Source organism: Telopea speciosissima, chromosome 1, assembly GCF_018873765.1.
Source record: "Telopea speciosissima isolate NSW1024214 ecotype Mountain lineage chromosome 1, Tspe_v1, whole genome shotgun sequence".
NCBI lineage: Eukaryota > Viridiplantae > Streptophyta > Magnoliopsida > Proteales > Proteaceae > Telopea > Telopea speciosissima.
In genome coordinates, this window is record NC_057916.1 from 27,404,545 (window position 1) to 27,475,838 (window position 71,294).

A 71,294-nucleotide genomic window follows, 5' to 3' on the forward strand; every position below is an offset into this window, starting at 1 on the left:
GAGACAATATTTGTTAGGGTTTCGCTTCTCGGCGCTGCTAGCATGGGTCGTAGCCAATGGAGTAGGTCACGATCCTCGGATCTCGCATGAGTATCGGGACCTGGTGGTGTTCGAGTGGTGTGAACTCGGGGGTGCTTGCCCTCTCGCTTCTCTCGGGCGCGTCTGTCCTCCTAGATGGGCGGTCGCTCTTCTCTTGTCGGCGCTCTGTCCTCGACCTCTTACCCTCGTTGCGGTCATCAGGTGCTGACCTCTTGTTGTCCTGTGGCTTGGCCTCGATTATTTTTGTTCTAGCTTGTAGTACCTCGGCCATATTTGCAAACTCGCTGCACCGCTCCAGGAGCTCTTTCATAGTCCTGGTCTCATGACGTGCCAAGTCCTTGATCAAGTGCAGTCCCTAATACCTCCTGCTAGGGCTGCATGTCGTGTCCGGTCATCCAAGTCTCGAACCTCCAGGGGACTCCTTGGTGAACCCGGTAACGTATTCCCGAGAGATTCCCAGGGTTACGTACCACGTTTAGTAGATTGACGGTGGTCTTCTTCCGCTTGACGCTGCTTTGGAAACGGGTGACGAATCGTCAGCATAGCTCTGCGAACAGCCTATAGATCTCGGTCGTAGCCTGGAGAACCATGATGTGGCCGCTCCCTTGAGGGACGCAGGGAATGCCCGACAGGATACCACGTCCGACCCCCATACGGCGTCATCATGCCATTAAAGTAGTTGATGTGGTCATTAGGGTCAGTGGTACCACTGTAGAGTTCAAAGGTGGGTAGTCGAAACCTGGAAGGTAGTGTGGCTGACATGATCTCTGCCGAGAAGGGGTGTTGTCCAGGTATGGAATGTGTCTCGCCTTTGGTCTGCTTCTTCAACCCTTCCAGCTTCTCATCCAGGTCGCGGAGTCTTTGATCGAGCTCCTCGTCCCGTGTCTGCCCCCCACGCCTAGCCGGACGTTCGCTGCGACCCCGTTCACGCTCTCTCCTGGATGTCCCCTCCCGCCTTGAGTGTTGGCGGGATGGTGAATGGTCATGCCGTGATGAACCCTGTCGTGAAGGTGAGGGGCTTTCTTCTCTGTAGGTCCGGCTTCGTCGTGGTATGTGACTTTCTTCCAGTCGTCCGTCGAACACGGACCTCCGGACCGATCTCTGCGGGCTAGACACCCTCGCCTTGGGTGTTGGCGTCCTCCCACGTTCTGACCGTGGCGAGAGGTCTCTTGTTCTCCTGGGATGCTGGGAAGGCTCCCCCCGCTGCGGAGTGGGGGTTGCCTGTCGCGCAAGTCTCTCTGATCTCGCGCCCCTGGGAGATGATCTCCTAGGGTTTGGCTCTTGTTGAGGTATGGACTCCACCCTTGCTGCTGGTGAAGTCCTCCGACGGTGAGATGTCGCACGCTGCGTCAGGTATTCTCGAAAGAGTCGTTGTTCATCGAGGATCTGTCGTTGCAGGTCGTTGATCTGACCCACAGTGGCTGGAGCATTGGGGTCAGGTGTCACCTCCACCACCACATCGTTGGCCTCGTCATTGTTGGGCTCGGCGATCACGAACTGGTCATTAAGGGGGATCTCCTCCTCCAGAGGGACATGGTCCTGGTCGTTGGCTCTGCGGCGAGAGCACTCTGGGGGTGGTGATCCATTCCTTGCTCCGTTGTTGGTGGTGGTAGTCTTCCTTCGTGCCATTGAATGAGTATGGAAGCGAGCTAGTAGCTGTAATGGCTAGCGTCGTTCCCACAGACGGCGCCAATCTGCTGCGTCAAGAAATCGTCGAGCGGTCTCGCGAGTGCCGTCACCTCGCAAGTGGACCAAAGGGGTCAACAGAGAGAACCGGTGTGGTCCCGGCCTAGGGCTCTCCGATGCCAAAGTTAGATCTCCTGGCGCAAACAGATGAATAGTGATTATTCAGTATGAGTTTTTATATCCTTTATGGGGTTGTGTACCTTTGTCTTTTATAGTAGCATATGGCGGTGTGGAGAGTCCCCGTTTGATTGACGATTGTGCCGTTGCGTGGATAGAGGCCCCGGGGTAACGAGGCTCTATCCTGATTGGTCATCTCCCCGTGGGAGGGAGTGTCCTGGTGGCATCAGGATCCTTGGTGGATAGATACTTGCGTGTCGTGATAACGTCCTTGGTGCTTGCATCCGTCTGGATGACGTGACCTCTAAGCGGCGGCCTAGAGTCCTGGTAATGACATGAGTCTTAGCGATACGAAGGGTCGTAGATGGGTGGCCCCCACCTCACGTGCCCACGATGCTGTGTCTGGGTGCAGGCCCCGCCTGGGTGAGGCCGCGCCTGGGTGAGGAGGCCGCGCCCTGGTGAGGAGGCCGCGCCTGGGTGAGGAGGCCGCGCCTGGGTGAGGCCGCGCCTAGGTGAGGCCGCGCCTGGGTGAGGAGGCCGCGCCTGGGTGAGGCCGCGCCTGGTGAGGAGGCCGCGCCTGGGTGAGGCCGCGCCTAGGTGAGGCCGCGCCTGGGTGAGGAGGCCGCGCCTGGGTGAGGCCGCGCCCCGGATGTGTGGCCGCGCCCGAGTAGTGGCCGCCCCCGAGTGGGGCTGGGACTCCGGTTCGTTCCCCTTGGCTATGGGGCGGGTCGTCTGTGACACATGGCGATCATTGGTTGGCCCGGTGAATATTGGATGTATCACCCTCTGTATTGGCATCTGAAATCAAACTAGTAAACAAACCCATTTCGATCTGATTAACAAAAACATATAAAAGATAAAGGAGCTTGAGAAAAAGAAAAGAACACCATGATTCAGAGTTTCGCTTTTGGTAGGTCTGTGGTTTTTTTACTTTTCTTCTGATATCGGGAATTTCAGTTAAGACTTAAACCACTTCAACCAGGTGGAGGAGGAGTTTCTCTTTGCGCCATCTATGTCTCTCAGTCTGTCTCTCTCTCTCTCTCTTTTGCTAGTTTGCTTGCTCGAAAATAGTCCAAGACCCTAAATGGATGATAGAGCACAAGTACATTGATGTAAGAGGGTTGAAGCTTCATGTGGCCGAGATAGGAACCGGTTGGGATTCAATGCATTTCATTTCATTTTTCTGGATCCAAATTCCAAATCCTACCCCAATATCCCTCCCAAAAATAAAAGGCACACTTATTTTCGGTTCCCGGAGATCTGGTATTCGTGGCAGCACCAGATGATCGTCGTTATCAACTCCGGATTCAGGACACTAGCACCCGATTTCAGAGGCTACGGCCTCTCCCAGCAGCCCCATGAACCTGAGAAGGCCTCATTCAAAGACCTCATTGAAGATCTCCTTACCATTCTCGACTCCTTCTCCATTCCCAAGGTATCTCATTTCAGTTGTGAAATACAAATTCAATTTCTATTTCTGGTTCTGTCAACGGCAACGAAGGGATTTATACGTTAATTTTAAGCGTATAAAATTAATGGGTTCCCATCAAAAGGTGAGCAGAGATTGAATTATATCCAATGATTCTTCGTGGGTTCTGGGCATCTGAGCTTGAATTTTCTACCTCTATTAAATCGGAGTTTGATAGTTCTTCAAAAAGAGGAGAAGAAACAGTATCTTCTCCAAGTTGTGAATTAGGGTGTTTTTTAAACCCTAAGTGAAACAGTGTCAGTGATGTGTGATCTCAACAAACGCAAGAGTTGTGGCGTACAAGTTCTTTGAATTGCTCGAGTGAGAATGAGTTGAGATTGTGTGGGACAATTTCGATCGCTGTTCAAATTAATCTATTTCTTCCCCTTACATTTTGTACAGTAAATTTTGCATATAACAGGATTGCGATCTATTCCTCCGTTGCGTCATGGCATCACCCCCTAACAAGAGAGAGAGAGAGAGAGAGAGAGAGAGAGGCGATGGTGTAGTGATGAAGACAAGGTACAGATAAAAAAAATGTTTAACACGGACCATTTTTTCCACCCTAGACATCTAAACATCAAATCTCAAAAAATGAGATAACAAAAAGGGGTTTGTAGATCTGCCTAATTATCTAAATTTTGGAGTTCTTAATCAATAATCTCGTAGATCTTACTATAATAGCAAGTTCCTTGAGTTTTCACCTTTTTTTTCTGGTCAAATCAAGGAGACCATGGTTAGAAAAAAATAAATTAGCATGTGTTCTTGGCTGATTCACATTGTGCTGTAAAAAAAGGGCAGAAATCGGGGTAAGCAAGCATCCATCGATTCCAACTCGGATCAGTCGTTCCATTCCGATTTTTAAATCCTTAATATGAACAGCAGAAGAGGTACCGGATTTTTACCAGAGGTACCCTTTCTGGTAAATGTCCGAGAATTTCATAAGTCGTGACTCTAGGTTTTTTTGTGGGTAAAAAGTCGTGACTCTAGGTTACGGCATCTAAATTGTGACATCAGGTCACGGCACTGGCATTAGAGCTAGCAGGTGTACAAGTATGAGCAAATACATGGTAGAGGCTGCCGCCTTATCGGATCGTCTCATCGTCTTGCCATTTCCCGTAATTCTGTGAAATCCCCCACAGATGTTCTCGTCCTTCCGGCTCTGGCAATGGGAAAGTGAGAAGTGAGAGGTAGGAGTGTAGTAATCCTGCGAAACCCCTCAAAGCTAAAGCTCAAATGGCGCTGCTTCAGCACATGTGCTCAACACCCCTGGCACGTGCTGTCCGTTCACGCTCCATCTCCAATATCTCCCTTTCCATTCCATCCTCGCCGACATCCACCGTCTCCATTCCCTCGCCTTCGCTCGCACGAGTCCCTCATGTCGGCTCCCGCGTTCTCCTTGGCATGTCCGAGCAGGAGCTTCAGCAGCTCGCCCTCGACTTCGGTCAGGTTTGATTGTAGAATCGTAATTTTTCTGTTGTATACGAAAGGAAACAAATCAAAGTTTGAAGAACAAGTTATTTAACCTCCTCTTTCAATTGATACATTACTGTTTGTTTTCGTATCAGTATTTCCAATTGTATTAATTCGAACTTCTGCAATGGTTATCAGCAAAGCTATCGAGGAAAACAACTCTATCATCTTCTATATAAGACTAAGGCTAAGGAAATTGAGGATTTCAGTCACCGTAAGTCATTTTCTACTTCCTTGTTCAACATTACAATAACTCTCAAGTCACTTTTGTTATTTACGGGAATTTTTAACTATTGTTGGGTTCGTGGAAAATTCGGTGAGTAGTACCCAAGGCCTTCAGGTATGATCTTAACGAAGCGGGATGGAAAGTCGGCAGGTCTCCCGTTCACCGTGTTGTTACTGCAGCTGATGGCACTATTAAGGTCAGGGCGTTATTCTTTAAAAAAAAAAAAACTCCTTCGGTTCTTAATACTTTTATTGTTCGACTGGCTTAAATTCAATTTGATGCACTGGTGGATATTGTAATTGCTTGAAGCCATGACAATGATTTTTATTATCACTTACCATTTTCGTTCCTGGCTCTGTTGGAACTTGAAGCCTTAAGATTGTAATTAGTTTGGAAACGGATGTGGTAGTTGTCACTTGTCACGTACGTGAACATGAATCAGAATTAGTCTGAAAGGTATCAGTTCATCCTGCCCACAATGGCGGAGGCTGGTTTATACAAACTCAGAAAAGGTGGTACGGATTGAGTCCTTACCTTCAGATCCTCCTCCTAGCAGCCAGCTAACACACTGACTATCTCTCCATATTGTAAGATTTTCAGTATGCATAACTACTGATTTTACTTACAATGATTGATTGTTTTTAACTTTGGCACTGACCAAGGGAAGAAGTCCCGGTGTCCTTATCATTTATGAAGGAAGGGAGATAAAAACTTGGGAGACTACTGCAACATACTTAGCTCTTCTAGATGTTTGTCCTGGCTGTGTGGACACCTCGGGTCCAGGCTAGGTTGCATCCTGGATAGTCTCCCAAGTGCTTGAGCACAGAGAATTGTTGATGTTGGCATGTCTTGTGCAGTTGATGTGACTGGATGTGTTATCGTGGTTATTGTTCCACTGCTGTGACCTATGACTAGGGTAGCAAGGTGCTGCATATGACTGCTCTGTTAAAATGGACATCTATGTTGGAACATTGAGGGGGACATGGGATATTTGGAATGGTTATGGGATAGAATAAAAAGAGCGTCCCAGTTCACGAGGCTCCCGCTAGTGCAGGGTCTGGGAGGGGGAAATGTACGCAGTCTTTCCCCCACTTTGCGGAGAGACTGTTTCCATGTTTTGAACCCCGCAACCTCATGGTTGCAATAGAGCAACTTAACTGTTGCGCCAAGGCTATGGGGTAGAATCACTCTGTTAAAAAAGGCATCTATGTTGGGACATTGAGGGGTATGAGATATTTGGAATGGTTATGGTGTAGAATTCTTTCATTGAGGTTTTGAGTATGTCTTCCAAAGACTCTTGATGTTGTCCTTTACTTACTGTTGCGTTAGAAATCTTGTTGGAGCGAACTCTGCCTGCAAGACAAGAATTAGCAGAGAGGACCGGGCGTTGCCGGTGATCTCACTCCGATGCTTAAGTTAGATCTCTGAGCAGCAGTCAATTCAAAGAGAATTCAGATAGTTTGGATGTGCATTACCTCCCTTACTTAAGGTGGTTGAGAGGTAGAATCGTGCTTGAATAGGTAAGCTAGAATCTCGGAGTGGAGTGAGATCGTTACGGTGTGAATCGTGGGATAATGTTTATCCGTTGCTTCCCACGCACCTGATTAGGCATGACGTGGGCGAGAATCTCGGGCCATGTTGGTCCATGCTAACTTGGTGTTGTTTATGCAAGTTATAGAGGTCGTTCCTCATATGCCTGGCTATGGCCAGACTGTTGTCGTTTACAGGTGAGCGCGTTGCGCCCTAGTGGTACGGGCTGGGGTGCGACCTGGCGCCCAGCTCAATATGTTGTCCATAACTCGGTCCTTTCCACGAACAGGGGGAGCATGCCAGTTCGCGCTTGGCCAGCTGCGCGACTTCGTCCTAGACTTGCGACCTCCCTGGCTCGTTCTCGCTATGCCTGGTCCTTTGTCCCATCACACTTTTACCAAAAAACTAATGGTATTTATTTTGCAAACAATTGAGGCTCTTACGTGTTCCCTCTTTGTTCCTAGCATTCTTGCTTTTCCCATTTTATTCTTTTCAATCCCATGCCTGTGTAAGTTGACTAAATGTAGGATACTGTGAACACTATATTGGTGATAGCAGTACTAAGCATGATTAGGGTCAACCTTTTTTTTTGGGGGGGGTGTTGGATTAGAAATTTCAATGGATAAAGATGGCTGAATGATAGGAATAATAATGCACTGTAATCCTGAACCAGTGAAATGTAGTGGGAGATCAGCTTGCGACAGGACCATAGAGAAAAGGACAAACCAGAATTTAAGAGAAATCAAATAACAAAGATAAGTCTGATCTGGCTATAATTCTGGTCAAAGGTCTGTTTCGGGATGAAGAACAAGCCATCAAAATTAGGAAGCAACCCAACGACTAGATTTAAATATATGGAAGAATCCTTCTTAATATAGGAAACTGGAATTCTGACCAGAATTCTAGATCAAGATTTAGGGAGCTCCAAACAAAATTAGTTAATGGACTGATATGTTGATTAAATGGTAAATGAAATCAAAATCCTTAACTGAAATCAATAATCAGAATTGAAAGGTAGATCCAGAAAATAGGAGATTTTGAAGAAGCAGAAAGGAATCTGGATTTTTTTGGGGGTTTTTGAAATTGCAACTGAAACTAAATAGAATCTAAATATGATCAGGAATCACTACCTGATTTGTAGGGTTGGAATCACCACCAGTACCCCAATGGTGGATTCAATCTAACACTATCATAGAATTCAGAATCCCATCAACAGAATCAGAGAGCTCACTAAACCAGAAGCTTGAACACCAAGATTAGTCCCAAATTACAAGTCTGATCAGCCCTAAACTAACAACAGTAGATGGTCTCCCTAGGGTCTTGAATTTCCCCAAAAATGATCTCAATCCGACGGTGGGAAGGTGAGATATTGTAACTCCACCAAAAATAGCAAGTAGGTTTCAGAATTAGTAATCATGCTATAAATCCAAATCAGCACAGTAACTCCCCATCAAAATAACATGTCATCCAATAAATACTCATTTGATATAACATATATCAGATTCATGGTAATCCAATGGACAGAATCTTCAAATCAGCAGCAGTCCAAAAATTAGAAACTAAAGGTCAAAATTTCAATCAGCAGCATTCATCGATGGAGTCCAAACTGCTGTTGAAGGAAGGGTCTGAAATATCCTTTAACAATTCAAAAGATCAGTATTATTGGATGGCTGGATGTAGAGTAATGGCTCTTGCACAGAATTGGAAACTATGTGAAGAAAATAGAAACTTACAGTCACAGCTCTATTCAACCAAAGAATGGAGCTCAAACCAGCAGCAATTGGAGGGTACAGGAAGGGTAGTAATATCAGAATATGGGCTAAAGTTGATTGCCAAATTAAGATATATTGAGGCCTGAAAATCCCTGCCAAAGAACTCTAAACACAGTGCCGTAGGGTGTATATGGGTCTTCTGCACCAGCTTCTTGGAAGGAATCAATGGAGCAGCTTTGAAGTGTTGTAACAGCAATCAGACAGAGACATAAGGGAGTCTCGGTTCCTCTCTGTTGGTGACTCTTTTGCAGGATTAATAAAATAGAAAATGCATAGAAAAAAGAAGAGAAAAGGGGGAAAGGAGGGGATATGACCTAGACCTCTCACCTATGGCCTTGGTCAGTCTCTCGTCGAACTTGGTTTCTCACCGTAGCTGAATCTCACAGAAAACAAAGCAAAAAGTTTTTTTTTCCCAATACTTCAAATCATGGGATGTTGTGTAGACAGACCCTCTTTTATGGATAAAAAGAAACTAGATCTCTCCTTGCGTGGCAAAAGAGCTGTCCTTACAATATGGCAATCCTCTAATTAGAAACTAAATGCAAAAGAGAATCTAACTTGTAGCTAAATAGCATAATAGAATCTTTGAATTAGTAACTACCACATAAAAGAAATCCATGTTAAAATAGAAATTAAATAAAACTGATAAAATTCTCCCACACATGGACTGTCTAACACAGTAGAGGGCCTCAATCTAGCGCACGAAGTGGACTAACAGCTGGACCAAAGGTCTCGGCTCACTGGTTTGATGGGCCAGGCTCGATGGGCTGGTTGGTGCTGGCTCTCTCTTCTAAATCACTACAGAGCTAAAGGCAAAAGCCAATCTTTCATTACTCAAATTCGTGTACAAAGCATTGCCCTTACATATGCTTAAATAGAATACTCAACATGAATCAAACTAAGCTTGAAACTCCTCCAGACAATAGCTTACCTTGGAGGTAGTCTACTTCTACTAAAACTCATCCTAAATAAAGGAAAAAAATTAAAACAAGGTTGGGCTCATAGAAACCTAATCCAACTCAACTAAGGCACTTTAATAACAACTATTAATAAAGAAATAGGACTCTAACTAAAATAATAAAGCTAATCCTGTATTCCTACCTTCTACTCATATTTTAGGCCCATTAAAGTGGGCCCATTACAATGAAAACCTTTGGACTAAAGGCCCAATACATATATCACCCTACCTAAGACTTTTTTCCACTAAATAAGCCCATTTATGTGATTATCTGCATCAAATGGTATTATTCTATTTATACTTCCTAGTGATTTTATGGGAAGAAAAAAAAGTCTCTAATGTATTTCATCAGATGGAAATCTGATTAGTTGATGTTGTTCTATGTGTGTGAGTAGTTCTACCTTATGTTTATTTTTTGGCCATATTTGATCATTGCAGATATTGATAAAACTTGAAGACAACAGATTAATTGAAACTGTTGGGATACCAGTTGAAGATTTCAACGATAAAGGTTCTCAACGCTTGACTGCATGTGTCTCATCACAGGTAGCAATTTTGAATGGACAACATGATCAATAGAAAATGATTTTCTGGTAAGGTATAGAGATTACAGGTTTTGTGGTATCTTGTTTTCACAACAATTTTATTTTCTGTACTCTATGTAAAATATCCAGGTGGGTTGCCCATTGCGTTGCTCATTTTGTGCTACTGGGAAAGGAGGGTATTCGAGGAACCTTCAGCGTCATGAAATTGTTGAACAGGTCATCTGAAGTTGTATCCTTGTGGGTTTATTTTTGATATCTTATACATCAGCTTCATCATCTTTCATTCTCAGTAACTTCAATATCTACAATTTATTTATGTAGGTCCTGGCTATAGAGGAGCTCTTCAAGCACAGGGTGACAAATGTCGTGTTTATGGGCATGGGCGAGCCAATGTTGAATCTGAAGGCAGTTTTAGAAGCACACCGATGCTTGAATAAGGTCTATCTTTAATTCTTTCATACCCCTATGGTTCTGCCTTAGTTTCTTTCATGAAGCTGGCAAAAGATCAGATGGCATAACGTAGTGATAAAATTCATAGATCTTATGACATGAAGATTTATGTCCCTATAAACAAATTCTACACTTGGTGCATTTGGTAACCTCTTGTGACTAATCAGATGTCAGTTATCGTCGGGCAATTGGGTGCAAAACAAAATTGAAGCAGAAGAGTGTACCCTGTTTCCCAACAGAGAATTGCTATTCGTGGTGCTTTCTCAATCTGTCAATTTGCTTCAGCATCTGTTCTGCATATGAGATATGCTAAAAATCTGTAGTGGGACTGGTCATTCATCATTCTAGGCCATACTGACTTACCAAGTCTTTGTGATGCCTGTAAAAGATTGAACTCCGAAGAGCAGGACCCTAGTTGACATTTTCACTTTTGGGATTCATTAGCATGTATTGGAAGTATTGCTGCTTGAGTATATCTCCAGGCTGACAACCAATTTATTGGACCTATTATTTATCCAATAGGAAGTTAAAGTTCTTGGTTAGTTTTAGGGGTTGGAGGAATGAGAGAGCATATGGTGGGTGAAATTTATATGAAAAACAAATAATCCATCAGTTAGGTAAATAAAAGGAGGGGGGGGGGACAAAGTGCCATTGGCAAAAGAAAATCCTTTATTACCCCACATATATGATGGAATACATAGGACCCTCGATGGTTAATATAATATAATACATTGTTACAATTCCAGTTTTTCATCCTATTCACAAGAAAATGTTGAAATAGTCATTCCTAGATTGCTTAGTGGCAAATGGAAGCATCTCTTTGAAGCCCCATGTGGCCCTTCAGGAACATCAGTTTGATGAGGTGGTAAAAAGCTTTATTTATGTTACAATCAGCAAGGATTGGCATTATGAGTATCAATTAAGGATATCATAGGTTTGAACTCCAATCATCCATCTCTTAGGGTTTTTTTTTTCCATATTTTTTTGAAAGATCAGAAGATTTTAATTTAGATGAATGGGCACAGGGCTCCTGGATGGCAGTCTGGGAAGGAATCCATGGACGGCACCTAGTTCTGCCACATCGCAATTCAGATGAGGCTGAAAAGGTTATCTGCTCACATCAAGTTTCAACCCATATTGAGTTGGCCACATGGCACAACAAAACATTGGACAAATTTTGGACTATCGAGAGGGTGATAGGAACTACCAAGGGAGCATGGACATATATGGGTGGGTATGCCTTCAGATGGGTTGGTATAATTTAATTTGAGTCTGAAATTTGACTCTGGAACAATTCAGTCCATTCCTCAAATATCCAGCAGTAAGAATTGCCACATCATTTTCCTTGTAGAAAATTTAGGGGTGTCTGTCTAGAGAGGTTCTCCACCTCTCCAGACATGCCGATCTAGGAAAAAATTTTCCTAGAAGAGAAGAAAGGTGTTCATTGATCTCTTAGGGGATTTTCCCACTACCTGGGAACGATCAGAACATTGTAATATAGAAGAGAAATATGGAGTTGGAAAAAAGCCTACTCAAGCATTATGATTTATGATGGTGCTATGATCTCCTATCTTCAAAATCTTGATTCTATACTCTTTATCATGTATGTTATTGATTCTATATCTGCATCTGCAGGGCAGATCTTTTAGATTCCAAGTAACTGGTTGAATCTGGGGATTTATATAATTTACGTAAATTTCCTCCTCTGAACTTTGGAAGCCTAGAATCTTACTAGGAAGTGATATAGACAAGACAACTAGGATATATTTTTCTCTTTTAATTTCTGGACAGTGATGTCCAAACCCACTCTTTGTTAAACATAGTTTGCAGTTAAGATTGCTTTGATAAATGCCAGCAATTTTTACTTTGGAGAACAAAACTCATTAAAACTAGGATTTTCATTTTTGTTGGAAGGATGTGCAAATTGGTCAAAGAATGATAACGATTTCTACTGTGGGGGTTCCAAACACAATTAAAAAGTTGGCTTCACACAAACTCCAGTCGACATTGGCCGTTAGGTGCGTTGTTTCATTGGCTAATATTAAACATATAATGCTGTTCATCATTTTCTTGTCTTATTTTTTTCCAAATACAAGTATCAATTGCTAATGGGTCGAATTGATTTTTTCTGAAATAGAGTTAAATTTTTGTTTCATTTGGAGTAGGGGAAAGGCCTTTGGTTTTACTGCTAGAGGTGAATTGTAATTATCGGAAAAGTTTTTCCCTTGGTGAATTAGTTGACAGAGTGTTGATGGGTAGCACATCTAATGGAACCCCGAGTCACAAAACCCTGCTTTTGGGTCACTATGGGCCCACGAAAGTCAAAGAGATTCAAAATAATGTGATCAGTGGCAATTCTGTAATTTCTGATAAAGTCTAGGACCTCTTTAGTGAGAAAACAGAGTGTGGGGACAAAACAGTAAATTAACTTGAGATGGAGGATGTATGTGGAATTTAAAAAAAAAAAGAGAGTAAAACAGTACAAACTTTGCAATTAGGACTTATATGTAGTTATTTACGAGGATTCTGTCTTCACTCGTAATTAAGAAGGTGGTTCTTCCTCACGATGGACAGCCAAGGCGCTAAATCTGAACTGGTTTCAGACGAGGAAACTAAACCAAATAGGCTCGGATTGACTAGAAATTTCGGGGATACATTGTTGTTTCACCGATTTATTAACCCCAACAAACAATGAATGCTTCTGCAGCTTGAAGATCAAAAGGAATTTGCTGAAACAACTCGAACAAGGTCTGAGAGAAAGTTCAAAACCAGACCTGAGTTCTGGTTTCAATCTCATGATAGGGGAGCTGATAGGGGACAAGGACCTGGGATGAGTCACCTTAAGATAGCAATCTAACCCCTGAAATATCTGTCCAAAATTTGAAGGAACCACTGAGTTCTACCACTTCGTTTCTTAACCCACTATACAGCGAACAGCAGAAATAGCGAGCAACAGTAGAAGAGGAGGAATAAGGGAGAGTAAGAATGGAGAGGGAAGGGAAGAGAAAGAAGGAACAATAGGGACTCACCTGAGAGAAGGCGGCCCTGATAAGATTGGGAGAACCACTGAGTTCTACGACTTCGTTTCCCAACCCACTATACAGCGAACAGCAGAAATAGCGAGCAACAGAAGAAGAGGAGGAATAAGGGAGAGTAAGAATGGAGAGGGAAGGGAAGATAAAGAAGGAACAATAGGGACTCACCTGAGAGAAGAAGGCCCTGATAAGATGGGGAGAATGAGAGAGAGGAGATGAGGTAGCAGCACGCAACACACACCCATGAGGTAAAACTTTCATTTTCAATTCAATATTTAACTGTGTTAAATCTTGATCAATCGGTTACGTGTGTTGTGCCACGGAATTTAGTCCCACATCGGCTGTGCTTAGGCCATGGAATGTCCATATAAGTGGCAGCCAACCTTCACATGAAATGACTCATTCTGGGTCTGAAAATGGGCCTCAGGAACAAAACCGGGTGGGCTGAAATGTGGTTGTACCGGATAATATTGTGGCTGCGTACTCTGGTATACTCATGACGCGTTTTAAAGCCGTGTGCGGCGAACCTTGGCCAAAGCGGACAATATCGTGGCATGTGGGGCCCACCATGGACTGTGACACTTCAACATGTATGGGCTCTTAAAACTGAAATGGACTCCAACTATGAAACTTGAAAACTGAAGACTATCTAAAACTGGAAAAAAAAATCTCTTATATATCTAATTCCGGAACAAAATACGATGCAAACAACCCCTATTAGACCAGAATCCCGGTTTGGGTTTGGTTCGTCGTCTGACCCCGAGTTTCCAAATCGGGTCATTTCGGTCCAGCCATGCACATGCAATTGCATAAACATCCTTATGAACTTACTCAAACATTCATGTACCCACTAATAATTTGGGATTTGGGTAGGCACTCAGGCAGCAGGCTTCACCCAACCGTATCTAACCCTATAAATATTGCTCAACCTTAGTTCACCCCATAGTTTTCATAATTGGACCGAAGGGTGAACTAAAAAGCGTTCGATGAAAGTCCTATTTTGGCTGACAAACCACGATTTTGACCAAAGGACAGTCACAAAAAAAAAAATGTCAATGTTACGATCCCATTGTATGGGAAACTTAATGTGGGTTGATAAGTTCTTGGGTTACCTCACCTTGTAAGTCAGTATATAGGGTTGAGTTCTCCCAAGATCGTATCAGTGGTATCAGAGCTAGCATCATGTCTCTCAGGCATAGTTCGAAAACTCGTTTTGTTTCGGTGTAATATCCGAAATTTTGCATTTTTCTGTTATGTTTCGGTAGGTCATTTCGGTGGGTTTTAGGCCAAGTTAAGGCCTGGAACTTCATGGAAACCCTATTTTAGGCTATATAAACACATTTAAATGTTCAAATTGCAAAAATAGTTTTGGATTTGCACCATTGATTGGCAATGTACGGTCGAATCCTAATGAAAAACTTAGTTAATTACACATACACATTGTTTAAGACTTTAAATACTAAATGACATAATAAATTAATGATTAATAAGCAATTTAAACAAGTAAATTGACTTGGAAGTTGGAAACATAAAGTGAATGACTCATAAGTCATAACTTAAGTTATAATATTAAGTACAATAAGTAAATAACAAGTTAAGAAGATGATATCAATATGACAATATCCCTAATAGTCTAATACAAGTCAAGTATTGTAATGGTGTCTTCTCCGGCGTAGATGCGGCGAAGATTTGAAGGCCAGTAGAAGTGAAAGGATGAAGAACAAGGGGAAAAAAACACAAAAAACTAGAGCTTGTTAAGTCTCGGTCGAAATTTCGACCGAGACTAACGAGTTTTGGTATTTATAAGCTACTTTTGAAAAAGGAATCTCGATATCTCGCGAGATTTTAATTTTGTTTCGAGATATTACGAGATGGTCGAAATTTCGACCGAGTTTTTGCAATTTTTTTATTCGAGCTACTGTTTCGTTTCGGTCAGGTCGAGATACTCAAAATATTCGAGATCTCGACCAAGATTTCGCGAGATTTAGTACTATGCTCTCAGGTGCAATCGTGCGGCTCGGGTGGTGACGTCGGTATGGCAATGTTCGGTTGGGACTAATAGCTAGTGCAAAGCCAGCCCGTGTGGGCGCCGGGCCTGCGAAGCATGGTAGAGTGGTACGATCCCATTTATCCCATATCGGTTGGATGGAAAACTTAATGTGGGTTGATAACTTCTTGGGTTACCTCACATTGTAAGCCGGTTTATAGGGTTGAGTTCTTCCAAGATCGTATCAGTCAATTTAAAAATTAAAAAGAAAAAAAAAAAGAAAACCAAACCAGATGGTTTTAAAAAACACCTGGTTTTTACCTAGTCTTTGAATAGGGCTATTCTAAGTGGGGACTGACCAAAAAGAGGGGCGTTTCCGGTTTTTCCAGTTTGACCACCAGTTTGGTCCAGTTTTAAAACTATGGTTCTCCCTACTGAGCATGCATGAGACTAAGCAATTCATAAGGTTATAGGGGCAGTGCCCTAAGGTTTTCTGCATATCAAAGCTGACACTAACTAATGCAGAATCGATCTCGAACCAGGGACAAAGCCAATGGGAGATTAATTGCAATAGGATTGATGATTTAGGGATGAGCAACAACACAATTCTTTTCTCTCTTTTTTTTCCACGTATGAAAGCAGAAATGAAAAGGATATGACTTGGGCATCCCACCTAAGCTTCCATCGGCATCACACCGACCATGCAAAGCCTCTCACATCTTGCAACTGCTGCACTGCATCTCACAGCCTATCTTGCATTTCACAAGGAAAACCACATAAAGCCACCATCTTTTCTTTTGTCTAAAAAATGTTGGTCAGAGTATAACCCCTCTCTTTTTTATAATCTCAATGAAAAACAAAATAGAAAACCTCTATTATGTTAGGAGGTCCCTTACAATAATAATAACTCTCTATAGCTAAGGAAGAGTCACCAAAATAGAAGGTAACTAATAACTGTAAAAATAGTAACTAAAGTACTTAATTGCTAAGCTACCTAGTAGCTATGATTTACAATAAAAGAAACTACTAAATAAGAGCCCATGTTTGCCAAATGGAATATACAACAGAATATTTTCCATGCAATCTTTTTATAATCTTCTAGATGATCTTCAAATCAAATCTTTTAGGAGATCTTAAAATCAGATCTGCAGTTTTGTACCGGAAATCGCAAACCTTCTTTCTTTTCACTATGAGCTACATCACTAACCCTAAAAGGGTCAATGGGGGGGGAGTAATGGGAGTATTTCTAACTCCTACAGGATTAGGGTTAAAAAAACCATCATGTAAACCAATTGCAAGGATAGGAACAATGAACCAAACTAGAGAGAATTAATAGCTCAATAATGACGGGTCTGATTGGGCTAAACCCTCGCTCGATTGGTCTATTTGTCAAGGAGAACAGATCATCAAAGTTGGACAATAATCCAACTGCCAGAGTTAAAAGATATGGAACAATCCCACTTTTAGCTGGTTACCAAACCCAGACAATTTGAGAAATCGATGGAAAGGATAGGGTTATGAAACTGAAATCACAATACTCGACTGATGCTAAGGACTAAACAACAAACTGAACCTCAAACAGAATTATTGGATATCAGATTTGAAGAAGTATAACTGTAATAGGAAACTGAAGTTTGATTAGAAAAACTTATTTAGAAACATAATCTGATGTCAGCAATAATAAGGCAATTCGATACCAGAGTTTATGCAAGAATCGATGCTGACCAGAATTAGAAATGTGCCATGGCAGACTTTATGCAAGAATCAATGCTGAGCAGGATTAGAAATATGCATAAACTTGAAACTATAAATTCCAGCAAACAGGTAAATCGTAGGGTTAAAAAAAAGAGAAATTCTTACCTACATGCTGATGGAGAAAGAGAATCATGGGTAGAGTTGTAGCCCCTTACATTCTTATGTAAACAAACTTAGCTAGCTGAAATGAGGATGTTGAAATGATGAATGGTAAAACTAAAAAAGATAAAATAAGGAATAAATAAATCAGAGCTGATTTAGGAGTAGCTCCAATACACGATAAGTTGCGAGAAAGTTGTTTAAGATGGCATGGACATGTGCAACGAAGGCCTTTAAATGCTCCAATATGAAAGGGTGATTAGATTGAAGGTGCAAAAAGAACCAGGGGTAGGCCTAAAATGACTCTAGGAGAAGTTGTGCGGAAAGACATGCATCATAGTTGTCAAAACGTCGCCTGGGCATCCAGGCGGGTTTCCAAGGGTTGGGTGGTCGCCCTCCTTATTTTAACTTAACAAGGTGGGCGCCTTGGGATGCCTAGGTCCCTGGTCCTGGGCAATTGATTTTTTTTCCCTCTAAATAATTATGTTTCTTCATTTTTATTGTCTTGTGTACAAGTTTGTGTATAGGTGAGACACATGCCCATAAAAATAATAATTTACAAAAAAAAAATCGAACTTCACTAATTCACTTCTTTTATTCTCCTTTTCTTGTTTGCTTACATTTTCCCCCTCTAATAATGTTGTTTCTAACATAATGTTTTTGTTGTAATGTTGCTAGATTTAATGGCAAATTAGCGCTTAGATTCAATCTGTAATGTAGTTGCTGTAAAGTTGTAAGCATAATTATATTATTGCTATAATGGATACATAAAAATATTAGGGCGCCTTGTTGCCTAAGCGCTTAAGTGGCCCTCCAACACCTTGGGTTGCCTAGGCACCTTGACAATTATGACATCCATAGCTTAGGACTAGTAACTAGTATGGCTTTGAATAGAGCTGATTGGAGAAAAATGATGTATCGCTTTGAATGGAGCTGATTGGAGAAAAATGATCCATGTAGCTGACCCTTATTGGTTGGGATAAGGCCGAGTTGAGTTGAGTGAGACAGACAAACTCAAAAAAGGAAAATCCTAAATCAATCCTGAACTGAAAAAGAAACATGAACTGACTAGAAAACTGAAATAATAAGAAAAACAGCTTGAAAACAGGACTGGAATTATATTAGCCTATTCCAACCTGACTACTAGGAACATAATAATAATAGATTAAAGGAAATAGAATCTTAAATAGAGCTCACGATTGATGGTCCCGTGGATGAACCAGAACTGAACTGTGTAGTGTCTGGAACGATCAGAAAACTGGTTCAAAGTTGGGCCAGACCAAACTGCAGGCCATTCTGGCCTTTTTTCTCCTCTTTCTTCTATTGAGATGGCTGGAAATCTTTATCAGCCAGGAAGGTTTGGGGTTGAACTGCCTCGTACTCATTCTACATGTACCTCTAGGTAATAAATTATTTGTCATTTTTCAAAAGTAGACATGCTGTCAATTCCAGGGTTCAAGGAATCAGAATCGGGATCGGGATCGGTTGCCGCGACCAATCCCAATTCAAATTGTCCGATTCAAGGGTTTTTCTATAATTTATGATTCTGACAGATTCTGGCTGAATCAGAATTGACGGGAACCAATGCCATTGCTGATTCTGTTTCTAGAGCTGTGGTAAATTCTCATGAACTCACATGTATCAACATGTACAAACATGTAAACAGAGAAGAGCAACACGAAGTAGGTCTAAATATTAGTCACAACTTACGAAGTTATGATGGATGAAGCAGTGACCCATTGTTTCCTACTATCTTACACATCATGCATTTGTGAGGGTAAAGATGAAATCTTTTCTCCTCTTTCACATCATATTCTCGGGGACAACCTCCCAACAGAAATCCTTGATCTTGGTAGGGACCTTTGATTTCCAAATGAACTGTTGGGGATAGTAACAATGTAAATGTGGCCAACCAAAAGGTTTCCTATAAGGTAAATCACATTGATTGGCTGCATCAGCATCACTGTCCCACAAGGCTGGAAGAAAGGATCATGTATCAGAGAGATTTACATTGACACTGGAACTGCTTGGGAATACATGAATCTTGCGGACTACCCACCTGGCTGGCCAGGTCTAGGTGCCAGGGATGGGTGGTTGTGGTAGGCGTGACACCAAGGGCATTCTTAGACCTCTTCCATGATGGGCCTTCAAGTTCATGCACAGTAACAGCTCTAGGTCATGACTCTAAAGGGCGCTAACCATGTGTGAGTCCCGCTATACCAGGCTCCTGGGAGGGGTAGGACTGGAGTCAATGCTAACCTTTGGCATTTGGCATGAAGTGGCTGCTTTCAAACTTGAACCCTCATCTTCACACTGGGCTGCCCAAGTTGTTGCCACCACATCAAAAATGGCCCCTAGCTCTGGGTCTTGACCCTGCTGTTGCATTATCTCAGTTGCACTTGAATAGCAACTTTATCAAAGAGAAGTTCAGAAACTGTTATATCTTCTGAGTTACTATTCAAGTTTCCTAGCTCATAAACACTATTTCTTATTCTTTTTTTCCCCCTTCCTGTCATTAGCCTACATGCTCCGAACCAGAAACTCCGGGAAACAATTGTTCCAAGTGCAAAATCCTACCCATTGAATGCAATCATGGAGGACTGCAAGGACTACTTCCTAGAAACTGGCCGGAGGGTATCCTTTGAGTATGCACTTTTAGGTATATTTAAGTTCTAACTACTGAATTTTTTTTTCGTCAAACAGAAGGTAAGAATGATCTAACAAGAATATCATTACTATAATTTTTATTTTGGCAGCTGGAGTCAATGATAAGGAAGAGCATGCGTTTGAACTTGCAGAACTGCTTCATGGGTGGGGACGTGGTCATCATGTGAATCTGATACCTTTCAATCCGATAAAAGACTCAGAGTACCGGCGTCCATACAAAAAAGCGGTATGCTCTTCTTCTGTTTTTCATTAGGATAAGTAAAATTTTTTTGTGGAGTATAAGTTGAACCCAATTAGTTGGAGCGTGAGGTTTAGTTGAGCCTATGTTGCATATAAGCTGATCACATTTAGAGAAAAAGAACGTAGATGTTGGACGGCTTTAGGAATTAAACTGAAAAGGCTCCTCAAATTTTAAGATGTGAAATTAGTGTTGAGAAAATTAAATTGGTTTCATCTTAGGATTGACTATAGTTCGGGAAATTTGGCTTTGTAGAGCTATAGTTTCTGAATAGTTCTGGCATTGTCTTTAGTCGAAGGAAATAAGGTGGTTTAGGATTTACATACTAGGATGTTATTAAGTTTTGAGGTAGAGCTCTAGGATGTTAATTAGGTACGAACAAATAGGAGTAATAGCTGTATGAGTTTATGATAGGTTTCAGATAGGAATAGAGGAGGATTAGAGTTACTAGGTACTAATGAGGAAATTGTTGAATGTGTTTAGAAGGTACTAAAATGGAATTTTTTTTGGATTTGTTGAAAGGGTCAATAGAGCTTGATGATGGACAAATGTGTTTAGCACAGGTATGAGTTGTTTGATTGGGCAAATCATAAACACACGACTAATAAATACTGTATATAATAACTATGTTCGTCCTATTGGCAATCACCATAAAGTGGATTCATCGTAATTTCTTCCTGCTAATTTCAAGGATGAAGGGCCTCCTGGACAAACAATACCTGTTGATTTGACGTAGATAACAGGCTGCTTGGGAATAGACCACTAAGCTTATCAAATTCAAACATGTGGAGCTGAATGAATGTGAAACTTTACTAGTCCATCTATTTATACTAAGGTGTTGAATCTCAAAATTCAGAATATAGTAGAACTCTAACCTTGTTTTGATATTGATTAATTCAATGCAACAAGCCTATAAAGGCACAGAGTTGGTTGTATATTCATTCTCTGTACCAGGGGGATAGAAAATCATGCATTTTAGAGTACCGAGTGGCGCAATAGAAACTCTCTGGGAGCTTGCCAATTTGGTTCTCACGTCTTTTGGTTCTTTTGACTGAAATAGTTGGTCTCGGTGTAAGTGCTAATTAAATCTGCTTGCACATTCTCTGGCTTCAACATTTTGCCACGTGGATTTTTTTGTAAATTAATATTTGACCAATGACCATACAACTTTGGTTGCAGGTGCTAGCATTTGCAGCTGCCCTGGAGTCTCGTAAAATAACCGTAAGTATACGTCAAACACGAGGCCTTGATGCAAGTGCAGCTTGTGGGCAACTCAGGAACGAGTTCCAAAAGAGCCCTCTGTCTGCCTCTGATGAATCTGAATCTCAATCAATTGTTTCGGTGGGTTGATGCCAACAAAACATCAGATATTTGGAACCTTCATTGGCTCGCCAAATGAACCACTATTTTGCATCTACGAGGTGTTGAAGATAGACGGGGTACATTTCAGTTCTTAATGTCTGCAATAGAAGGAATGTGCATCAAACAAGTACAAAAGCAGAGTTTAGCCATTGACGGGGTTATAACATCTTCGCCAGAGAAACTAGAAATGGATAATAACATTTTACTATGTTGGCAATACTACACTGAATGTAGCTTGAGTTCTTGAGATATCATCTAAATACTGATGAGAAGTAATGACAAAGGTAAGCTGCTGCCTATACTAATTCTGTAAATTCTTGCGAACGAAGGCATCAAAATGGCAACAGCTCTCTCCTACAGTGGGGCCTGCAATCGCAAACTTTAGGGTTTAACTGGTTCTAATATTCTGTAGCCTTTTTTTTGCAAGGAGAATACGTAGCTTAGTCTCTTTTTTTAACACACCATTGTGCCAAGTTTCCAACATTGGCCCTGGTGTTAACTTCTCCAGCTATTGATAGCGGAGTCCTGGGTTAATAGGTTTGGGGGTTTGTAAAAGTTTCCTAATTATCATTGTACTAAAAGTAAAAAAAAAAAGGACATGCCAATTCGCGTTCATGTACTTTTATACAAACCAGACACAACAACCCCCTTCCCCCGGGGGAAAAAATAACAATGAAAAGAATTAATACAGATGAATTCACTCCTCTTCACTAACCAAGAATACCTGGCAGCTTGTGCATAGCATACCAGCAAATCTAGAAGGTAGACAGCACCAATAGGATGTAATTGGGGATATTTTTTATGGACAGATGTCATTTCAAAGAGGAAAAGAGCAAGAAACACGGCGGGTGTTAGCTTGCGGTATGCATGTACCTTGCCCTGAATGTAGTTTGGATTCGAAGTCACCATTCTCACACCTAAACCGACTGATTGAGCCGTCGTCTACTTCCATCATTCAACATCAACCATACTCGAGTTTATTATATTCTCCAATTGTCCATATTTGAAAAATGGATTTTTTGAAAATTATCAGAATCCTTCGGGAAGATAATCGGATGCAACATTAGCATCATGTTGCCAAATTGATATTAGTATCGTGTCAGTATATTGTACACTGCTTATCCAACGAATGGTATTCAATAATAATTTCTCTTATGACTTTAATACTCTTTATACCCAAAAAAAACTATATACTTCTAAATTTATCAAAAACAAAATGGTCAAACAAGAGCATCAAACTTGCTGCACAGAACACTCTTCAGGTTAAAAAACAGGGTTAAATTTTAGCCGGGCAGGGTTTCAGACACCAGTACAAACGGGTTACCACCCTCGCCACAAGCGCCTATTCAAATCTTTATTTCACGAACTGGTTTTCATAAACAGCAATTTCAAATGCCATGCCAAGCCACACAACTCAAGACATGGACTGATCCAGATCTGACAAATGCCATCAAATTTCGGTTGCAAGTTAAAATACTCCGCATTTCGAGATTGAGTTTGACGACGGCTCAATTAAAGCAAAAACAACGAGACTTTAATCATAAAAAAATAAAATAAAAAACTATCCTTGTAAAACCAGAACCTAGCTACTGCAAACAAGAGTAATGATTGGGTAAAGTACGAAGAAACAGACATATGGAAAATGTGTTTTAAGAGTTCCAATCTGGTAAGAAACCGAACCATAATCAACCCTATAATTGCACAAATTCTACAGTGAGGACGGACCTCCAACTGCAAGATGGCAACCACAAAAAGCATGTCACAAGTTGGATGTGCTAAGAGATGAAAAAGACGCAGTTACAATCGAGATCTTAGAGACTGCTGGTCTCTGGTCCACATCTTGCTTTTGATCTATCTGCTACGTCTGGGAGACAAGTCAGCAGACCTTGACCGCGACCCAGACGGAGATCTTGAGGCACCTCCAGGAGATCTCCAACCTACCTGTGTCCCCTCTGCATCATAAATAGGCTTCCTGCAACCAATGCTTGAGAAATGAATATGTACTTCAACGATAGATAACTCTAAGCAAAGGGCATTAAGATGGTCATAAATACAAATTGAGTTAATATTATGGGAGAAGACTCTCTGAGCCTCACACATGAGTTAATATTTTATTTTTGTTGAAATAAAAATGGGGAAAAGGACACTAACTAGTCGTATGGTTCCCTACACCCAGACGTAGGACCGCATGAACCTACTGTTCAGCCCCCATTGAAATAAAAACAAAAAACCCATTCAGGCAGATACTCCTACACGCATTCTCATTGGCCACCCACACTGGTGCACGCGCTACATGATCAGACTGATCTTTTGCCCAATAAAAAAAAATAATGATAACAAAATCAGTGTGAGAGGGTGTAGCTCAGTCTTAATGGTAGCTTGCAAGGTGCGACAGATACCACTTTCCTAATGTCATAATGCAGCTTAAAACCAACCTCTGATAGGCAGTACAGAAAATTATGATTGCTTAACATGGTGGCACTTAAAAGGGCATAAAAAGTATATCTGGAAAATGATACACATATGCATGGGACTTGAAAAGTAATTACTTACTCATGATAGCCCTTGCCACCTTGATCTCTATCAGCATCACCATAGCCTGGTGAATATGACCGCCTCTGCACATGTTCATCTCGTTCTGGTGGAAGATCCCTTGGGGATCTTGAGGAATCTGCATGCCTTCTCCTTGGGGAGATGGAGTAGTCACCTCGACGTCTCGAAGCAGGAGAATAGGATCTGGCAAAATCAATAGAAATGCATCTATTTTCTTTAGGGCCATCATGTCACCGTATCAGGCTGAAGTTGAGTTATGATCTAAGTAGCTTACCTAGAGCGGTATCGGCTCCTAGAAGGTGGAGGGTAACGGGGAGAACGTGAACGGGAACGTCCTGAAAACATAGCATGTACAGCATTACTTTTAAAAGTAGAGCCAGGGGGACAAAATCACAGATAAATTTCTGAAAGAGAACTGATCAAACCGAGATAGTAAATAATTTACAGTGAGCGTCTGTGTGTGTAGCCCTTGCCGGAAATCACCTTCCCAATTCATTTTTGACCTATCCTTAGTCCAACTCCTCTAATTTGCATCATACATGGATTTAGGTATTGGTATCTATCAGCCGATACATATCAATATCGGTATTTGCTGATACGGATGCTGGTATTGATATACTATCGGTGGGTATCGGTGTCGTCGGAGGGTAAAATGGTCCAAAATTGGTATCACGGTATTTTTGGGGATAAAATGGATCCGGCCAATCCATATAGGTATCCAGGGAGACCAATATCCCATATCATATACTAAAACCTTGGCATCATACCACCACCACTCCTAGCTGGGATTCAATGGCCTCCAATACAATATCAAATACCTCTCCCTCAATACCCTAATATTTGCTCGAATTCCAAGTTTTCCTATTTGTCGGCAAATGAGAAAAAAAATGAAATTTTACCTCCCATCAGAGCCAGTCCTAAATCAACTCGAATTTTTTCATTTTTTATATAACATCTAATTTTCCAATCCTCCAACTCAACATCCTAATCTAAGCTACTGCAGGGTCTGGGAGGGGCAAATGTATGCAGCCCTAATCAAAATAAAGATTAAGTAATATTCTCCCAAATAAAATAAATCTCCCTAAATATCCTTCTGAACCAACAACCTAGTTTGTAATCAATTCCTTGTGGTCTAGGAATCCTAAAGGGTCAAACCGGTCCAGCCAAGTATCTGCATCAGATTTTTTGGTCTCACTTGCAAACACCTTTGAATTAAAAGCCAGTGTCCAGAAGAGTGGTTTCTGTCAATTTCTCACTAATATCCTCGTAAAATCACTTTTCTCATTAGAGAATATCAAATTTAAGTACATGTTATATCTAATTTTTAAGTAAGAGTAAGCACAGAATCTAAAGAACAATCACTTTCCATAGAGAAAATTAACTTGAATTTTATTACTGTCAAGGGAAACCAAACAGCCCGTAGATAAATTTCACTTTCTTCAACTTTACCCAACTCTACTTGCATCACTATCTCTAGGTGGCTGGACAGAGCCTCGCCAAAATTCCATGAAATAAATGGAACCATTAGTTCTTATTTCATGCCAAACATATTTAGCGCACTCAAAAATCAATAAATAAATGAAACTCAGAGCAATTTCACTAATTCATATGCTAATTTCTCAAAAAAAAAATTTATTAAGATTCTGAAAGTAAGCACCCAGCAGATGTCAAGCTTACCATAGTATGATGACCGTCGTCCTCCATTACCTGAAGAACCACTGTATGCAGTACAACCAAGGACAATTTAGATAAGAAAAAAGGAACATCGTTGACGTGGTTTAACAGCAAATTGAACATAATGATACACAATTATTTGATAAACAGAAGTGGGGCTATTGCCTTTTAGTAACATTTTGCTACAATTATTTCGTTTAAAAAAATGGATACACAATGTACCTCGTCCTGGATCTGTTACGCATATCCTCTGGCCTTTTCCTGGTCTCTGCAGCAACAACCACAGTTAGCTCTCTTCCACAAAAAAGTTGGCCATTCATATGGTATTGAGCCTCTTTAGCATCAAAAGGATCCACAAACTGCACAAATGCAAAGCCTCGAGGTTCCCTGCATAGGATATGTAGAAAATCTTCCTAGTAAGTACCTAAAACAAGAGGAGACTAACTTTTGGAAGTTATCAAAAGTAAAATAAGCATACTAGCATACTGTATGATACTGCAATATCGTTTCACTTGGTATGCCTGCCTTACCTATAAATCCACTATGGTGCACTTTACAAGAAATGCACACCGTTTAACTTGAAAGCAATTAGCAATCTAAGCTTAGTGGCTGACCTTTCCTTCTATGGTCAAGTATGTCAGCAACTTCAAAAAAATGCAATGACTTGAAAATTCTTCACATGCTTGTAAATATATTGGACTTGAAATCAATGTTGCTCCAAATTTAAATCTTCTCATGCAATCAATCACCCTTCAATTTGACGTTCAATCTTCTTCGTGTGTGAAATATATATTTTCTCTTCATACAGGAACATTCTTCAATTGAACATTACTCTTTAACACCCTTGAGAAGACCCATTATTTAGGCAATGCAAAACAGTAAGCCTTCAGCAGGGCTTGGGCTTGTTTTAACTTCAAACCAACATACCCCCTGACAAACCAGTTCAAAAAGTAATTCACCATGAAAAGCATAAACCAATTTACTTGACAGAAGAAACAAAATTCCCACCCTAGAACAACTTTCTCCGTATCATAGTTATTTACTGTGATCAAAGATCTAAAAAAGAAAGCAGCAGCATGCAACAATTATATGAGAACAGGCAGTGCTAACTACTATATTTGGATCAACTTTGACAACTGCAGATCTTAGACCCTGACAAGTAATGGAAGAAGCAGCAAAGCAAAATTGAAAACAAGCTAGTGCATGAAAAAACATCACCATGTGTAATAAACTAATAATCTTTTAGCAGATACACATCCCTAACTGGTCCAAATCCATCAAACCACAAATGAAGGAAGCAGCATGCAACAGTTAAAACGAAAACTACAGTGCCTACTGCTATAGTTGAATCAACTTTGACAATTGCAGATCTCAGATCCTGATAAGTAACGGAAGAAGCAAAGAAAAAATGAAAACAAGCTGGAGCATGAAAAACCCTCACCCTGTGTAATAATCTTTTGGCAGATACACATCCCTTACAGGTCCAAATCTTTCAAATGGAACTCGGAGATCTTCTGGTCTGCAAACACCAACAGATACAAGATAAGACTAGATCCATGCAAAAATCATGGGGTATGAGGATTATAAGAATCAAACCAAAAAAATTGGATCTTTAAGAGATGATACATTGTTAAAAGCACTGACTGAGCTACAACCATTTCCAGCTTACCTGCTACTGAGAGGAACATTTCGAACCAAAAGACTTCCATGATTCTGATGCTCTTTGCGTCCACCATACCCACCATATCCCCTTGGTGGGGGACTCCTTCCTCTACCCCCATATCCCCTCCTTGGAGGACTATAATATGGTGGACTGTACCTCCGCATGATGAAGCTGTAATGAAACATTCTTTATAAATATTTTTCAAATATCGGATTCAATACTAAAAAATGACTATATAAAACTAAACAAAATAATGACTGAAATTATGACAAACAATGAACATGGTGCACTAGCTTAAAAGGCTGATTTTACTTTAGTTAAAGAGCACCATAGTTGTCTATCAGTCGCCTTGTTGGTGTCATTTTGTCAACTTGCATCAAGGCCCCGTCAACGCCTTGGGTAGCCTAGACGCCTTGACAACTATGCCATACTACAGCAGTTTCAGTGTCACAAATGAACAGCAACGACCACATGGACATCAGTATAACCATATTCACCCACTCCATGCATTATTCTGAGTCAACTTGTGAAATTACAATCTCTGACATCCTTGATAAATTACTGAGATATGAAATTTCCAGTAACAATGATGATGATTGAAAAAACTTCCATTTCTGTGCCATTATTTGGAAGAACGGAATCTAGGGGAAAATAATTTCAGAACCCACACCGGTTAGTAGGGAAGCATGCCGCAAAAGTTGCACAAGATCTTTTTCAATGTCTAGCCAAACATACGACATATCAAGGAAAGAGAAGAGCAGAACAAGCAAAATAGGGAACAGGATACGAAGCAAAGCCAAAAAAGCAGCATCTTTCAGGTATGGTTTCCATTTGTTTCAATGCAAAAAGGCAGAAAAGGAAAATTTTATTTTAAATAGGATTTTCCACTGTTTGTTTTAATGTAAGATACAAAAAGGGAATTGAAAAAACAGGAAATTTCACATGGAAGACAATTTTCAATTATTTGCAGGCAAAATTTTACAATGAAACAAACAGAAGATTTCTCTCACAAATAAAATGGTCAGAAATTGAAGAAAGTTCCTTTCCACACTATCTTCGATTATCAAATGCAACCCAATGATTTATTTGATCTCAGGGTTATATGAAACTTGTAAAACTATTTCCAACCCAGTTCTTAACTGGGTCCTTTCTTATCACCTTACAAGAACAAGAAGGCAGCGCATGATACCAACTCCACACCACCACAAAGGGAAGCACCAACAAGAGGAGGGATGATGCAGGACAAGTATGCACAGAGGAGAAAGAAGGCAGGCCAGCAGACCATGGTTAAGGTCCTAGGCGAGAACCAGGCCCATAACAGTGTCCACGATTCTGGTCCTGGTACTGGTCCTTAACAAGGCCAGCTTCTAGGCCAGGTTGTGTGGACCAGACTTGGGCCTCACATGGCCTAGTGTGGGCCCACGAAGACAGATGGCATGGGAAGGAATGGGAACAGCTGCCAAGATCTTTTAGAGTTACTAACTACTACTTGATCATGTAATAGATACTTTTAGTTTCTGTTTTCATGTAAAATTAGCTACTCAGCGAACAATTTTGGCTAAGGAGAAGTTTCTACTCCAGTTACTTCTCTATGTCCAATATATTAGTTTCTTTTTTTAAAAATTGCTTGGCAGCCAAGCTACTCACCATGTCTAAGGGAGTTTCTTTTCCTTGTAATGCTCCATTTCTAATTACAAATAAAGAGGTAGGGCTACTATAGCCAGATTTTGGTTGTTGACAATTTTGGTCCATTAGGGTGAGTGTGCTGTGGTGTATCAGTAACAACCAAGGTGGTGAAAGCTTTGGAGGAAGGGTGATGAAGCCCGTTATTTCAATATTGAAATTAATTGCTTGCCCCGCTCCATAAGAAAGAACAGCTTGAATCGTACCTTCTTGTCATTAGAATGACTTAGATAAGGATGCATTAGGATTCAATTCATTCTTCAATAATCTCCAATCGTTGATTATACATCTATTTATAAAACAAAAAATAAAAACTCCTATTTACTTACAAAAACTAGGCCAACTAAAATAGAAACCCAATAAAACTCAAATTGAAAATTCCCCTACGTGTCTAATAACTACCCCAAAATAAAATATTACATAGTACTTTCCCAAATAAAATAAACTTCCTAAAATCCTACTAGATCCAAACACTCAAACTGTACCCGATTCAATTGGGTTTGGATCGGTCCAAGGTTGTGCACCAGTTGGGTGGGCCCGGTCCAAGATTCTCCTGCATCATTCTCTTTGATATTTTACCACATAATCACTCCCATAGGGCCTCTAGGATATATTAGTTGCAGCTTCATCGGACTTATAGTTTGCGAGTTCTATTTACTTCAAGCTTTCCACCATATTGCTCAGAATTACTTTCCCTGCGATTCTGGTTTTCTTGGGTTTGCTAGTGTTTGTTACTTCAGCCTAGCTTACCTCATCAACGGAAAAGGCCAAAATGGAAACAAAAGGCAACAATCCCATAAAGATAACAATTCCCATAACATGACCACACTTTCTTGAACTCATATTCTCTTGGCTTCCAAGGGAAAGAGACATATTTTATAGAAGGCAAATGTCAGCTATGCTTGATCAAATGAGCAACTCTCCAAGGCCAATCCTTCACTAGCCAGTGTGCCGGTGGTATAAGCTATGCCAAAGGCCATAAAGCAAAAGGCTGAGCCAGAAACACGAGCAATATTTTGCCAAAAGAAAGAGTATCCGATTCCTTCACCAAAGATTAAGGATGAGATATATAGAAAGCTAACCTAGAACCAGTAGAGCATTTAACTGAAAAGCAAACATTGAAAATGACACACACTGAAATATCAATCGTCAAAACTAAGCGGCAAAGCTGACAGTTCGGAAGTCCAGGAAAATATCCAATCAAAATTTCCTGGGAAGGTCACTGTCGTGGACTCGTTGGACCAAAGTAAAGTTAGCTTCCAGTGTAGGTATCCTTAAATCTGCCAGTTGAATCAACATGAAATTACATACATGTCATGTGCTAAATGCCCTGCCATTGCCCATGTTCTCTGTCAACCAGACAGGCCACAGCATGGGGAATAAGCTATACAACTGAGCGAGAAAAGCTCTTCACCTCGACGCAGCATGGCACCAAATGCAACATAAAGTATAATCAAACATCAAAATAGGAAAGGAGCAGGATATGATTGCTAACCAAGTTCCTTAAATTTGTTGGTATAGTTCCAAGGGCCAGAGAGATGAACTTATGGATCCCTTTTGCTTAATTATGTCAATGATATACTACTAAAGTGCGAACTTGCTTTAACACATCTCAATGCCAAATATTCTTTTCTATAAACTGCAACTCTAGGCTGTAAACTTTACATTTTTCTTTTGATCGACTCCAAAATTTTTTTTTGCAGAATTGCAGATAAGACATGAAAACAGAACCAGAAAAAACCATTGTAATGTCCAATACATTTGGAATGAGATATCGGATTACTCATAGAGTTCAACAACAATAAATTCTGTCACATAAAAAAATAGGATTAAACAACACATCATTGAAACAGTAGTGTTGTCATGGGACACCTTCATGGGGAAGGGTTCCTAATTACAGTTTATGTGGGACAATTGCTGGCACCTACCTGCAATTTTTTCACTTGGTAGGCAATCAAGAGCACCCCACCATGCAAGCTTCCCTGACAGAGGAACCTTTCTTGTAGGACGGTGACACCATCCTACGTAGCTCTGTGTAAGCTTGGTTAATTGAGTGGTTTAGACAATTGTCCAAGTGGGGAAACAGTAAAAAAATAGTATAGTCTCATATTTACTATGATGCATGCCGTGATACATCACCCATGTACTTAAGTTTGTTTTCAACATCATTAAAAAAAAAAGCGTACACAGTGTACGAGACTCGCTCCACTGTGGGGTCTGGGGAGGGGGTCATAATGTACACAGCCTAAGTGCCTTACAGAGGCTGTTTCCAGACTCGAACCCATGACCAATTTGGCAGCCTCAGGGCCTTACCATTGCACCAAGGCCCGCACTCTGCTTTCAACATGATACTATGAACAAATTTTAAGTTCACTGCCAAGTTTGACAGGCAGAGAAGTGGGGGGGCTCCCAGTACTCCAGATAGCTAGTGGGAGGTTCTTAAGGGCGGGATGCAGGCGGGAAGCAGCAACACAAGCATAATTGTTTGCCACCACCAAAGAAGTAAAAGATTTAAGAACAATCATCCCTTTGATGTGTAAATATGTCCCTAGAAGCCAAAGCAAAGGCAATTTTATGGCTAAAATGAGCTATTGGCAAGGAGCCAAAAGCCCACACCCTATACCAATTTTAATCCATTGCAAGGTGATAAGATATACTGGCAACATCCTCAAGCTACTGGAATTGAACACACTATTCCCAATAGGGTAGTGGAATTTATCTCCTAGTTGTCAAACATCAACAACTATCTCTCCCTTTGGTTTTTTTTTTTTTTTTTTTTTGGGGGGCGGGTGGAACTCATCCAAGCACTGATAAGATTTTCAGCAGGGCCCTGAGGCCATGTAATAGGGGCTCGAAAGATTCCTCAATCATTAATAAAACAAACCTCTTTAGGTATCAGTTGTCGGACGCCTAACCAAAAGTTATATTTTCCAGCAGCAGGCCCCAAACCCCTTGGTCACATTCTAGGTGATATTGTCCAGCTAAGAGAGGGATTCTCCAGCCTTCATTACAGTCTTTTTGGAGAGGGGTACTCCAGCCTTCGTTAAGAGTCTTTTTTACTCAAAAATATGGGGAGAGGGGGGGCATAAGTCCTTCCGAACATAGTTTCTACAACTACCACATCAAAACAACAAATTGCATTTAGTAACAATAGAGGAGAAAAAAGTAAAACATGAGATCAAGCAAAATCTAAACAAAACTCTACAAATCACACAAATGACTGGGGAAAAAAAACAACACCACTCGCTAATTCAATCTAGTACAATAAACAAGAACAAAAAATACAATATTCGTCAAAAAAAAAAAAAACCCTAATCATATTCGAGAAACGGAAACTACAGACATCGCTCTCTTATGGCGCTCTGCCAAGGGAACAGAAGGGGTAAAATAAAAGAAGAAGAACAAAAGGGGGCAGCGTGGAAAGAAGGCAAAATTACTGCGTATTATTGGCATTCATAAAAGAAACGAAATCTTTAGGATGGCGAGGTTACCTTGGGGAACAGAGAAGAGAAGATCGAAATTCGGAGAAGACCTAGGATGGAACTGAATCGGCTGACAGTGTAGTTGACGATACTTGTGAGCGCTGTCGAAGATTAAGATTTTGATTTTAATAAGCCCTAGGTAGACAATATATAGTGGTCGATCCGAGTCTATCGTCGACGACTTACGGCTCCGCCTATAAAACCCCTTTTTTTTTTTTATCTTTTTTTGGGTGAGGGGTCCCAGTTGAATTTACCTCACACTTGTAGGGCAGCTAAGTCATTTCATAGGAAGCAGGAGAGATAGGACACATTCACCCCTTTATTTAGTAGGGCAAAAAAGAAAGGGTTGCCAAGCTGCGTGGTACCTACGTCCAAACATAGGAAGGGCAAAATGACCGGCACTGTATCGCATGAGATAAAAAATCTCATCCTTATTGGATGCCTTTGTGTGGTTTTTCATTGGCTCCCATACTGGTGCAGGCCACACAGCCTAGTACCGATCTCAAATAAACGATGGTACTTTGACGTTTTAGAATATTATGTTTTTACCCATATAACCCCTCAACATTTCAAAATAGTATATTTCTACCAACTAAATTAAAATTTACAACAAATTCATCCTTCAACGATGGTTATTGGATATGTTTGTTTTGAAAGATAATGGAATGCCATAATATTTTGAAAAAAAATATGTGAAGGAGCTCACCATTTTTAGCAAGAACATTTTACAATATCTTAGGGTTTTTTGTTATAAAAATTTCAAATGGGAAAAAATGGAGTACAAATTTCTAGTTTCAAGGCAATTTAAAAAGGATCCAATTTCTTCACACATTGTTAAGAGGATCCAATGGCCATCATTATGTTTTGGATAAAATTATGGGAATAAGTGCATTTTGAATCTCTAAGGACAGGTAATTATGATGATAGATTCGTAAATGAAGAGTTAACCTCTACAGAAAACTTTCTCCATTTAAAAATCAAGGAGAGAGTTTTCCTCCATCCATAAAGGATGTTTCACCCTCAAAAACCCCTATAGTATTTTAGCATGTTCCCCAAATACCCTCCCAATACCCTGTCCCGTATTTTTTGGTCTTGTGGTGGATGAAAATTTGGTCCAAAAATCAATATAATAATCTTCTTTTGTTCTCTTGTCCTATCCATCACATCATCAATTTTTAGTTCAATAAGAGTGTATAAATTAGGTCTAAGATGATTTAATGCTATAGTTATAGCGAGTCAATCATAAAGACTGTTGCTACACATAAAGGCAACCTCAGAAATGTAAAGCCAGGAAGGAGAACGGAAAAATGACATGGTTCCTGATTTCTGAAAGATCTAGAGAGTCACCATTTAATAGGAGAATCCTAAGGCGAGTCCAAAATAGGAATATAAATCATCATAGAAGTCAAGAAGAAGACAAACGTATTCGAAATCTAATGTGTAATAATAGAATAGAAAAAAAGAGCAATGCTTGGTCGTGTGGAATCTGTGCTCGAACATAGGAATTAGGAACATGTAAAATTATCATTCCACCCTCGTGAAATAAAAAAATCCATCCATGTCGATGACTTACACGTTGTCATTCCATGCTGCTGTAGGGGCATACGACCAGGCACCAATCTCTTGCTCTAATAAAATTTAGTGGCATCGTTTTGTCTTTACATAACTTTGGGTAAACTTTTAATGCCTATAGCATGTTCATTTTGAGTTGAATTTTGACTTATCGCCAATGAAACAGGTAGATTGATTGCCTTTTACAACATTTACTGGTAGGAAAATTTTTTTTTGTTTTTTTACCTGTTGAAGACCGGTTAAAAGTTTCAAATTCAACATTTTGTGAAATATACAAGGCTGCAAATCCTTATGAATGTCATCAACCACATTTTAAAAAAACAATTATTAGTTCATTATTCCAAGAAAAAGATCTATAGTTTCGTAGGTGAGAAATTTAATTAGGAACAAGTTTTCCTCCACCCATAGAGGACGGTTCACCCACTATCTTAGGATTCATAAACCCCTCTTCTGATTTTAGTATGTTGCAAAATACCCTCTTGATACCCATTCCCGCCCTCTCCCGCCCCTCAGTGAATGGAACCGCGGGTAGAAGGAAACTCAGTCCAACTAATTATATCACGTGATGATATGACAATTTTAAGGAAATGATCTAAATTTAGAGATATAAAATTTTACACTCAAATTGAACTCTATGTCTTCCCATGTATATTCATGCATCCTATCCATAGTCCTGAAATTTTGAATGCTTTCTTATGCCACTACGGGTTGAAGCTTAAGACATGACTAATGAACAATATAATCTATCTTTCAATCTGACCACACATGTAGCAAAACTATGTGCCACCAAGCTTTTATTAACTGGATGACCTAAATACTTAACATACTCCTTCCTACTAAAGAAGTTGACATTTTTGAAAAAGAGAGTCATGTGGCGGATCCCCTCCATTGCATTGCACCACATGATATCTCTTATTTTATTAATTTTAAAGAAATCTTTTATCCTACAGGATATAATTCAATTTGGGGTCTTTTAGATGGCTGATCTAACTGTACCCTAAACATTTCTCTCTATGGTCGTAGATGGGCTGCCTTTTCTTCACTAAAATTACATGATTAGCTACTTTTGGGTTTTCATTTACAAAACTGTTCACCCTATGTTTGAGTTAACAAAAATAGACAAAAACAAGTTAAGGTTTACAAAACTGGACAAAATAGTCTCTCCCTCCCACACGTACTTTTTTTCCCCTGTCATTGCCTTCTCCCCCAGGCATCCTCCGTTCCCTGCGACCCTACCCTTGTCCCAGCCACCGCCATTCTCTGCTATCCCAAGTAACAGAGGAAAAAAAAAGTGAGTTTTTTCAGAGGGGAACTGCTAAGGAAGGAAGGAGAGTCACTGTTTTGTCTAGTTTTGTAAAACTAAAATTGTTTGTCTATTTTTGTTAATTCAAACATAGGGTAGACAGTTTTGTAAATGAAAACCCAAAAGTAGCTAATCATGTAATTTTCCCTATATAATTTAACAATTTGGTCAACCTTGTTGTCAAGAGCCTGATCATCTTACGATGAAAACAGGTATTTTTCATGGTAAATCACAACGAGTAAGCGAGATAGGGTGAGGTAAAACCTCAAATTGATCAAATGAGCCTCTTGGGTTGTCGAGGTGTCTACATCAGTAGCTCATTTCTCTACTTCTCTCCTCTCTCCTCCTTGCACTTTATTGATGAACGGTTGAGAAATGAGCTAAAGGGAGAGGCTTTGAAGCTTTAGTAAATGAACTAAAGGTAGAAGTTGTAGGAAGAAAATAACATGGGCAGAAAGTATAAGACTAAAAATATATTTATTGAACAAGAACTTATTTGATTAGTATGACAAGTAGTATGGCTGTGAAATATCCTTGTAAAAAGAAGTATACCAATACACGTCCTCTTGTGTAACCTCAATAGTAAGTGGTAGAGTCGAGTCGCGTCAAACAATGCTCTCCTTAAGGTTTTTAAATGCCTCAATTCTGCAAGCCGGGTTGACCATGCATCTATACCTCCAAGATAAAACAACCTCCTAATCACACAGGTTACAGTTCTAAAATGTGATTACAAAGGGAGTCCAAATGCTATATTCACCAATTCATTGACACTTACAGACTATGGCAGGGAAGAAAACATAAAACTTAAATTGTTTCTAAAGATGTTTTCAAAAACAAATGTTAGAAAATGAGTAAGATTTGCCTCAAATCATGTCTTTTTCCATAAGGCTTGTTTGTTAGCCACTCAAACAAGTCTTCTAATAGGCATCCATTGGCTATTTAGGTGTCTATTAGAAAATGACTCAATCCTTTGACGCACCCAACAAAAACCAAATGTATTTTGAATCTTTATTTTTTAAAATAATTAAAATTCGAACAGAAGCTCTAAAGCTTCTCATTGTTGGGGTGGGAAAAACAACATGATTTGCTTCAATAAATGAACTAAAGGGAGAGACTTTGAAACTTCTTATTGTTGAGGTTGGAAAAACAACTTTTTCAACTTTCTCTTTGCAATGTGAGTAACGTTTATGTACAAGTTCAACAAAAAACACAAAAGAAAACAAACACATGTACAAATAAAGGCAAAAGATTTACATGGTTAGGCAAAACCGCCTATGTCCATAGAGTAAGATCCAACTTCCACTATGAATCAAGAGAAGAGAAAAATAGTACAACCCTTGTGATTTGATACCTAAACCCAAGTCCCCATATACACCATTCTCTCATTTATCATTCACTCAACATCTTTACCTTGACTCATCGCTTAATCCTTGTACACATGTTGCACCCATTCTATACCTCTTGGCTTCTCACTTGAAATCACATTTTGGCTCTTCACTTGGATCAACATACTTCCTTTGGTAAACATTTTTATAATTTTATAGGACTCATTCTCTACCTTGTTGTTTTTTTTTTCTTTGAGAAAACCCACTAACTCTCTCTCATCCTCTTTGTTAGGCATTATTTCTCTTTTTAGAGAAAATCCACTAACTCTTTCTCCTCATTTAGATTGTTGGGCAAGGTTTAACTTTTTCTCTCCTTAGAAATACCCACTACATACTTTTTTCTAAGGTGTCTTTTGGTAGGCTTCATCTTGCTTAATGTCTTTAACCACCAACCATTTCCACTCATTTGAAAAATCTAATCTTGTTAACAACTCCACTCTTCCACTTATTTGGAAGACTTCATTTTGCTTAATCTCTTCAACCACCAACCACTTCAACTCATTTGGATGACTTAATCTTGTTCAAGATTTCACTCTTTCATCTAATTGGAAGACTCCACCTCGTTGAAAAATTTCACCTTGAAAGACTCCACTTCCCATTCAAATGGACAACCCAAACTAAACCATTGAACCAACCCATCAAATCAGTCTAGATAAAAAACACAAAACCCAACACTCATGAATTTGATGAAGTAGAAGTCGTGATTGCCATGGGGCCCTCTTAGAACCTGTGATAGAATAATCCATTTTGTTCAAAGAATCTGATAGAATCCCAACCTTCAAATCCCCCATTTAAAAGAAGAAAAAAGATGTATAGTGAATTCAAGCGTATCTTGCAATCCCTTCTTAAAGCATTTTAGTTGTTCGAATTCATAAACACTGTAAAGCACCCCTTAAAAACGCATTTGAAGTGATAAAATTACCTTTTAATAAAAGGTCTACCTTTCATGCTTTTCTATAATTTGTTTGTTATATGTACATGTCATGGACAAAGATACATTTCTAATCTAGCAGGTCTAGAGACTGGCATAAATATTTGCCACATGGCATATTGGATTGGATTGAAAATTTGTAGCTAAGTAAATCCCAAGGTCCTCTGCTCATATCTCAAGTTTCAAAAATGAAACTTTTCAAAGAAGAAATTGACGATTGAAAATCCAAGGAAATATGCATATACATGGGAAGGCATATGATTGAATCTATCTAAAATTTAACATGTGACAATTGTAGACTATATCCAAGATAACCATACGGCTGAAATTGCCACATCACCTTCCAAATGACAAAACTGGATGTCGGTCTAAAGAGACCCATTATTCTTGCTGCTCTAGAAAAACTTTTGCCTATTTTTTTAAAAAAAATTAGCGCAAAAGATTGATGTCTGGTCGCATGGTCCTTGCACTAGGTGTCAGGGTGTCAAAAGCAAACCGAAAACGTTTACCGAAATCGAACCGAATCATTTAAACCGAAACCGTGAAACCTTTTAATAAATTGTTCGGTTATGGTTTCAAAATTGAGGCCGTTTAATTAAATGGTTCAAACTGAACCGGACCGTTTAACTCTCTTAAATGTAGGCCTGTAAACGGATCGGATTCGGCTCGGCTACGGATCGGATGTAATCGGATTCGGATATTTTCTGGTCGAATACGGATACCTCTAAATGGCTTCGGATGGATTCAGATGCGGATCGAATTCGGATTTTCAACCATCCGTTTAGACCTCTGCCTTGTGTAACCCGAACATTCCTCCCCCTAGTGGATACAATTCACTCTCAATCCATAGTTTTAGATCATGATTCTCTTCTCCTTATATTCTAGAACCTGTTGAATCTTCAAAAACCCTCCAGATCATTATTTACTTAATTTTTTAAAATTAAATATTCGGATTCGGATTTTTATCGGAGTATTCGGATTTTGTTCCGGATATCTCTAATCGAATACGGATGCCCCAAATGGATACGGATGCGGATCGAATTCGGATTTTCGGTTGTCCATTTACAGCCCTACTTAAATGTACATAAATGTACCAAAAGCAATCTGAAACCGTTTATTGAAACCGAATCGAATCATTTAAAACTGAAACCGTGAAACCGTTTAATAAATGGTTCAGTTATGGTTTCAAAATTGAGACCGTTTACTTAAACAGTTTAAACCGGATCGTTTAACACCTTTAACCAGGTGGGGGGGGGCAAATGAGAGTGCGTATAGATCTTTATCCTCTCAGGTTCCCTGTTCGGTACAGTTCGTACGATTCCTCTCATAGGGGAGCGAAAATGACCACCTTATCCCCTGCCCAAACACACTGCCCGGGTGGGTCCACCCCCCTCTTATTAGAGGCACTAGGGAACTGCACCAGATAGGGAACCTGAGAGGATAATTTTTCGAGTGCGCACATGCACATTAATATGCATGGAATTTTTTTTTCGCACCTATGTTTAAGCACAAGATCTATGCGACCAAGCAACGTTCTTTTTTCCAAAAAAAAAATAATAAATAAAAAGAAGAATTCAAAGTACATATAGCCATCGTTTAGTACCTTTTCTTTTTTCAAAAGATTCAAATCCAACTGAAAAATATTCCAGCTAATAAATAGTTTAAGAAACACAGGTCATTTGAAACCAATGTGAAATCTCTGCCTATCGTTTTAATAAATAATTTAGAAGGACATCTTCTATTTGGTATTGGATGTAATGTAAGAATCGTTGAAAAGATATGGGGAAAGCTTGACACGTAATGTTCATATGTTTAAGAATTGAGCTAGGCTTTCAAATTTGACATGTGACCTATTTAGGCCATTCTTCATCTACCCAACAGTTAGAATGGCCAAATAGATAGCCCATGTGGCAAAACAAATCGCTTCAGTTGGAGCCCATTCCCCTCTATACTTCACTAGGCTGCATTTACCCTTCAAAATCCAGCTTATATGGTGTGAAGAATACAAATTGACAATGCTTCCTCACTGGCTCCATTAATATACACAGGGAAAAGAGGGAGATGCCTAAAAATATCATATGAATGCTTAAAAATGGGGCCTTTGCTAGCCTATTTATACATTTACAAATAACCATGAAATGAAGACAATTCATTGGAATTTGGAAAGCATATACTTCAATTAATATTTTAATTTGTAAGCTGTGGGAACATATTCTGCTTTAATTACAAACCTGTCAGGAATAGGAAGAGAGGCATATAAGTTACCAATTGCCAGGTCTGAGCAGGGATGCATTTTCATACTCCACTTCCACGAACTCATCACCAGGTCCTCACCAACCCTGGTGTCCAATTTCTCCAATCCAACTTCCCACTGGATCTATTTCTAAAGCTGACAATTTCCCTGAAATCAAATACCCTCTTCAGATAACTGCCCCCTTGCTTTGTTGATTCATTCTCTGCAACATTGTCTTCCTTCACAGGTTCGGTTTCTTTCATAGATTGTGAGACCCCACCATCTGATGTTGATGATGCCTCAGCAATGATCTGTCCCAGCATCTCAACCACTTCACTCATCTTGGGGCGAGATTTGGATTGCTTCATTAGACACTTGTTAGCAAGGGAAGCAAGTTTTTGAGCAGATTTTATGCAAGAACTGCCTTCTTCTAGTCGTGGATCTAGTATAAGGTGGAATTTCTTGGAGTCTGATACATATGGTTTCACCCATTCTAAAAGCTTCTGCTCACTCCTAGGTAGGTTTCTGTCCACTGACCGTCTTCCGGATATGAGTTCATAGAGGACCACTCCAAAGCTCCAAACATCACTCTTGGCAGTCAATCTCCCTGTTTGAATGTATTCTGGAGCAGCATAGCCCACTGTTCCCACAACCTGTTCAAAACTTTCCAATGACGGTCAACAGACTTGAAAAAAACAAATTAGGAAGGCTCATAAAATAGATACTAGACACTTCAGAAAATAAACTCATGGAAGAACTATTAAATCAGCTGACTTTGGACAAAGTACCCAAGGGGAGAGAAGGCAGCAAAGTTCTCTTGAATCTCTTTTACTGCCCTATTGTGTCCATACTGTGTGTGTGTGTGCAAGAGAGAGAGAGAGAGAGAGAGAGAGAGAGAGAGATTGTGTGTTTGCATGCCTCCTCACTGTCCATGCATACATAAATGCCAGATGTATAACTAACCGATGTTGAAACATGGCCAAGTCCTTCAGTTGGACCCAGCCTAGCCAACCCGAAGTCTGAGAGCTTTGCATTGAAGTCCTCATCTAACAGAATGTTTGAAGATTTAAAATCCCGAAATATTAACTGCAACAAAACAAATGAAATAAACCTAGATCAAAACTGACAAAGCAGAGTGATTTTACATAATTTATAAAAAAAAAAAAATTTATTGAGAATAGTCTGCAAACAATCAGGTAACCCACTAACCAATCAGGTTGAGGATTGTGCTTGTAAGTTGTAACCATATGAATTGTAGGAAAAGTGAGCTGTGGATGGTTAACAACAGGTCTAGGCTAAATTGACCTTGATTTGACTATTCCCCTTCATCACCAGGGAATCTTAAACTGCAAATGGATCAGGCTGAAATCTGTCAGACTATACCCCACTGGAAAGACTGCAAGTGCCAGCAGAAGCAGCAAGGATTAAATCCTCATTATGAAGTTGAAATTTCAAGAATCATTAGATTAAAAGTTCTAGTTGGTTCAAATGGGCAATGCCACACCTCCACCAACCAAAATTTAAAAAATTGGATTGGAATCAGCGGAGTTGACCGACATTGATTGCAATTAACCCTGATTATTCTTTGTCAACTGAGTCCAACCGAGTCTGTCTGATTCCAGGATGATTTGAATCAGAATTGATGGAGACTCATCCTATAACCGACACCAAGTTTTTAAACCTTGCCAACAACAGGAAAAGTGTGGGAAGGTTTTAGATTCAATAACTAATGTACGAGGGAAACAACCAATCTGCTTTGCTTACTAGGCTTTTTACCTTCATAAAGATTCCCGAACAGGAAAATAGAGGATAGGTAAAGAAATAATGAATAAGATTTTTAAACATTTATTGAACACAATTTACAGTTTTTCAATGAAACTGTTTTTTGTTTCAGGACTGGCAAAGAACTAAACTGGATCTCTGTTAAGATTTTAAACACCATCTTAAGAACAACGAATCCTTGTTAATAAGCTTCCTCTAGTAAGAAGATGAGTCACAAACCTTCTCATACACTAAAGAAACTATACAAGCATTTTAGTACCACATGGTGCAACCTCTCCAACATTTTTAGCTTATCACAGGATGACGCAACCTTGTCCAAGGTTAGTGAAGTCTATGGAGGTGCTTCTACTGACCAAGCCAAAACTTACCATCATCCAAACTGAACCACTTACCTCTCTGGAAAAATAGTTCATAATGTTTCCTAATGTGTATAGTTGCCACAAAGGAAGATTTCCTGTGTAAACGGGAAATTGTTATAAGTGGGGATTTTCTCCTAAGTTCAGAAGTTTGATACCCAATATTTATTAAGCAAATAATCAAAACCAAACAACGATTCTTGAATTAGTTTACAGTTCTTCATCCCAAACAGGAAATCAAGACTTTCAACCTAATTTTACAGGTTTAGTCCCACGAGATCCCAACATACCTTCCTTGTGGTGGATAATCATTGACTGCATCGAATAGAATAGACCGTGAGATCTCAGTTGAGAAGCTGGGTGTCATTTAAATAATTTAGATTGCTCTAGGTAGACAATAAAACACTTATGGGCGATAGGTACAGAAGATATAGTCATGGTAGTAAGGAAATTCGGAAATTTTCTGTCAAGCAAAGTTGGATTGGTCGATGACTGCAGAAAGGGTATGCCAACAATATGTGTGTGTGAATCATCCACATCAAGGTAAAGAACTACTACCAAATGATGCCCCAAATATATTAAGTTCCTTGAGAGATGCAAAGGGTGCATGACTAGATCAGCCCTCAAATAACAGCAGGCCAAGTAAGTTCGTTCAAGATCTAGGGATTGGTGATGAGTTGGTTCAATTGACACTTGGGTAATTGTGCAGCCTGAACATCACTCGCATGAACCAGGCGAAGTCAATTGATTGAATTGGGTAAAGGGCAGAGCAGGATATCAAGATAAAACAAAAATGATACCTTTTCCTTGAACTCAACAACTGCTTCTTTTGGTTTTGGCCCCAACCCATGTATGAGCTTGTGCTTGAATCAATTAAACACAAACTCAACCAGATTTAGTGTAAGTTCCAGGTGTCCCAGCTCATGTAAAAACCGTTTATGTATTACAAAACAGCAATAGAACTCAGACAAATTAAGTAGATTTATAAAGAATGAAACTTATACCTGAAAATCCATTTCTTCATGAAGGTATGCTAAACCACGTGCTGCATCTAGGGCAATTTTTAATCTCATTTCCCATGGAAGAGAAGATGGCATCCGAGCAAGAATATGGTCCTCCAAGCTTTTATTCCTCATAAGTTCATATACCAAAAGCCGTTGAATTCCTCTCTCATCATCTTCAGCACAATATCCTACTAATCTGACAAGATTTGGGTGCTTCACAACACCCAAATAGTTTACTTCTGTAATCCATTCCTTATGTCCCTGAGTGGCAGAAAGGGGAAAGTGAACAGAGCATCAGACAAATGCAATATTTTAGATTGGACTCACCATATTAGTATCCCAAAACTCTTGTACATGGCATGAAAATTAATCAGCCATAATATTCCTTAAAGGGACGGTCTTAGAAAGTTATCCAACAAAAAAGAATGAATGAATCACATCATAACTGTTGATAAAATCAGAAACCTAAAGAAAAGCTCCAAGCAAGCAAAACTTTAAAAAAATAATCTGTGTTTCCGGGAGTAAGATCTTGCCCATCTGCTTGATTTATCTAGCAAACCAAGGTAAGCAATTGAGTCTAGAGAAAGTTATGGCAAATAAACCGGATAAAGTAGGGGTCCGGCCCTCGCGGGCACTGATCAAACGATCGCTAAAACAAATATTATTCTTCATAATAAACCATCATTAACCAAATCTCAAACATAAATTATTTTTCATGATAGTCAAAACCATAAGAATCCTACTGGTGGCATCTAATGTTATTCAAAGTCATAAGAAATTAAAATCCCGAATATCAGAGTTTGCAATGCAGAAATTCCCTATTACATCCATCTAAAAGTAAAATAAACCAGCATGAACTGAAATCACATGCTCATGTCACCCTCGAGCAATTGAGTCCAGAGTGTTATGGCAAAAAAATTGATATAGTTTCAGTATGTGACAAAAGATATCTTGAAATTTGAATCATAGGAATCTAACTGAAGTCTGATCACACAAAGTACAAATAGAGGCATAACACTCTAGTGTGTGAAGAATTACCATGACCCTGCTGGTGGTCTAGTAGTGTTTTACAGATCTTCCAATACCACCTAGGTATGTTTCCAATTACTCTGAAGTGATTATAGCGAATTCTACCATCGCCACAGATTTGACTAAGCGGTTTAAGAAATTCGGTAAGATTAGCTAAATTCAGTGCAAAAGTGAGCCATGATTTTATATTAACCACTCACGAGTCGCAACTATATATTTCAGAAGACAGCAGTGGATCAATTTTTAAGAGTAGGCTCCACTTGCAACCTCCAAATCCTGGGCCGTCACGGAGAATGGGAAACAAAATTGATATTTTGTTCACATTTTATTCTCTTTCTCCCTCTTGAATTAATAGTGAAAATGCTTGTCTATCATGATTCATGGTGCTGTAACCAGTAATAAAAGAATTTCAATGTAAAACACCAGAACGGAAACCGAAATAAACCAAAAATGGCTAACATTTCACATTAACACTCAAGCTCAACAAAACTTTGTTTTATACACAGGAAACAAAATCTCTTCCTGTATTCCCCTCCCCACATCCCAACCTTTTCCCTGGGATCAAGAGGGAGGAAAAGGGGAGTGGGTAGTTCCGTTGTTTGGATTTTGGAATTACATGAATTCCTTCTATTTTTATCGAATGAGAGACATCCACGAAAATTTCTCAATCAAATTTAGAAAGGAAAAGAAAAGAAAAAAAAGAGTGTGTTTTCTGTGTCTCACACAGAGAGAAAGAGGGGAGAGGAAGAACTTGCCTGCAAACCATTCCGATTCAACTGTTTGATAGCAACATGCATCTTGGCATCAGGATCATCATCAGAAACCGTAACAATCGCTCTATAAACACAACCAAAACCTCCCTCGCCAATCATGAGCGCACGACTGAATCCTCTGGTAGCCGATCTCAGCTCAGAGAAAGAAAAGACTCGTAGATCATTAGGTCTCCTCTGGGAGAAGAAGTCGTGAAAACTCAGAGACTCGGAGAAATCCCTTGACTCCGAACCAAACTCGGATCGCCTAACATCCGCAGTGCTGGAAGCTATGCTCAAGGAACGGGCCCAGGATACTCTAGAAACCCTGGACATAACGCCATGTTCTTCCTCTCTCTTCTCTCCATTAGAGAAATGAAAACACTTCATATCTTAAATGGAGACAAACGCGAATAAAACTGTAGGTGATGGAGAAGAACCCAAAAACTCCGCCGAAGCAGACATGAAGAAGACAAAGAAGAAGAATTTAAAATCTTTGACAGACAAGGGAAGCGGTAGTTGAGATAGAAACATAGGAGGAGACCGAGTGTGGGCCGTGTGGCTGAGTCAAAATGGGAGGGGCTGCTGCTGAGACCAGGTTTGTTCATCAGATCAACCACCTCTCTCTCCACTCTCTCCTTCAACTATGAAACTATTGTGTGTGTGTGACACAGAGAGAGAGAGAGAGAGAGAGAGAGAGAGAGAGAAAATATGATTGGGCGTAGCCGTTGAGTGGAATTTAATAGAAAAACTAAAGGGACCCAGGAGATGTGAGCGCAGGTTTGGGACTTTGGGTTTGTTCTTTTGTTCTCTCTTCTCACAGTCGCACAGTCTGACCCTTCATTGGCAATTTTTTATTTTTGGTCATAAGCCTTTGAAAGACCGTTTGAGCACATTGATAAAGAGAGAAGAAACTCAGAAAGATACCCGCTAGCGCAGTCTTCAGGACGGCGGGACCATCTAGTAAGGTAAGCCGTGGTCCAATTTCCCGTTCCAACTGCCACAAACCACGTTCAACCATCCATCTTACAGTTTTCCCGGATTTTCATCCTCTCATCAAGTATGGTCGGTGGTTCGGTGCGATGCGATTCAGTACATATTTAAAGTGCATTGGATGATTGACATTGTATTTGAGAAGATAAAAATTCGTCCCGTTTTTTGCATTAGATTTTACCAATCCAAACCAAGGTTTAAGAACTTTGGATTCGTTTTGATTTGATCAATTCTGATTTGGTTATGATAAGAATTAATCATGAATGAGAAAATCGTTCGGATCCATACATACGTAATCTTAGTTTTCATACAAAGATCAGAGGAATTGGATCAGCCGGAATTCAGATTAATGATCATGATTCTTGAAACCCTCTCTAAACTCTTAAGGTGTTAATTGGTTTGGCTTTGTTTTTAAGTTTGATTTTAATTCTATTTTTATTCGGTTTCATCGAGTTCAATTCGTATAAGGTTTTAATGTAATTTACTAAAACAAATAAAGTTAGGATGAAAATTCCAACTTCTTGAAGATATTTTATCAAAAAAACTTCTTGAAGATACAATATCAAATCTGATATTTTCATTTTTTTTTACACTATTTAAAAAAAAAAAACATAGTAATAATTTCAGACAACTCAACAAAAGACATGATTTTAGGGTTTAGCATGATTTAGATTCGGTTTGAGTTTGATATATCCAGTTTGGTCCGGTCCGATTCAAATTGATAATTTCTAGTATACAACTGAAAATGAACCAAACTGAATGATTTTTTCTTTTTCAAATTTGAACAACTGGCTTCGATTCTAATAATGAGTGAAGACTCAGGGTTCAAAGGTGAGAGTAATTTGGAGAAAATATGAACACGCAATTCTTGAGTCATTGAGTGGGACCCATCTAATTTTGGGGCCTGTTTTCTTTTTGGTGTTTTTTTTAATATAGATATACAAGAGAAACGTGTTTTCTATTTTGTAACAACTAACAAAATGTTGAATTTGATAGGGTAAATTGGTCAAATTTTAATTATCTATCACAATCAATATTGGGCTTAATGGCTGTCCCCAATGAATGAGATGTGGATTCTCGTCTTCTAGATGATTGCCATTGTCCACGGATCTTTGTCCCCTCTAGTTTCTTGCCCGGCCAGTTTCCCAGTGCCTATAATAAGGGGGTTCGTAATGACCATCCTACCCTTGCGCGAACACTCTGCCTGGGTGGGGTCCACCCCCCTTTTTACAAGCACTGAGGGACCTGGGCCAGGCAGAGAACTGGAGGAGATGATTTTCCCACTGTCCACCATACTGAAAAAACTTGTATCAAACAGGAGTTAGAGGAGAGGATTAGGCTGGTCTTTCTTCAACCTGGTTCAGACTAGGTTTGGCTATTGCAAGCCCTATATGGGGAACGGTCAAGTAGCAATTTAAGAGAATGATTTCAGTTCAACCCAATATGTGTAGTTGGTTCAGTTAAGGATGTAAATCGGTTCCATGAGTGCTGGTGTGATCCGGAATCAAACTGAGAACCAAATCGATTCTGAAACTCAATTCAAACCGAACCTATTTGGTTTGGGTTTTGAAATTCGGTTTCTGGATCTCGTACTTGATGCATAGACTATTATATACAATCTATAGTATAATATTATAGTTATAGTATAGTAGTATTATAAAATCTAATACTAACATTAGTAATATATATTATAATATATTAGTATAATAATATATTAATATGCTATAATATACTAATATTATAATGTAGTAATATACTTAATATACGAGTATTAAAATTCGGTTTCAGTTCCTGTGTTGGATTTAGAATCGAGCTGAGAATCGAATCATTCTAAAATCAAATTGAATTTTATTCGATTCGATTTGATATGGTTTGACTTATTCAGTCTGGTTTTCAATTTCGATTTGAATTCGACACCCTTAGGTTCAATCCTTTTCAGTTTGTCCACTCCAATACCCAATCTAGCTTTTAAAAATATGGTTACACCAGCATTTTCCAATCGATTCTACACATCCATTGTCTTAACAACGTGAGAGCTAATTAAAGCTTCAACTGATGGAACGAGATGCTTCTTTTGGTTGTTGTGTCACTTTTGGGATCATCATAAGGGTTTACAGATATATAAAGCACACCACACTAAATGAAAATTATGAAACACCTCATTATAAACAAGGAGACGTAACAAATCAGTAACAATAATAACTGGTAATCAATCACTTTCTTTTTCTTTCTTTCCTTCCTTCAGACTTAAGCCAACTTCTAATGTAGTGATAAGTAAAACATTTAGGAATTATCCATCATAACGAATAGGAGTGTGAATTTATTATTGGGTCCACCCAAATGAATCAGCTGGTTTGATTAGGTTGGGTTTACATAAACATTCCCCCCATTATCCAAATCATGGTTTTAGAAGAATAGCCAATTTCTCCTTTGGAAATTGAATTGGAGGGAGAATGTAGAGAGTCGTGAGGTTCTCGCCACTGTGGTAGTGTGGGTTCTGGGGAGGAGGGTCATAATGTATGCAGTCTTACCCCAAATTTATGGAGAGACGGTTTCCCGAGAAAAGGATTTTTAATATGTCAATTAAAATTTCTAAACATGGTTAATCTGCAAATGAAGTCTTAAGTTAAGGGTGTCAATTTAGGATTAGAACTAGAAATTAATTAGATGAGAACCACTCCACCCATTAGTTATTGGTTTGGCTCTCAACTTGGATTTTGGATTCAATTAAGTAAATAAGACAGGTCTTTCAATTGCTAGGACCCATTTAAAACTTTTATAATCATATATTTGGTATTGGTGATCTGGATTTTGAAAATTTCAATTTATTGGTGTACTTAATAGTAGATTTCATGTTAAGTATCTTGGTTAGGACTTTTATTTGTATGCTTATGGATGTTTGGTTATTTTTACGTTTAGGAATGAGTAATTTTAATTATTTATGTACTTAGAAACGAATATTTAGTTATTTGTAATTTTATACACTTAAATAATAAAAATTGGAATTTTGAGACATTGTAATAGTGCCCGAAACCAATTAAGAACCAGATGGGTTAGGTATTGTTCCTCCAATAATTGGAGTCTCGAGCTCTAATATGATCAAATATATAAATAAGCATCTCTTACAAAATATGAGCAACACCAAAATCTTCTGGAGTCCAAACTTCTATTTCTCCTACCTTTTGTCTCTCCTGCTTGGCCCTTCCTCTAAGGGGTGGTTGTGTAACAAGTATATAACGTCTCTTCCATTTGGGATCTTTAGGTTTGGAATCGATTAGATAAACAAGCCAGTTTTGCTCCTCACCGGCCCCTTAGAATCAAAACTGATTAAAAATCAGATCGTTTACCCAGAACCGGATCGGTTTACACCCTTATCGTAAGTACCAAGGAGGAGACACTACTGTCTGCCAGAGAATCAATGATGGTAGCCATAAAAACCAGAAGGGAACCAATTAATTGTTGTTTGTCTGACAATATGATTGTTGGGCCATTCAGGTTTCATACTGAATTAACCGTGAGCTTGTATTTGGAGTTTTCCAATTCCTGTCCGTTCCAATTCCTCACATAGGAGCGGAAATGACCATCTTATTCACTACCCAAACACACTGCCCAAGGTGGGGTAGGGTGGTCATTTCTGCTCCTATCTGAGGGATTGAAGGGAATTGAAGCGGGCAGCGAATTGGAGGTGATAAAAATTCGGATACAACTAGATCATAAACTTAGAAACCCTATTATCTCACCAAAGCTAACAAATCTAATGAGAGTTCTTGCCATTTCTTTGATAATGGGTGGTTTTCATAGTAAGCATATTCCACTCACCATCAGTATTGTCACTAATTAACAAAATAACTATTTCATCTTATAGGTTTAGAAGATCCAAAGATGACCTCTCCACTTAATCAATGTTCCAAAGTGGGTCGGTTCAAAGTTTTCAAGTTCAAATTTTCAGTACAAAAAACCCAAGAAAAATTGAAAGAGCTCTCCAGTTTCCATGGGCCATGTTTCTTGAATTTCATAAAATGATGAGAAGAATCCCATTGATCATGTGTATATGATTCATAAAAATGTTTCTATATATCAGAAACCACTTTGCTTCCATCCTCCTAACTCTTCTTCATTAAGGTCCAATCCCCTTTCCGCCTGTGGAAATTAAACACCAAGAACAAGAATTAATGTTCATAATAATTAGTTCCATATTATGAATCTCTCTAGATAATTAAGGAATCACTCGTGTCTTGGTACATACCGATGGAGTGAAAGTAAAACCAACTTTAATCTCTCCACAATAAGTTTGGTCAGTCTTGACGACACTATACTTGTTGGGATGTAACTGAGCTCCTCCATTTTCAACGCCCATTGCAATTATATCCTTCAAGTGGATCCTATGCATTCAAATTTACTATAAGATCTCATGAATTCACACGAAGAGGTTTGAGTCTGTGTTGGTTTTAGTTAGCTATGAGAATGAAGAAGAAGAAGAAGAAGAAGAAGAAGAATATCTATTATACTTACGTGGCTTCTCCAACAAAGTCATCGGCGGAGAAGGTGTCCTTGTCCATGATTCTGAGGAAAAGCTTGTACTGGTCATCTGCACCAGGGTACTCCACTCGGAAAGTGAATTTCTCATTCCAAACTGGGTTGCTACCTTCTCCTGCATCCAAAGATGTTAACACACTTGACACTTGCATATAATTTGGGCCTGCCTAACCCTAAGCCCAAGCCCAAGACAAACAAAAATGTAAGAGATTTGGTATGGTTCCTATTTCAAATTGATTTCATGAAATAGTCAACAAATAGATTTTTTGTCAAGAAATTGAAATCATCAATCTGAAATATTTCAAGAATAAGAAATCTATTTGATAATTCAATTTTTAAGAATAAATTCTCTATATGTTTTTGGGAGAGGTTGGTGGTAGTGGTGGTGGTGGCAGCATGGTGATGATGAAACCATAAGGAGAAGAAGAAAAGCGTGTTTTTATTCTTAATAAGAAATTACTGCTTTGCCCATCAAATTAACCATGTTCTTACTAAAGAACAAGAGTGAAATCAATTTCAATTTCAAAATTGAAACAACTCCTCCGTTATTTCAGAATTTCTATTTCATTTGACTTTTATTTCACTGAAATATGGTGCAAAAATCAAATCAAACGATTGTCGAAATAGAAATCACCCTCTGAAATTGAATTTAAAATCATACCAAATCAGACAAGTGCACCTCAAGTCTGTCCCTAATTTAAATTCTCAAACCCAGACCAGGTATGTCAAAAATAAGACAAGACAGGACTGATTGAACTGATCAAAATCAATTGGATCCAACTAAAATGACCGACCAAACTTTCTACTGGTTCGGTATTGGTTTTTAGTTTTAGAAACCGTTTAAATATCAAAACCAATTGGATTAACACCACAAGACTGACTGAAACCAGACAAAATAAAACCCCGATAAAAACTGGGAATAAAAAATCCATATATTTTTACTTTTTTCATTTGAAAAATCAAGACCAGACAAATTATATACCGATAAGGGGCTATTAAAAGATTGATAGTTACCCGTTTGGATTTTGTTTTTGTAAACTAAACATCTTATCAGTGTCTGTTTGATTTTTTTTTGGTGAAACACCCCAAAAAGTATTTGATAAACATGTTTCTTTAGATAACACTCCAAAGAAATGCGTTTTTTCTGTTCTAAGAAACTAAAAAATACCCCAAAAAGTATTTGATAAACACGTTTCGTTTCTATTGTTTCTTGAAACATAAATTAAAATTTATGGGTCAGAGAACGGGTTTGACGAAACAAGTATGACTTGTTTTTCTGTTTTTTGAAACAATTTGAAAGAAAAACTTGTGCCCGATAAAAAGCTCTAGTGCCATCGACTCTCCTCCAACCTCAAGCTCCATCGCCATCATCTCCATCTCAATTCTCCTCCAAACTCAAGCTCCAACACAATTTCGACTCTCTTCCAACCTCAAGCTCCATCGCTCAAGAGCTCCTACCGTCTACAACTCGCCATCGCTAGCTAGTGTTAGTTTTACTATTGCTTTCTTCTTCTTCTTTTTACCTAGATTTGGGATTTTGAAATGAAAACCCAAATCTCTCCGTTTCATCTTCAAAATAGGGTGTGCAGGTTCTGGAATCGTCTACGAAACAGGTTTACCATACGCTTTTGAACACCCCCAAAACTATATCATAATATAGAAACAGAAAAAACTGTTTCTACTATTTCTCAGCATAAAAACAAAAGAAACGTTATCAAACGGTGCCTCAGTTCGACTAACAACAACAACAACTCAACCTTATCCCAACTAAATGAGTTTGACTACATGAATCCTTACCCTCCCATCACATCCTAACCTGACGTGCAAAAAACCAAAATACCAATGGAAATTGAACTGAACCCAAATCTTCAACAGTAGGTCCAGATTAATCTCCCGTTTGGGCCATAGAGTATATTTTGAATGTAGGCCCATGGATGGTACTGAACCCGAACATTTTTACAACGACCCATTTGAAAGGTCAAATGTTCTAGATGACCTTGATTACTCAATTTATCATATTCATTAGGTATTCCCCAGTAGCTAAAACCAACCTTCAAGCCTCCTATGTCACTTATATGATCCATCATTTTATAGATTCAATAATAAATTGGCAAATCAAGATTGAATCAATAAATGGCTAATATGACAATTCACACAAATTTTCTGGTTTGTTCCTCTTGAGGCCAGAACCGATTAGGAACAGGTCCAATTGACACTCATTCAATGACCCATGGAAGGGTAGTCATCGGAACATTGGCAGTACGGAACAGAATTTAGCTCGTCTCCAGGGGGGATCCAGCGGTTGAGCTGTGCCGCACACATCTTGGCGTACGCTTAGGGCTGTGTGCGGTACAGCCCAATGGCTCGCGGCGCCTTGGGCGTTCCTTGCTCCCTGGAGACAATCTTGATCTGTACGAAATATTGTTTGAGGAACTGGTATCGAATTGGGCGATTCATATCGGTACCAATGGAAACCGATATTGGCCGACCCCATATATTGGGTCGGTTTGGAAAGGGTAAAAATGTAAATGAATCTATTTAAAAAAAATAAAACAGGTGAAAATCTGACCGATCCAGACTGATACCAGATCGATATCGGATCGGTATCGATTACTAAAATCCTGATACGGATTGTAAGATTTTTTTTTTTTTTGGTGGGGGTTAGGACTGGGGAGGGAATCGTTGTGGGGAGGATCCAAATTGGGATCAAAATGAATGTAACGAAGTTGCAGGTGGGATTTGACTGACCTCGACGGACGCTGCTCTTGCGTTCTTGACTCTTATACTGAATCAACACGTACGGATCCATTTGACCTGCTCCAAATAGAAGAAGAAAAACAAATAAGATTTAAGTTGGGAAGACGAAAAAGGGAAACGGGGACATTATTGATCATTTTTACTTTAAAAACGGAAAACTTCAAGGACGAACAAGTAATACGAATTCAAAAACCCTAAAAGAAGCATCGATTGGGATCCTAAATTCAAGGGCTCCGTTGATTCGAATTCCCCTCTAATCCACGAGAGAGAGAAGGTAGTTATGGCAGAAAAACCAGAGAAGATCGCCCTAAAAGGCCTGAACAAGCTTTAAGCTAATCAACAAATTCAGGCATTAAGATGGCAGATGAAAACCATGTACAGAAGATAAAAAATTTAATTTATTATAAATCTTCTTCAACAAAGAGAGAAAGAAAGGGAGGATTGGGGGTTGGGGTGGGGGGTCTGCAGAGATGATATACCCCAGAAATCGGTCCCCTGTAAGCCTCGAGCATCGACAAGTAGCACCTCCAATATGCCGTTGACCATCTTCTTCTCTCAGAGACAATGGGGGAGGACAAGAAAAAGAGTACTGAAGACAGACTGGAAATAATTTCAGATTTCGAATTCACAAGTGAAAATGACAAATCGATTTCTGATGTTTCAAGGCGTGTTCCCTTCCAATGGGGGCCGGGGGATGAGGAGGAGGAGTTGGGTCAAATTCCCGTTCTTTATAAAGTCATGCCTTCCAAGCGATGTGGACAGAGGGACAGAAATGTTATTACACATTCCCCTTTCCCCATCCAATGGTTGAAGCCACTAGGGGTGCAAGTTTGGCCCTGTCGGCCGAACCCGCCCTGGCCCGCCCTTAACCCGAACAAGATTTGGGCTGAGATACCTGGCCTTGAGGGCGGGGTCAGGATTGTAAATTTCTGTCCTTGAATTAAGATGGGGTTGAGCCAGGCAGGATTGAGGCCTCGGCCCAGTCCGAACTTGTTTTAGGTTATACTATAAAAGATATATTAATATACTATATATATTTCTACCAAAAAAAAAAAAGATATACTATATATATTATAAATTTTAAATGCCACACATATTTTGTTATGTAATATAATATATATGAAGATAATAAATGATAATATATTTTATTATAGTGTTATTTTATGTAAAATTGATAATTTTCTCTCCAACCTAGCCCAACTTAGTCCAATCCATGCATCTCTCCAGTCCCTCACTCCATGATCAGGGCCAATCAGGGTCAGCCCAGTCCGACTCCCAGGGTAGGTCAAGGTTTGATTTTCTAGGTCCTGAGTTAGGATCGGGTCGGGCCTAGGCCTAACTAAGGGGACTCAAATTTGGGCTGGGGTTTTAAAAAGCTCGACCCATAATTTGGTCATTTTTGATTGATCCAAACCGATTTTGATCAATCTGGATTGGAATCAGCCATGATTGATCCCGAGTCCAATATCTAGATTATGAACCTTCTCTTTTTTTCTAAATAAATAAGGACAAGAGACCATTGGCTGGTGTTTGCACAAGTGCACCAATACGAACCAATGAGAGCATATGCAAGAATGCCAACATAAATGCGATATTTTATTTCATAGGCTCATACTTTCATGTGCTCCTTTTGTGTCTAGACGTAGGAGCCACACGATTATGTAGCGTTTTTTTTCCCCAATAAATAATTAAATAAATATAAGGGAAAAGAATGCTACCCGATCGCAAGGTGTGGCGACCACGCCTAGACACAAAAAGGGCCTTGGGTGCTTGGAAATTACCACCTTACCCCCATGTAAAAGCGGAATTAAATCGATTAGAAACCAATCCAATCTTTAGTTAAAAATCTCTTTAAAATTGACTCTTCCAAAAATTATTATCAGTTTCATCTATGAATCGCAGCTTGGTTATCAGTCAAACAGACTAAGTTTCCCTTGAGGACGGTTTATCCACCATTCTAGGGTTCACAAACCTTTCCTAGGGTTTTGATATATTCCAAATTACCCTCCCGATACCCATTCCCACCCTCTCCCGCCCCCCGGTGAATGGGATCTGTGGGTGCAGGAAAACTTGGTCCTTAAAAAATTATTATAATCTAAGCGGATATTTGCAAACTCATAGGAGATGGGGATTATTCCGTTTCAACGCATGTGTTTGCAGCTGCCCAGGTTGCAGGAATTTTCCGTTTTGGGCTGCCCTGATTAGAATTCTTCAGGTTTCTTTGTTCGAGATTGATGGAATGCTAGGACCTGGCTCTCCTCCAGCAGCCGTGGTTGGAGCTGGAGGATCCAGCCCAGCAAAAACAGGGAGGGCCCACTTGTGAAATGACCCAAATACCCCTGTTTTTGCTGGGCTGGATCCTTCAGCTCCCGCCACGGCTGGTGGAGAGCCGAATACGAATGTTATACCAGATGGAGATGAACGCTACAACTACTTACAAAAAATTGCAAAAAAATCATATCAAATGGAGCAGTTTCAGGCGTGGTTGAAATGGGGTTTAATAGTCCACCGGGTCTGGCCCTATGCTCAAATCCAGCCCACTTAATAATTGGGCTGTCGAAATGAACCCTAACATGCACCAAGTTTACTAATTCGGGCCGGGGGGAGGCGTGTGTCCGGTGGGTTTCATTGGGCTGGCTGAAAATTTGAGCAACTTTTCTTGCTTACTTTGGACTAAAATTTGGTCATTGAGATGTATGTGAGATCCTTTAACACATGGATTAATCCATGTAATACCAAGTGGTAAATAGTGAAAAGTTATACTTCACCAAGCATCGTGACACCTAGAAGGATCAAACAAATAAACAAACAGTGGAAAATCTTATTTTACAACAAAATTTTCTTTTGCATGGAAATAAACAGAAATGTACACATTGAAATCAGGATCCAGATCCTCTACGGTGCGCTGCCCATAGCGGCCTGTGCAGCGCAGACTTAGCCACACTGGCAAAAACTGCCTTACCCCTGCCCAAATGCCTTGCCCGAGCAGGGATAAGACGGTCATTACACGAGCGACCTAGTCTGCACCGCACAGACCGCTACGGGCAGCTGAGCCGTAGACGATCTGAATTGTTGAAATCAACCTCACATAAAATCCTAAGGTCTTTATGAAGCAATGTGAAATGAGGCTGCTGCAATGATGCATCACTCTCCAGGTTGAATATGAAGAAACATGGATGACCCACATAAAGGCCTTTGAAAGACTTCCATATATAAAATGTCTGGTTACAATCAAATGCAACAAACCATGACCTTCTTCCCTTACTTCTTTGTCTCAAATTGATGGATAAAATTAGGGGTCATGTTCTCTGTGCCGCAGCGCAGACTATTCCCAGATACATGGGTCTACCACTCAGGGGGCAAGGTGGTTATTGCGCCCACCCCCATGTGTCTGGCGCAGCCTGCTGTGCCCCCGGCAACCCCATGTGTCTAGGCGCTTCCTATTTAACAACTAATGGTCCATTTAGGTAAAAGTGAAGTGAAGTACAAAAATTTCCATTGGCTGTAAATGAAATGAATGGACGTGACTGAGTGAGTGAAAATAATAAAAAACTGAAGTGAAAAGAAGAATTTATATAAAAAATTAACTTCCCATTCATATACACCCAATGTGTTTTCCATAGTACATCACATCAACTTTACTCCTAACCAAACACTGTTTATATATTTTTCTGGTATTGTTTTACTTTAATTCATTTCACAACTGAGAACATTTTTCACTTCACTTCTAACCAAACAAGGGCTAAGGTTTTCAAGAAAATGCTACTGTTAATAAGTTTCTAATCAAGGTACCGTGAAAAAATTATTCTAAAACAGAAGCAAGGGTATGATGAAGAATCATAAAACACTACATTATAATCAGACAGATTGAAATTAACTGAAAATAAATCTCTTCCATTTTTCGAAAGAATAACGATGTAACCGACACCATGAAAGTTGTAAAAAGAGGAAAACAACCTCTTGTGTCAGGCTCCTCCACCTCACTATTCTTCACATGTTCAAGAGGCTAGGTCTTTTTCTTCTTACATGTAACTCATGATCAGGCATCTTTCAGCCGGTCTTTTTGCGCTAAGTTGTGTCTAGGGGCAGGTACCTATGAGGGTACAACACTGGTTAGCGTGCTCCTCCACTCACTATTCACATGTTCGAGAGGCTAGGTCTTTTTCTTACATGTAACTGATCAGGCATCTTTCAGCTGGTCTTTTCGCATTGGGTTGTGTCTGTGTGCAGGTAAACACCCAGACACAACACACCAGTTAGCGATCCATTTCCGTAAAAGTATTTAATAACATAAAGTTTCATAAAATTGACTCTTTTCTATTTTGTTTTTTCGGTTTTCCTCCCATAAGACCAGTTTTTTTTTCATGAGTTTTTGGGCAATACATTGGTAGTGGAAGGAGAAATGATAGAGGCATTTGCATACATGCATACTTGAGTCGTATTGTGGTAGTATGATGTGGTGTATAGTGTATAGAGATGTAAACGGATCGAATTCGAATCGGATTGGGTACTATCCGAATTCGAATTCGTTTACAATTCCGCTATCCGAATTCGATCCGAATATCCGCCGAATATAATAACACAATACCAAATTCGAATTTGACTTGTTAAACGGATTCCGGTTATTATCCGGTTCGATTCGTTTAGCAACGGATATCAAATATCCGAATGTTTCTATCCGATTACCATCCGATTGTCCGTTTACTGTTTTCTATATATTGAACTTTATTTCTTCTTAGAAATGACTTCATTACACTCTGTTTTTCAAATCGACTTGATATCATGTATCACATAATACATAAAATGCAAGGAATATAATAAAACAGAAAAGCTTGATTTAAAACCCAACCAAACCTGCAGTATCCGAATATGGAACAACCCAACAAATATAAAGTAATAGGTGATATTGTAGATAAGACTAATGACAAATCCAACATACAACAACCAGATTCATATAGTTAAAAAAAAAAAAAAAAAAAAAAAAAAAAAAAACCAGAATCTGAAAGATAGAAACTCATGTAAAGCTATTGCCGACAGACTTGAGATCGACAACCTAAACAATGAGTTCTGGGACTTTAGAGGACGATCCAAGAGATGGATTAGCTAGAAATTAGAATGATAGAAATGGCATCAGGGGTAATGCTATAAAGAAGAAAACGATGCATATGAAACAAGAGAGAGAGAGAGAGAGAGAGAGAGAGAGAGAGAGAGAGAGAGAGAGAGAGAGAGAGACTTACCTTTGATAGTTGCTACTGGTGATTGCGCATGCAAAACGATGTCTCTTGTAACAACGAAGATGTGCGCAAAAAGGCATGAAACAATATGTATATGAAACCAGAGAGAGAGAGGGATTGTAGATTTGTAGTCACAGCGAATGGAAGGCAAAGAGAACGTTGAGCTTTAGGGTTATACTTGAGAGTCTTGAGAGTTGAGAGTTGAGAGACCGAGAATCCGAGATTCCAGTTTTCAAAGAGGTTTTTGGCTTTCCAAGTTTCCATCGAGACTTTTGGTTTTCCTATCTTTTTTTGTCTTATTTACATTTTTACTTGTGGCTTTCCATCTAAACTTTTGGCTTTCCTAATTCCTTTTTTTGGTCTTATTTACATTTTTTATGTTTTTCTACTTTTTGGTTTGTTTTTATATGTTTTTCTAATAGATATATGATAACATCTATCTTAGTCAAATAGTAATATATATAGAACAATCATATTTTCTAACTTACTAGCTACTACGTTATAAATATAAATAAAATACAAAATTCAAGAAGGCAACTTAATCGGATAGACGGATACGAATATTTTATTTCGGATATTTTATTACCATCGGATAGCTAAACGAATTGGATAATAATCGATCGGAAACATGGATTACCATATTTGTATTTGATTAGTTTCGGACGAATTCGGATAGTTTTCGGATAGTGAATTTCCGAATACGAATCCTCATAAACGAATACGAACCCGAATCAAATACGGATTTTTAACTATCCGTTTACATCTCTAATAGTGTATTTATTTTTTGTTCAAAGTTGGCCGGTTCAAAGTTGATTCGGTCTTGAATCATTCTTTGGTTCAAAATTGGCATGGTTTTTGGCTTTGTCACATATTAATCCTTTTTGGATTTAATTAATTAACAAAGTTTTACGTAATGGACATATCTCTGTAAAGAGACATCCATTTGCATAGGTGCATTCATAGCATTTGGATTGAAATCTTTTAATCCAATCCATTGGAATCAAGAGTCACATCGGCCTACACCACGGGGTATCTTCAAGAGACATTTATAAATGAGTGCTTGGATTAGAATCTTTTAATCTTATCCATTCGAATCAATGGAGGCACTCATTCCATGGGGTGTCGTAAGGGTGTTAAACGGTTCGATTTTGGTTAAACAGTTCGGATCAGTTCGATTTTGACTGCTTGAGGGTAGAAACCGTAACCAGACCGTTTAACTAAACGGTCTCATAATCAAAACCTAAACCGTTTGGTAAACAGTTTCGATTAAATGGTTTTTAAACGATTTTACACGGTTTTGGTTAGACGGTTACTTAGATGGTTTCATAAACCATTTGCTAAGTCTAATTTACACTGGTTACTTGCTGCATTTTTTAATATAAAATGGGGGCCTTTGGCAGTGCACATAATCATTAAGGAAGACGCATATAAAAATTAAGAATGAAATAGGAACAACAGAAACCATGGTTAGAGCTTTAAAATACAGAGACCCAGAAGCACATAACAGTACAAATTAATAACTCCCCTAAAACTGAGGTTTTGAAACGGTTTGATGGTTTGGTTATGATCGGTTTTAATTTGATTACACGGTTTGAAACCGTTGGATTAATCGATCTAAATCAAATCAATTAAATAAACGGTGTCATTTCTAAAATCATAATCGGACCATTTAACTAAACGGTCTACCGATTTTAATTTAAACGGTTCAATTCGATTTCAATAAACGATTTCGGTTTGATTTTGACACCCTTACGGTGCCCTGCATGGGTGCATCCACCATTATAAATAAAGGTTGTGGGTGCCTTCAAATTCAATGCATAATTTTGTGCTCTCTCTCTCTCTCTCATACTGTTTTTTTGGTAAAGTCTCTCTCATACTGTTATGCTGCCTGTTTATTGAAGAATCGCTGGAGTTTTTCCGCTTGCATTGCATACAAGGTTAGCTTGAGTACAACTTAGAGGTTCTCGAAAGGGTTTGTAGCAGCGGAGTGCAGCGTTACTACTGGAAACCAACAAGGCTATTGTACCTTGGAGACCTACTCGCACCTAGTTGTTGCACCTACTGGGGTTCAGGGTCAATAAAGTTATAAAGAAGAGTGCCCATTGGTACACCTCAGCCAACTTTGTCATCATCCCGAATTTTTCAATTACACTTCAAGATCTCATTCTCAAGTACATCTGTCTTAATTAGTTAAGTGACATCATTTGGAGCTACACACAACACCTCGGCCTTACCCTTCAAATTAACCTCACCTCTCCTGACCTTCCTATTTCCTTCACTTCTGTTACCTTTTTATCTGTGGGAGTGATCAGTGAAGCAACACCGGCCATTAATGTCGGGTGTTTGGTTGTTCAACAAAAAGGGTGTGGTTCAGTTGGTGACAAACCCAACAAGAGAGGCGTTTGAGTTTAAAGACACGATGGGTCAACCAGGGATGGAGACTGCACCGGGTGCCCGTCTCCGGTCCTTAGTGTATGCACCAACTAACCAAGTGATCAAATCACACGAAGAACTGGAGGAGCATCTGGTGGCGCTTGATTGGAAACGCTACAACAACAGCGGACAACTACTAAACGATCTGATACAGTACCACCGTTCCGATGAAACGGTGAATCTCATTTCTCTTCCCAAAAATTTCGCCAACCTCAAGTCCATTCATTTCTATGACATCGCCGTCAAGAATCGCTCCTTCTTCGAGATCCGTGACTGCACCAAGCAAAAAAAGGTCGTACCTAATGCAAGGCTCCCGCGTTTAGCAGGGTTTGGGGAAGATCACATGTATGCAGCCCCTGTTTCTAAAGAGACTGTTTCTAGGACTTGAAACCAAGTTTTCAGCAAGTGAACACTTGACCATCGCGCCAAGCACGACCTTCGTGACTGCACCAAGCAGTGATGATCCATACTATAAATAGAGACATGGATCGTATGGTATTGTCACCCTTCAGTCATAACAGTCTTTACGTTTCCTTTCCTTCCTTCATTCCGAGTTTGTGGTTTTGTTGCTGTTGTCGTGTCCTTAAGAGTACTTTCTTTCTTTCTCTGTGAAGTGTGTGAAGTGTGGAGCAGATAGTTCAGTTACTTAGCTAGCTACTTATCTTATTTGTTTACTTGGGCTAGCTACCTTTACATGTAACTTTCTGTGGAGATGGTCTACGCATTTCCATTTTTGTGTTAAGGAGCCGTTTCATTGTATTGTTATCCTTTTTCCTTGATCAAGACGTTTCCTAAGCCCAAATGGTTAAAACGGGCAGATTTATTATCTAGGCATTTCCCCCTCCCCCCCCCCCCCAATCGTTATCCTCTCTTGTTACTGCACGGTGTAGTACTGCATCGTGCGGCGCAGTAGAGGCCATGTGGCACAACGAGCCCCACATGACGAGCCCCACATGGTGCACATGGCCTTTGCAGTCGCCACACGATGCAGTACTGCACAGGATTCTCCCCTCCCCCCACTCCTCCAAGGGGAGGGATCCATCAATGTGAATTGGGTGTCAAAATCTAATCAGAACTGGTGAAACCAGTTTGAACCAATAAGGATCGGCTTTGGGCGGGCTGGGTAGTGCACATCTAAAACCAAATAAATCAAACCGAAGCCGACTTAACTTGAAATCGTGTAAAAAAATCGGATTGATGAAATCAAATCGATATAACTTGATACCAGCCAGAAACTCATTAAGAAAAATGTATTTTCTCCCATAATTTTGCATACATATATGTCAAACCGAACCCAAACCAGTTTGATAATAAACTGATAAGAACCTAAAACAAAACCAAACCGATCGAAAGTAATTGAAACCGAAGCTTTCCTTATTGATTTGGTTTTAGGATTCAACCTTAATTACCACACCGAAACCGATTCAGCCCAGGCTAAAAGCAGCCCGAACCGACCAATTAACGCCCCTAATCTTGGCTCATGCATGGACGTTTTGTTCCGTCATGGATCACATTACCTAAGGCTTTGTTTGGTTGCAAGGGGAATGTAAATTTTTTATATAAAGTGAAACTTTTTTCCCAAGGGTTATAATTTTAGGTGTTTGGTTGCTAGGGAATTGTTTTTCCCATGGAGAATAAATTTCACTTTTGAGGTAAGATTGCAATTTTTATTTTCCGACAAAAAACGCAAGTAGATTCAAAACCCGAGAATAATAGACTTCGAGCCTTGGAGGCATTGTGCATTGTTTTGTCGATTGAAAGCGTTGGAGAATCTTTCAAAGCGTTTGAGAACATCAAAAGCCCTAACGTCTCTGGTGCTGGTTCAGTCTCTCTGAGAAGGCTTCAAAGCTCTAAGCAAGTGGTGGTGGTTGTCTCTTTGAGAAGCTCCGAAGCTCTCATCTCTCCGAACGAAGGTACTCTCATATCCTTCTTCCTCTTCTCTGGTTTTGCTCACAAGGCAATTTCTAGTATGAGATCTAGGTATTTCTAACGTCTCGACCTAGTGCTGGTTCAGTCTCTCTGAAAAGCTGCAAAGCTTTGAGCAAACGGTGGTGGTTGTCTCTTTGAGAAGCTCCGAAGCTCTCATCTCTCTGAACCTCTGGAAGGTAATCTCATTTCCTTTTGCTTCGTCTCTGGTTTTGTTCACAAGGCAATTTCTAGTATGACATTTAGGTATTTCTATCTATACCTTGATCTGTTACTACATGTGTTCTGTAATTTTGAACCCTGGCATTTATACTCTGTCTTGGATCAAAAACAAAAAAGACAGTGATGCAAAGCCTAGTTCTCACAAGTCCCAACGGTACAATGCTTAAGGGTTGAGGTTCCAGGGCTTTGGTCGCCCATGGAAGGGCTACCTTCAACCCAAGTTTGAGAGAGAAAGACAGAAGAAATAGAGATAAATGTCCAGCAAAAGAGTACCGCTGGTGTCTTTAGGGCAGAACAGAAACGGAAAAAACAGAGAAAATAGGAATGTTTGATCTACTCAAGGCTCAAATTGATTTTGAATCATTTCACATAAGGAAGTGAGTAATTCTGACTTCAAAGTTTTAAACTCTTCTTACCCAAGGCATACATGAACAAAGGACTTGAACTGATCATATTTAAATGCTAGAAGTTCATATAAATTACTCAGATACACAAGGAAAAAATTACCGTAGCCATCGAATTGGACTAAATATATTAGCTAGTAGTCACAGTCACACAGATACATAAGGAAAAAATTACAAAAGAAGCAGAGATCGATAACTATAACAATTTTCCATTTTAAGAAATTAAACCATATAAATATCAACCGAACCTAGCTTCAATAATTCCCACAATCAATTAAACCATGGAGATTGCTGCTGTTCAAATACAAGCTGTGGCAGTTTTTCTCTCCTATCCTCCTGTCCCCACCATCTCCTCCCTCTTCCTTTCTTCTTTCATTCAACAATGAATGTTGTCTTTGAATTCAATCCCCCACTTCTTCCACACTCCATGACTCCCACTTATGAACCTCATCTCTCATTCTCTCTCACTTTTCTCTCTCCCTCCTACCAAATATTATATTAACATATGACCACCCTCGGGAATCTGCAACTACTATCATCAACCCCCCCACCCCATTAAGGGAAATGCACACACCCCAACTCAAAAACAAAAATAAAATAAAAAATAAAAAAAAATCCAAAACTCTACAACAACCATGGTCAATTCACTCTTAAAATCCTCCCACCCAAAAAAAAAAAAGTGAGAATTGTGAGAGTTGTTGTTCTTGTCATCCTTTACCCAAGAGTAACTGTTTAGCTTTCTCCTTTTGCCTAGAGTTTGCACTTGCTCTGTTTCACTTTGTGGTTTCTACTCATAATTTTGAATTGACCGGGGGGGGGGGGGGGGGCGGGCGCGGTTGGGTTGGGGAAATCTTAATTACATATTTATACCCAAAGTTGGAACCCCTTCAGTTAATTTGCTGCTATTTTTTCTTTTGAGGTTGAAGGGTTAATTTTGAGTGAAGTGAGAAGTGTTAGAATTATATATGGAATATAATTTCATATTCTCTATTATGGACTAATATTAAATAAAGTAAAACTCAGGCTAATTATGGTATTGGTCTAATTAAGGGGGTCATTGAGTTATATTAGGAATCCTATGTGGACTGGCTTTAGTGTGGGCAGATAGATTCCTATTAGAACTGTGATGAGTCAGACCCTATAAGAATTACTATATAAAAAGAGCTAGGTCCCCCCTCTACCCATGACAACTTATTATTCTCAATTGCTATTGAGGAGTGCATTCTTGAAAGAGAGGGAGGGATTCAGTGTTCATCGTCCATGCGCATTCGGTATTCTCATCAAGCCAGTTACTTTGGGAATAGAGGGGAAGCACCTAGATCTTTGGTCTTTATTTTCCGCTGCAATCATCGTCACTATGGATGCGAATCAAGGTTGGTGGTTCTATCCTTGTTTTCTATTATTTATTTGGTTGTGTTCTTGAATGCCCTATGGAGATCCTGGCTTTTGGGATTTTGTCCCTATTCGGATTGATTTAATATAACATGTGGTATTAGAACCTCCATAGATCCGTTCTTGAACCTATATGGGTTCAAAATAATAGATCATGCTAAGGGAATCGAAATTTTTTCGGTTTGATTCAAGGTTTTTAGGGTTTTTTCTAGTTTTGAAAAAATCCATATGGACACAGGCTTACTGCCATTTTTTTAGCCGGTGAAAGTCGAAACAGAGGACATAGACGGATAGAGCATGAAGTTTCAAAAATTTTGGTGGGTGGATCGCCGCCGGCCGCCACTGAAGGCGCCCTCACGCGCCTCCGTCAACGGCGGGTGATCTCACTCGCCGTTTAGGTTTAAAAAAAAAAAGGAATTTTCTATCGTGCGTCAGGCACAGCTGTAAAGCAGTGCTAACGTGCGCCGATTGGGTCGGGTCCACCTATTTATCGGTCTAAAAACCCGACCCGGATTTTGGGTTGACCCAAACCCGATTGGGCCGGAGGTTGAACAGTTGAGTTGAACCGTCAGTGAACCAGACCGATTCTGGGTAACCCATAATGAACCGAACCGGGTCTAGTGAGCCATAAAAAATCGGCCCAGAACCAGGCCTAACCTTGGCCCGACCAGCCCTGATCCAGTATGTTTCGGCCGGTCCCTAAGTGAACCAGTAAACCGTACCTAATTGAACCGGGCTGGACTGAGCCAATGCAATTGAACCAAAATTGTTTGGTTGGACCAAACAGTACTGGTCAACCCAATATCGCCTTTTTGGCTACATCTTTGATCGGCTTTTCTGGGAGCTACGAGACTCCGTTTGGGGTTCCGTTTTTTACCTTGACTATGTTTTTTTGTGCTCTACGCAGTGGTACCATCTGTTTTTATCAGATATACATATTTTAAATATTTTTGGTATTCTTTTAATGCATATCCTTTTCTGGAATTTATCGGTTCGTTCTATTGGGAACCGAACTAATTTTCTGACTTGCTGGAATACCTACTTTGATGAATAGTACTGCTGGTATATTTGTATTAATTTTGAGACATTAAACCCCTTGTCATAAGTTGTAAAATAACACAAATTGTTTAAGGATGTAAGTAATTTTTGAAAATCTCAAGAGAGGGTTCCATGGGTTCGACAGGATATAGTTGCCAAAGCGACCTTTTTTATTGGATTTGTGAAACACCGGTCTCATACAGTTGTGGGATGTCCTTCAACTCTGATGTATGGTCATATACCCAAAGGTGGTGATCATGTATTAGTACTTGAAGGGGTATATATACAGTATGCATGTGAATAGGCTGACCCTAGAATTCTACACACCCAAAGGTGGTGGATTTTGAAAATTGAGTTGCATTCCCATGGCCACTAGTATGTAAAGATTTTTACAATTGCATGTTGGGAATTCATCCCAAAGGTGTTTTCACAATGATGTGTGTAAAATTCTCATTTGCTTATGAGGTTCTAAGCTATACTTGCATCATGTTGATTATTGTACTGTTCATTGTTTAAATTTTTAGTCACCTTTTCTGTCTAACAATAATATTGTCACTATTGAGATTTTTATTGGGTCAAATTTTAAGAAGTGGAAAGAGAGCATTATGTTTGCCATGGAGATGACAGATGTGCATACGTCCCTTGTTATAGATAAATCAATGGACCTATCAGCTGATAGTACTGACGATGAAAAATCTGTGCATTCTGTATGGAAAAAGAATAATCGCTTAGCTGTACTGTCTATAAAGAGGTCAATACCAGAACACCTTAAAAGTGGTATGCTTGATAAATGTACTGTCAGGGAGTTGTTGGATGTAATTTTCAAGAGATACCAAGTTTCATCAAATGCTGAGATTGGGAGACTTCTACAAGGGCTATTTAATATGGAATATCATGGTTTTGGAGGTGTTAGGGATTATATTGTTTGGATGATTGATTATCAAACCAAAATCAAAGCCTTGAATATTGTTCTTCCGGATGTCTTGATTGTTCATCAAGTTTTTAATACCCTACCTTCTGAGTTTAACATCATCAAAACCGACTACTTTTCCCAGGATGATGTCTGGAGTATTAATGACCTTATTTCTAGGGTTGTATCCGAGGAAGAGAAACTAAAGAAAGATAAAGTCCACACTGCCCCTTTTACTTCCACATCCCATAAGAGTGAAAAAGTCTAAAAACCATACTCATAAGTCTATCAATAAAGAGTACGACCAGATTAACAATTTGGGACCCAAGAAAGACTCTTTTAAGAAAGAGAGTGATCGCTGCTTCTTTTGCAAGAAGAAAGGTCACATAAAGAAGGACTGCAACAAATATAAGACTTGGTTATCAAAACCCAAGCCATCAGGTAAGGATTCTTTGGCTTTTGTTTGTGAATCCAATCTATCAGAAGATTCATCCAATTCTTGGAGGCTAGATGGCGAGGCAACTAACTATGTTGCTTTTACCTTGGGGCGACTAACTAAGTTGCTTTTACCATACAGGGATTCATAAACCTAAGGAGGCCAAATCAGGATGAATCAAGGCATGTCGTAGAGAACGATGGATATATTGATGTAGAGTTCATGGGAGATATCATTTTATTACTAGTTTCTAGTTTTAATTTGACTTTAAAGAACATTTTCTATGTACTGTCCTTCAGGCGAAATTTAATTTCGATTTCAGTGTTGGACATTGGTAGTTACCATTTTGAAATAAAGAACAGTATGGTGAATTTATTTTTTAATTCAAGTAAAGTTGGTTCCTGCATTATGTCCAATGGATTATATAGACTGTGTTTATCTCCCAATGATATCTATGCCTCCTATAAAGTTGAAAACATTGTTTTCAAAAGATTCTTACTTGAAGAACGATCTTTCACATTATGGCACAAGAGGCTAGGTCATATTTCCAAGGCAAGAGTGGAAATGCTGATAAAGTCTGACATCCTATCTACTCTCGAAAGTGATCTTGAAACTTGTGTAGACTGTTGTAAGGGAAAGATGACCAAGATAAAGAAGAAAACTATAATCCGTAGTTTTGACCTGTTGGAGGTCATTTATACTGACATTAGTGGTCCCCATTCAGCCACATTGTGTAGAATTTTTTTTGTTTCATCACTTTTACAGACGACTATTCCCGATATGGCTATCTGTTCTTAATTAAAGAAAAGTCTGAATCTCTTGACAAGTTCAAGATTTTTAGGACTGAAGTTGAGAAATAGCTGGGAAAAGTTATTAAAATTGTTAGATCCTATCATGGGGGTGAGTATTATGGTAGACATGGCGATGTTGGATAGCTTAAAGGCCTGTTCGCCAAATACCTAGAGGACTCTAGGATAGTTGGTCAGTTTACTATGCCAGAAAGTCCTGAGGAAAATGGTGTCGTCGAAAGGCATAACCGCACTGGTGAGGAGTATGGTTAGTAAGACAAATTTACCTAAGTTCTTATGGGAGAGGTTTTAAAAATTACTCTTCATATCCTTAACCATGTAGCTGCTAAACCCAGTTTAAACCATCTTAGAGTTTGGGGGTGCCCTGCAGAAGTAAAACTATATTATCCAACTTTGAACCAGTTGGATCCCAGGACTACTCGTTACTATTTTGTTAATTACCCAGATCATTCGAATGGATATAAATTTTATAATCCTTGCGAGACACTAGAATTATGGACTTATAGACAGCGAAGTTTCTGGAATTTGATGTGACAAAAAAGAATGATTGTTCTTAGACTGTTCAAGATAGTGACATGGTTGGTACATCAGTATCTATTCTTTTACCTATTCAGACGGATGTGGGGCATACTACGTCATTGGTTACACCTGCTGGAGTTCAGGAGCCTGATATTGATATGGTCTTTGACATTCATGTAGTACCTAATGAGATTCCTCTTAATCAGGATGCGGTTGAGGATCCTATCATTAATGCAGTTCCAACTGAGATTCCTCAGATTTAAGGTGATGCAGTGGTAGCACCATTACGAAAATCCATCAGGGAGGAAAATTCAGAAACACCATCTATCTATGAGGTCTATCTGGGAGAACATGACTATGACATAGGTTATGTGGTTAATCCAGTTACTTATTCGAGCTTTGTTTATAGTTCTCAATTAGATTTGTGGTTAGATGTGATGAGAGATAGGGTGCAATAGATGAAACATAATGTTGTTTGGGAGCTTGTTGATTTAAACCTGAGGGTTTTATGGTGGATGGTTTAAACCATCTTGTGTTGACTCAAGAAGTCTATTTATAGTCTTAAGCAAGCTTCCAGGCAGTGGTATTTGAAGTTCGACAGTGTCGTGACTTCATTCGATTTTGTGAAAAATAAAGTGAATTAGTGTATATATCACAAGATCAGTGGGAGCAAATTCTGCATCCTCATATTTTATGTGGATGATATCCTGCTTGCTAGCAGTGGCCTAGGAATGTTGCATAACTGAAAACAACTATTATCTAGGGAATTTGACATGAAGGACTTTGGTGAGGTTTCTTTTGTCCTTTGAGATCTATAGGGATCGTTCTCGCCGTTTACTAAGTTTTTCTCAGAGAGCTTATGTTGATCGTATTCAGGAGAGGTTCAGTATGCTGGATTAAAATTTGGGAATGTTCTTGTTCTTAGGGGTGACAAACTGAGCTCGATACAATGTCTGAAAAATGAAGCCGAGAAGGATGAAATAATGAGGTGCCTTATGCTAGTGCACTAGGTAGTATCATGGATGCTCAGGATTGTACCAGACCGGATATTGCCTTTGTGACGGGTCTTCTTAGCAGATATCAGTAAGGTCCTGGTCTTAGCCACTGGGTTGCTGCCAAGAAAGTATTGAGGTACTCGAAGGGGATAAAAGATTATATGCAACATAAAGACATGTTCCTGAACTCAAGCTAGTGGGTCATACAGATTCCGACCTTGTTGGCTGTGAGGATGATAGGAGGTCCACGTTTGGTTATGTTTTCCTGATGGCAGGAAGGACAGTATCATGGAACAGTACAAAACAGACATTGGTAACCATTTTGACTATAGGGTTGCTATTCAGGCTATTTGACTAAAGAATCTCATAAAGTAGTTGACCATTTTAGATTTTGTGGATAGACCCATCCAGATATATAGTGATAACAACTCTATTGTGTTGTTTATAAATAATAATAAAGAACTTAGAGGGTCTATACACATGGAGGTCAAGTATTTGACCATAAAAGAGACATTAAAGAAAGGTGACATTACAGTGGGGCATATTGGTACAGATGATATGGTTATAGATCCCGTAACCTAAGGTCTTCGCCCTTGTGTTTTGAAAGACATGTCATAAGCATGGGCTTAGGTGCATCATGGGATGTAGTTGGTTAGTAGGAGTTGTTTTTACTCCATTGTAAAATGAAGTTTCTTTTCATCTGTAATTTTTACCGTGTGGTAAACTTTGGCTTATTGTAAGTACCGTGGTTCTCAGGATGAGGGTTCCTCAGCCTCTTGGCGACAAGAATTGGCTTCGATGAATAACGACGTATCATTCTGATATATCATCATGGGGATTGGGATCATGCTTTATAAAGGAATGGAGTCACCACCTAGGATTAGGGCCTAGGACCCAATGGGTGTAGCCCCATCCGGGGTTAACGAAAAGGGCTACGTGATTCCATATGGTCTGGTCAGAGATTCAGGGTAAGTAGTCAGGTTACGAGGGTGGGAAGGTGTTAAGCACCCACCTCACCCGGATAAACCAGTCTTTCTACTAGATGCTGGTTTTCGAATATTCTTCCTTGATAATATATCTTATACTAACATGTAAGGCTAAGTTATGATGCACTAATCTTGACAAAGAAAGAAAAAATCATTTATTATGTACACTACACGAGTTGCTTTAATTGTCTACATTATGCTAAAAATAATGAGAGGAAAAGAGACAGATACCTGTCTAGAAATGCAAGAAATAAATGAAAGCGCACCGAAGGCAAAATATGTGATGTCCCACGGCTCAGGTGGAGATGGATGATCTGCTTGTCTCTCTCTTGTCGGACAGAATGAGGCCATACGAGATGAGTTTTGTCACTCAGACTTTGGGCAAAATAACGGCTATATAAGAGATTCTCGTTATCTGTATACAGACAGAATAATGGCTGTGAAGGGGGGTTTTTCGTTATTCGTACACTGACGGGATAATAATACCTAAGAGCAGAATCACTCTATGTTTGGATGGGTAACCGAAGGATCTACCCAGGTTGAAGAACTTCACTCACTCACATACTCATGAGGAAAAGACGGGAGAAAAGAGGGTGGAAAGGGGGCAAAACAAGCCTTGGAGGGTCTCCTTACCTGAGAAAAGCTTTAGAAATTAGGGAGGGGGACCCTCCAATTTATAAGGAGGGGGACCCTCACCCTTGGCGGATAAGACCTCCACGGCACCGTGGAAATGTCCACGATGCCGTGGGGACTTTTTCACTGTGTCGTGGGAGATGTCAAGAGTGATGTCACACCCCTTCATGGCGTCGTAGAAATCAAGTACCACTTTTCCTTATTTTTTGAGTTTTTGGGGGTGCCGTAGCGAGACCGCCGTGGTGGGGGAGGGTGAGCAGTACCT

The 71,294-nt window shown here is 39.5% G+C and overlaps 4 protein-coding genes and 2 long non-coding RNA genes across 9 annotated transcripts; 3 read left to right on the forward strand and 3 right to left on the reverse strand.

The window, feature by feature from the left end:
• Positions 1 to 4,438: 4,438 nt before the first annotated feature.
• On the forward strand, positions 4,439 to 21,458 carry LOC122661046 (probable dual-specificity RNA methyltransferase RlmN). Its single transcript, XM_043856353.1, has 10 exons — positions 4,439 to 4,759; positions 4,922 to 4,997; positions 5,108 to 5,205; positions 9,708 to 9,815; positions 9,944 to 10,030; positions 10,136 to 10,252; positions 12,179 to 12,282; positions 19,660 to 19,799; positions 19,897 to 20,033; positions 21,225 to 21,458. Exons 1-10 carry the CDS (start codon positions 4,547 to 4,549, stop codon positions 21,393 to 21,395), a joined length of 1,251 nt encoding a protein of 416 aa, XP_043712288.1. The 5' UTR covers positions 4,439 to 4,546; the 3' UTR covers positions 21,396 to 21,458.
• Positions 21,459 to 23,256: 1,798 nt separating this feature from the next.
• On the reverse strand, positions 23,257 to 27,491 carry LOC122661051 (serine/arginine-rich SC35-like splicing factor SCL30). The gene is made up of 7 exons (XM_043856366.1): positions 27,304 to 27,491; positions 27,076 to 27,153; positions 25,857 to 26,021; positions 25,638 to 25,678; positions 24,235 to 24,295; positions 23,961 to 24,143; positions 23,257 to 23,379 (listed from the first exon to the last, which is right to left on the reverse strand). Exons 1-7 carry the CDS (start codon positions 27,480 to 27,482, stop codon positions 23,259 to 23,261), a joined length of 828 nt encoding a protein of 275 aa, XP_043712301.1. The 5' UTR covers positions 27,483 to 27,491; the 3' UTR covers positions 23,257 to 23,258.
• On the forward strand, positions 27,332 to 32,445 carry LOC122661060. Its single transcript, XR_006332820.1, has 3 exons — positions 27,332 to 27,470; positions 28,955 to 28,957; positions 32,307 to 32,445. It is a non-coding gene; the product is annotated as an uncharacterized LOC122661060 (long non-coding RNA).
• Positions 32,446 to 39,644: 7,199 nt separating this feature from the next.
• Positions 39,645 to 45,446, reverse strand: LOC122661030 (serine/threonine-protein kinase PCRK1-like). 2 transcript variants are annotated; one of them, XM_043856334.1, is made up of 4 exons: positions 44,813 to 45,446; positions 43,029 to 43,289; positions 40,805 to 40,972; positions 39,645 to 40,539 (listed from the first exon to the last, which is right to left on the reverse strand). In XM_043856334.1, the coding sequence occupies exons 1-4, from the start codon at positions 45,194 to 45,196 to the stop codon at positions 39,973 to 39,975; spliced, it is 1,380 nt and encodes a 459-aa protein (XP_043712269.1). In that variant the 5' UTR covers positions 45,197 to 45,446; the 3' UTR covers positions 39,645 to 39,972. The 2 variants fall into 2 exon arrangements, with proteins under 2 accessions (XP_043712269.1, XP_043712277.1); XM_043856342.1 differs by having other exon boundaries at positions 40,850 to 40,972; positions 44,813 to 45,444.
• On the forward strand, positions 40,546 to 40,978 carry LOC122661068. Its single transcript, XR_006332822.1, has 2 exons — positions 40,546 to 40,738; positions 40,772 to 40,978. It is a non-coding gene; the product is annotated as an uncharacterized LOC122661068 (long non-coding RNA).
• A 4,423-nt stretch (positions 45,447 to 49,869) lies between the features above and the next one.
• Positions 49,870 to 60,166, reverse strand: LOC122641456 (16 kDa phloem protein 1-like). Of its 3 annotated transcripts, none has more exons than XM_043834703.1 (6): positions 60,156 to 60,166; positions 53,572 to 53,649; positions 53,084 to 53,149; positions 50,312 to 50,450; positions 50,046 to 50,181; positions 49,870 to 49,939 (listed from the first exon to the last, which is right to left on the reverse strand). In XM_043834703.1, exons 2-6 carry the CDS (start codon positions 53,636 to 53,638, stop codon positions 49,877 to 49,879), a joined length of 471 nt encoding a protein of 156 aa, XP_043690638.1. In that variant the 5' UTR covers positions 53,639 to 53,649; positions 60,156 to 60,166; the 3' UTR covers positions 49,870 to 49,876. The 3 variants fall into 3 exon arrangements, with proteins under 3 accessions (XP_043690638.1, XP_043690630.1, XP_043690647.1); XM_043834695.1 differs by having other exon boundaries at positions 53,084 to 53,152; XM_043834712.1 differs by lacking the exons at positions 53,572 to 53,649; positions 60,156 to 60,166 and adding an exon at positions 58,847 to 58,852 and having other exon boundaries at positions 53,084 to 53,152.
• Positions 60,167 to 71,294: the final 11,128 nt, after the last annotated feature.

Coding starts and splice junctions, on each gene's coding strand:
- LOC122661030 (XM_043856334.1), bottom strand. CDS start 45,196: ATGAAGTGTTTTCATTTCTCTAATGGAGAGAAGAGAGAGGAAGAACAT. Junction 43,290..44,812: donor TGAATCGGAATGGTTTGCAG/GCAAGTTCTTCC, acceptor TCTGCCACTCAG/GGACATAAGGAATGGATTAC. Junction 40,973..43,028: donor ATGAAGAAATGGATTTTCAG/GTATAAGTTTCA, acceptor GTTTTGTTGCAG/TTAATATTTCGGGATTTTAA.
- LOC122641456 (XM_043834695.1), bottom strand. CDS start 53,638: ATGGTCAACGGCATATTGGAGGTGCTACTTGTCGATGCTCGAGGCTTA. Junction 53,153..53,571: donor ACAGGGGACCGATTTCTGGG/GTATATCATCTC, acceptor TTCTATTTGGAG/CAGGTCAAATGGATCCGTAC. Junction 50,182..50,311: donor GACTTTGTTGGAGAAGCCAC/GTAAGTATAATA, acceptor TTGAATGCATAG/GATCCACTTGAAGGATATAA.
- LOC122661051 (XM_043856366.1), bottom strand. CDS start 27,482: ATGTTTCATTACAGCTTCATCATGCGGAGGTACAGTCCACCATATTAT. Junction 26,022..27,075: donor CCAAAAGATTATTACACAGG/GTGAGGGTTTTT, acceptor TATCCTATGCAG/GGAACCTCGAGGCTTTGCAT. Junction 23,380..23,960: donor GGTGGCAAGGGCTATCATGA/GTAAGTAATTAC, acceptor CATTGGTTGCAG/GAAGCCTATTTATGATGCAG.
- LOC122661046 (XM_043856353.1), top strand. CDS start 4,547: ATGGCGCTGCTTCAGCACATGTGCTCAACACCCCTGGCACGTGCTGTC. Junction 4,760..4,921: donor TCGCCCTCGACTTCGGTCAG/GTTTGATTGTAG, acceptor AATGGTTATCAG/CAAAGCTATCGAGGAAAACA. Junction 10,253..12,178: donor CACACCGATGCTTGAATAAG/GTCTATCTTTAA, acceptor TTTTGTTGGAAG/GATGTGCAAATTGGTCAAAG.